This window comes from Tuber melanosporum (assembly GCF_000151645.1).
Source record: "Tuber melanosporum whole genome shotgun sequence assembly, scaffold_29, strain Mel28".
In the NCBI taxonomy this organism is placed as follows: domain Eukaryota; kingdom Fungi; phylum Ascomycota; class Pezizomycetes; order Pezizales; family Tuberaceae; genus Tuber; species Tuber melanosporum.
In genome coordinates, this window is record NW_003298963.1 from 396,255 (window position 1) to 466,635 (window position 70,381).

At 45.5% G+C, this 70,381-nt stretch overlaps 5 protein-coding genes; 4 read left to right on the forward strand and 1 right to left on the reverse strand.

Moving 5' to 3' along the window:
* The first annotated feature begins 16,408 nt into the window (after positions 1-16,408).
* Positions 16,409-19,799, forward strand: GSTUM_00006648001 (uncharacterized protein). XM_002838837.2 has 2 exons: positions 16,409-16,779; positions 16,828-19,799. Exon 2 carries the CDS (start codon positions 17,323-17,325, stop codon positions 19,195-19,197), a length of 1,875 nt encoding a protein of 624 aa, XP_002838883.1. The 5' UTR covers positions 16,409-16,779; positions 16,828-17,322; the 3' UTR covers positions 19,198-19,799.
* A 358-nt stretch (positions 19,800-20,157) lies between these two features.
* On the forward strand, positions 20,158-22,602 carry GSTUM_00006649001 (uncharacterized protein; the record flags this gene model as incomplete). XM_002838838.2 has 2 exons in its annotated part: positions 20,158-20,570; positions 20,624-22,602. The coding sequence occupies exons 1-2, from the start codon at positions 20,204-20,206 to the stop codon at positions 22,600-22,602; spliced, it is 2,346 nt and encodes a 781-aa protein (XP_002838884.1). The 5' UTR covers positions 20,158-20,203.
* A 26-nt stretch (positions 22,603-22,628) lies between these two features.
* On the forward strand, positions 22,629-23,452 carry GSTUM_00006650001 (uncharacterized protein; the record flags this gene model as incomplete). XM_002838839.2 has 1 exon in its annotated part: positions 22,629-23,452. One exon carries the CDS (start codon positions 22,629-22,631, stop codon positions 23,274-23,276), a length of 648 nt encoding a protein of 215 aa, XP_002838885.1. The 3' UTR covers positions 23,277-23,452.
* A 3,670-nt stretch (positions 23,453-27,122) lies between these two features.
* Positions 27,123-28,066, reverse strand: GSTUM_00006651001 (uncharacterized protein; the record flags this gene model as incomplete). XM_002838840.2 has 2 exons in its annotated part: positions 27,123-27,650; positions 27,742-28,066. The coding sequence occupies 2 exons, from the start codon at positions 28,064-28,066 to the stop codon at positions 27,412-27,414; spliced, it is 564 nt and encodes a 187-aa protein (XP_002838886.1). The 3' UTR covers positions 27,123-27,411.
* A 17,161-nt stretch (positions 28,067-45,227) lies between these two features.
* GSTUM_00006653001 (uncharacterized protein) lies at positions 45,228-48,107 on the forward strand (the record flags this gene model as incomplete). XM_002838841.2 has 1 exon in its annotated part: positions 45,228-48,107. Exon 1 carries the CDS (start codon positions 46,398-46,400, stop codon positions 48,105-48,107), a length of 1,710 nt encoding a protein of 569 aa, XP_002838887.1. The 5' UTR covers positions 45,228-46,397.
* Between the last annotated feature and the right edge of the window lie 22,274 nt (positions 48,108-70,381).

A 70,381-nucleotide genomic window follows, 5' to 3' on the forward strand; every position in this document is an offset into this window, starting at 1 on the left:
TCGTCCAAGCAGTGATGTCCGCGTACAGGATCCCCGGCGAGGGAGTTCATTTACAATGAGGAAGAGAGTGAACATACCATGTACTAGCAAGGAGATGAGTGGTAACATGTAGCACTCCCCATTGGAGAGATGCAGTACATCACAACAGGTTAGAGGAGGAACATTTTCAGGGGGCCAGTCTAGTAGTTCCCATGCCGAAGGGATAAGCCTTACTATATTTCCGTGAAGTGGAAGGATTGGGGCAGCAGAAAATGAGAACAAGGGTGGTTGGGAGGAAGTATCCCATTGGAATACCAGGGTGCCAGAGTGGGTGAGCATGGAGGGGTCTATAGCCTTTGCAATAAGAGGCAGTCCTTAAATACTAGGCAAGGAGGATCATGAAGTATGAAGAGTTTGTTACCAGATACTAATGGTGTTAAAGGCAGAGGTAGAAGGTAGAGGGGTGGAAATAGAAGATGCAGAGCATAATGTACCGAAGGTCCTTCTTTTTTTCTCATTTTTATTTTGTCATCTTATTTATTTCTCCAGTTATATATACAGTAAGGTTGGGGGTCATATCAGCTTGCACAATGTAGACCCATACCTCTACCCCACCTGGTTTTCCAGCATCCAGAAGTAAAACTGTAACCCTAGAAAGGCTAATATCTGCAGCCAGGTGCCTGATCCTCAGATCCCATGACTTGAATGTGGAGAGGTCTTGCCTAGAACTACCAATACCCAACAAGTCCTCGGTTTAAAAAACTCCTCCACTAGCCTCCTGTACAGCTATCTAAAAATGGTAAGGACAGAAAGCCCAGAAATCCATTCTCTAAAGCAAGGAAATCCTGCATCTCAATAGTACATCCCCTACAGAATGGAAGAAAACTCCAACTAAGGAAACCCCAAACTGCCAGCCAAAACCAACCTCTCACCCATAACAACCAGAAACCCTGCTCAACCTGTAGGACAGACAATGCCCGTGAAGTCAAAATAATGAATAGGTATATGGTATAGGTGACATAAATGTATTTCTTGGACATATAGCCCATGGAAGTGAGCAGGAGAAACTATAAGGAAAAAGTGCCCCCTGTAAGTAGAAAGTATTGGTGAAAGAGGAACCCCAAGCTGTTCATCCAAGAGGACTGGTTAGGCTATCCAAGGTAGCAAAAGATGGGGCAATAGTAGGGTATCAGCTGCTAGTAGTAGGGTACTAGCCGACCGGACTAAAAAGAAAAAGGTAGGTAGGACCAGAAGCCACAGAGCTAACCCAACTGAAACCGAATGGTTACCATATAACCACATCTCTTATGTAGTCCCTTATTCTGTGAGAGATAGCATCACTTAGTGGACAGGATTCCACTGGCAGTAGAAAGGCAGAAGGGCGTGAAGAGGAAGGCGACTGTAGCTTAAACCAAGTAACTAGGCAGATATGATCTAATCTTACTGAGAGACAAACCCAAAATTTACTAGTTGAGACATTTCCCAACAGGGATCGTGGAAGTGAGGTGAAAGATGTCCATTACTACCAGTGCTGACCAGTAGAAAAGTGAGGAAGCTGACCATGCTAAAGCTAAGCGAGCCCCTATTAGTAAGACAGGACTACTGGTTAAGTTCAGATAACTCCCCTATCAAGCAGAAAAGAGACAAGCGAGGCAAAGATAGCAGAGGGTAGAAGAGTTAGCCGTACCCCTAGGTAGGAACCATTGAGGGAGCAGAGGAGAGTGGGGTGGGGCTAACATAGTTGATGTAATATTGCTAAATGAAATGCGAGCAAAATAAGAATGATAGAGCAATGATGTATCAGATGTCCTTTTTTTTTTTTTTTTTTTTTTTTTTTATAATCATGTATTCATTGTTTAGGTACAAGAACTCGCATGCAGTGGTAGCTATAGCATAAACAAAACCTTAATCCCAAAACAAACAAAAATAAAAGAAACCAAACCAGTGCCTCCAATAAGTGCGAACAACCGATATCGCAAAGCGCATAAACAGCTAGCGATAAAGGGAAACATTCAAACTAAACATAAAGAAATCCTACAAGCAAGGAAACCAAAAAAGTGTACTCCCACTCCACGGCTTAGGCTGAGGATGAGGATCTGAGTGAGGAAGTGGAACTCGTGACGGGATGAGCCCTGGAGGGGGGATCTCTGAGGGCAGGCATGTCCGGGGGGAAGCCGACCGAAGTGGTGGAGATGTAGGCAGATAGGCCGTAAAGCAGTTCTGGCGGCATCCGGGTCTCTCCAGGAGTGGTGGCCGGCCAGGTAGCTCTTTCCTGACCTCAGCTGGTGGATTCTGCCCACTAGGAATTTCCCCAAGCCCATGAAGGGGTGGGGCGTCAGAGTGGGCAAATAGACATATCGGAGTGGTGGTGGGTACTTTTTGGTCTACATGTTTAGGAGGAACTGACAACAGCCTTTCTTGAGGGCTGGGAAAGGAGGGTCACCGGGGGCCGTAGGGGGCAGGGGCTCAGGGAGCAGGGCTGGTGATGCTGGTAGGACACTAGAAAGATGAGCAACAAGCTTGCCCACACGGTGGGCTATTGCGTCAAGTGGGAGATGCCTCCATACCGCAGGGGATGGCTCAAGGGTTTTCCAATTCAGGGGCCTGTAGCCCAGTGTAAGCCCAACCATCAAGGCATGGTAGTGCTCTGGGGAGCAGTAACAAAAGGTTGTAGGGAAGGAACAGTGAAGCCGTGCAGTGGCCGGATTTCTTTCCGGGGGGAGGCACGCCATTCTCAGCACCGCTCGGCGCTGACGGTGTTCAATAAGGTATTGTATCGGGGGAAGGGCTGACTCGCAGGGGAGGATACCAGTAGGGGTCTCAGAGAAGTAGTGGGTGACCTATCTCTGGACCTGTCTCCAAAAGACAGCAAGCCGGTTGGTCATGGGTGCAGAGGGTGAGAAGAGATCTGCACCGAAGAGGAGTATGGGTACGAGGAGGGAGGATGCTAGCCTGTGGCAGAGGAAGAGGGCAAGCCCCTTACTGGGACCCGACAGCCTCTTAAGCATGGAGAAAGCACCCTGGGCATGTATCAGAGGTACTTTTTTTTTTTTTTTTTTATAATCTTATTTATTTATCTGTTTTAACAAAAGTAAGGCTGGGGGTCATATTAGCTTTCGCCATGTAGACCTACACCTCTACCCTGCCTTGGTCTCAAGCAGCCAGAAGAAAAACCGTGACCCCAGAAAGGCTAACACCAGCAGCCAAGTGCCTAACCCTAAGGTCTCACGACTTGAGCGCAGAGGGGTCTCTCCTAGAGCCACCGATACCCAACCAGTCCTCGGTTTAAAAAACTCCTCTGCAAGTCTCCCGCATGGCTATCTACAAACGGTAAAGACCGAAAGCCTAGAAACTCATCCTTCAAAGTAAGGAAAAACCTCTATCCCAACAGTACACCCCCCACCGAACAGAAGAAAACCCAAATCAGAGTAACTCCAAACCAAACACTGAAGCCAATCCCTCGCCTACAACAACCAGATACCAACCCAATCCATACCCCTCGCTTGTGACAAACTAATGGCCAGGCCTCACCCATGAAGTTGAAAACGCGAATAGGTGCGCCGTATAGGTGACATAAATGTAGGTCTTGGGGTATAGCCCACAGTCGCAAGAAGGAGAAACCGAAAGGAAAGAGCGTCCACTGTAAGCAGGAAGTATTGGCAGAACGAGAGCCCCAAGCCGTCCGTCCGGGAGGGCCAAAGGGGGTGCCCGAAGCAGCAAAAGAGGAAGAGGTAGTAGGGTACCAGCTGACAGTAGTAGGGTACCAGCTGACGTGACCGAAGAGAAAAAGAGAGGAAGGACCAAAAGCCCCAGTGCTGACCCAACCAACCAAATCCTATCGCCGTTTTACCAGGTCTCTCATGTAGTCCCTTGTTCTCCGAGAGATAGCGTCACTTAGTAGAAGGGATCCCACCGGCAGTAGGAAGGTGGAAGGGCGAGGTGAGCATGGCAACCAAACTAGAACCGAGTAACTAGGAGGGTATGGTCAAATCTCACCTCGAGACGGACCCCGAAGTTACTAGACGAGGCGTTCCCAATGGGGATCGTGCAAGTGGGGCGAAGGACATCCACCACTGCTAGCGCCATCCAGAAACGAAGAGAGGAAGCTGACCATGCCAAAGCTAAGCGAGCTCCTATTAGCAAGACAGGACTACTGGGCGAGCCCAGATAACTCCCCCATCAAGCAGACAAGAGACAATCGAGGCCAAAGCGGGAGAGGATGGAAGAGTTAACCGTACCCCTAAGCAGGAACCATTGAGGAGGCAGAGGGGAGTAGGTGGGGCCCACGATAGTTGACATGGTATTGCCAAACTATATAGGAGGAAAATAGGAGCGATGGAGCGTGATGTATCAGAGGTCCTTTTTTTCTTTTTTTTTATAATTATGTATTCATTGTTTAGGTACAAGAACTCGCATGCAGCGGTAGCTATGGCGTAAACAAAACCTTAATCCCAAAGTAAACAAACACAAAGGAAACCAAACTATTGCCTCCAATAAGTGCGAACACTCCATATCGCAAAGCGCATAAACAGCTAACTATAAAGGGATACATTCAAACTAAACATAAAGAAATCCCACCAGCAAGGAACCTAAAGGAGTATGCTTTCACCAACGGCTTAGGCCGAGGGCGAGGAACCAAGTGTGGAAGTGGGGCTCTTGACTGGTTAGGCCCCGGAGGGGGGGTATCTAAGTGCCGGCATGTCCGGGGGGAAGCCAACTGAGGTGGCGGCTATGTAGGTGGATAGGACATAAAGTAGTTCCGGCAATGTCCAGCTGTGTTCCACTTCGTCAAGGCACTCTACTCCCGCGAGGTGGGTGTCTCTGGCTCTGTCATGCGAGGGGTATTCAAGAATGGCATGGTGGAAGGACACAGGCTGCTCCTTGGAGTAGGGGCACGTGTCGAGGGCATCCAGGTCTCTCCATAAGCGGTGGCTGGCCAGGTAGCTCTTTCCTGACCTCATCTGGTGGATCCTACCTGCTATAAATTTCCCCAAGCCCATGAAGGGGTGAGGCGACAGTGTGGACAAGTAGACGTATCGGGGTGGAGGTGGGTATTGTTTGGTCCAAGTGTTTAGGAGGAACTGGCAACAGCCTTTCTTGAGGACTGGAAAAGGAGGGTTACCAGGGGCTACGAGGGGCAAGGGCTCAGGGAGAAGGGTAGGCAACGCTGGTGGGACCCGAGAAAGGTGGCTGACAAGCTTGGCCACACGGTAGGCTATTGCATCAAGTGGGAGATGCCTCCTTACTGGAGGGGATGGCTCGGGGGTTTTCCAATTCAGGAGCCTGTAGCCTGGTGTAAGCCCCACCATTAAGGTGCAGTGGTCTTCCGGAGAGCGGTAGCAAGAGGTTGTAGGGAAGGAGCTGTGCAGCTGTGCAGTGGCCAGATTTCTTTCCGGGGAGAGGCACACCATCCTCAGCGCCACCAGGCGTTGACGATATTCAATAAGGCATTGTATCGGAGGAAGGGCCAACTCGCAGGGGAGGATACCAGTAGGTGTTTCGGAGAAGCAGTTGGTGATTTAGCACTGATGTATCAGAGCTTCTTTTTTTTTTTTTATAATCATCTATCCATTGTTTAGGTACAAGAACTCGCATGCAGCGGTAGCTATAGCGTAAACAAAACCTTAATCTCAAAATGAACAAAACAAAAGAAACCAAACTATTGCCTCCAATAAGTGCGAACAACCCATATCGCAAAGCGCATAAACCGCTAACTATAAAGGGAAACATTAAAACTAAGTATTAAGAAAACCTACAAGTGAGCAAAACAAAGGAGCATGCTCTCACCAACAGCCTAGGCCGATGATAAGGAACTGAGCAAGGAAGAGGGGCTCTCGAGTGGTCGGAACCAGGAGGGGAGGTAACTAACTGCAGGCATGTCCTGGGGGAAGCCAACCAATGTGGTGGTTATGTAGGTGGATAGGCCGTGGAGCATCTCAGGCGATGTCCAGATGAGTTCTTCTTCGCCAAGGCACTCGACTCCCGGGAGGTAGTTGTCTCTGGCTCTTTTATGCGTGGGGCATTCAAGAATGGCATGGTGGAAGGACTCAGGCTCCTCTTCGCAGTGAGGGCATGTATTGGGGGCATCCAAGTCTCTCCAGGAGCTGTGGCCGGCCAGGTAGCTCTTTCCTGACCTCCTCTGGTGGATCCTGCCCACTATGAATTTCGCCAAGCCCATGAAGGAGTGAGGTGACAGAGTAGGCGAGTAGACGTATCCGGGTGGTAGTGGGTATTGTTTGGACTAAGTGTTTAGGAGGAATTGATAACAGCCTTTTATGTATCAGAGGTCCTTTTTTTTTTTTTTTTTTATAATCATGTATTCATTGTTTAGGTACAAGAACTCGCATGCGGTGTTAGCTATAGCGTAAACAAAACCTTAATCCCACACAAACAAAACAAATGAAACCAAACCAGTGCCTCCAAAAAGCGCGAACAACCCATATCGCAAAATGCATAATAGCTTACTATAAAGGGAAACATTCAAACTAAGCTTAAAGCGAAATCCTACAAATAAGGAAACCAAACAAGGGTGCCAACACCCCTGACTTAGGCCGAGGAGGACGAGCTGAGGGAGGAAAGGGGCCGTCCAATGGTGCGGGCCCCAGAGGGGGGATCTCTGAATGCAGGCACGTTCAGGGAGAAGCCGGTTGAAGTAGAGGACATGTATGCAGCCTGGCCATGAAGCAGCACCGGCGATATCCAGATGGGCTCCCCTTCATCCAGGTACTGGACCTCCGGCAGGTGGGCGTCTCTAGCTCTCGTACGTGACGGGCAGTTGAGAATGGCATGGTGGAAAGATTCAGGCCCTTCTTTACAGTAGGGGCAGGTGTCCGGGGCGTCTGGGTCTCTCCAAGAGTGGTAGGCGGCCAGGTAACTCTTCCCAGACCTTATTTGGTGGATGGGTCCCGCCACGAATTTCCCCAGCCCCATGAAGGGGTGGGGCGACAGCATGGGCGAGTATGCATATCGTGGTGGTGGTGGGTACTGCTTTACCCAGACGTTTAGTAGGAACTGTCAGCAGCCTCTTTTGAGGGCTTGGAAGGGGGGGTCTCTAGGAGCTACAGAGGACAGGGGCACGGGGAGGAGGGTGGGCGATGCTGGTGGGACACAAGAGAGATTTTCTACTATCTTGACCACTCTGTGCGCTATAGCATCAAGCGGGAGATGCCTCCTTACAGGAGGGGATGGCTCCGGGGTTTTCCAATTTAGGGGTCCGTAGCCTGGGGTAAGACCCACCGTCAAGACACGGTGGTCCTCCGGGGAGCAATAACAAAAGGTCGTTTGGAAGGAGGGGTGCAGCCTTGCAGTTACTGGATTCCTTTCTGGGGGGAGGCATACCATCCTAAGTGCCGCTAGGCGCGGATGGTTTTCGACAAGGCATTGGACCGGTGGAAGGGCTGACTCACAGGGGAAAATACTGGTAGAGGTTTCGGAGAAACAGTTGGTGACCCACCGCTGGACTTGTCTCCAAAAGATGGAAAGCCAATCGGTCATTGTGGCTGAGGGTGTGAACAAATCTGCACCGAAGAGGAGTATTGGTGGAAGGAGGGAGGATGCTAGCCTATGGCAGAGGAAGGGGGCAAGTCCTTTGCCGGGACCAGAGAGTCTTCTAATCATTGAGAAAACCCCCTGGGCTAGTGCAAGACACTTCAAGCAGTGAGTGTTGGTAGCCCAACAGAGGGAGCATGTATCAGAGGTCCTTTTTTTTTTTTTTACAATCATTTAGTTACTTGTTTAAGGTACAAGAACATCGCATGCAGTACTAGCTATGGCGTTAAGAAAACCCCTCCACCACAGACCAAGAGAAAGCCCGTACCTCCAAGACCCTCTGGTATGGGCCCAACTGCACACACTCCAAGAGCGATTAACTCAGGTGCCCAGCCCACAGGCCTAACGACTCGAACGCGAAAGGGTCTCGCCTAGAAGCCAACCAAAGGCCCCAGAGGATTCCTCGCCTGAAAGAAAACCCCACCCACTAACTACACGTAGCCAACAGGAAGGAAACCAAACAAGCTAGGCAGGAAAGCATTAGGAAAAACTCCATCCCGTAAACTACTAGACCCGTAGGGGCCACAAAGGAAAACAACCACTGCCCACCGTACCACCAGATTTGCCGTTTTTTAAAGAGCCACCCCTGAAGTGTGCAGCCGGCAACGAGCCCTAAGGCCAAGCACCCCCAACCAGCTAAGCCACGGAAGTAGTACAATACCATGACCCACCAACTGAGAACAGAGGCCACAGTGCCAGGAACATGGAATGGATGTATGGCAGAGGGGATGCTGCCCAGCAGTAGGGTGCCAGCCAAAGATCGACTACGGGCAGGCAGCAGGCCGAAATCCTGGAACATCACGCGGCAGAGGGAGGAGGTAGTAGGGTACCAGCCAAGGAGGGAAGGCAGTAGAGTGTGAGCCAATGCAACCGAAGTGGAAATTGGAGGTAGGGCTAAAGACACTAGTGCAAACCCAACTGTAGACCGAACTGACAGATTACCGCATCTCTCATGTAGTCCCTTGTTCTCCAAGAGATAGCGTCACTTAGTAGAAGGGATCCCACCAGCAGTAGAGAGGCAGAAGGGCGTGGTGAGGAAGGCAACCGAAACTTGAACCGTGCGACTAGGAGGGTATGGTCAGATCTCACTGCGAGACAGACTCCGAAGTTACTAGCCATGGCGTTCCCCAACGGGGATTGTGAAAGGGGGGAGAAGGATGTCCACTACTGCAAGTGCTGCCAGGAAGCGAAGAGAGGAAGCCGACTATACTAAAGCTAAGTGAGCTCCTATTAGCAAGACAGGACTACTGGGCGAGCCCAGATAACTCCGCCATCAAGCAGACAAGAGACAAGTGAGGCCAAAGCGGGAGAGGATGGAGGAGTTAACCATGCTGCTAGGCAGGAACCATTGAGGGGGCAGAGGGGAGTGGGAAGGCCCACGATCGTCGACATGGGGTTGCCAAACTACGTGGGAGGAAAATAGGAGCGACGGAGTGTGGTATCAGAGGTCCTTTTTTTTCTTTTTTTCTTTTTTTATTTATAATCATGTATTCATTGTTTAGGTACAAGAACTTGCATGTAGCAGTAGCTATAGCGTAAACAAAACCTTAATCGCAAGCAAACCAAACAAAAGAAACCAAACCAGTTTCTCCAAAAAGCGCGAACAACCCATGTCACAAAACGCATAATAGCTTACTATAAAGGGAAACATTCAAACTTAACTTAAAGCGAAATCCTACAAACAAGGAAACCAAACAAGTGTGCCAACACCCCTGGCTTAGGCCTAGGAAGACGAGCTGAGGAAGGAAAGGGGATGCCCGATGGTGCGGGCACTGGAGGGGGGATCTCTGAATGCAGGCATGTCCGGGGGGAAGCCGGTTGAGGTGGAGGAGATATATGCGGCCAGGCTATGAAGCAGCGCCGGTGACATCCAGATGGGCTCCCCTTCATCTAGGTACTCGACCCCCGAGAGGTGGGCGTCTCTGGCTCTGGCGCATGAGGGGCAGTTGAGAATGGCGTGGTGGAAAGATTCAGGCCCTTGCTCGCAGTAGGGGCATGTGTCCGGGGTGTCTGGGTCTCTCCAAGAGCGGTGGGTGGCCAGGTAACTCTTGCCAGACCTCATTTGGTGGATGCGGCCCGCCACGAATTTCCCCAGCCCCATGAAGGGGTGGGGTGACAGCATGGGCGAGTATACATATCGCGGTGGTGGTGGGTACTATTTTACCCAGACATTTAGAAGAAAGTGTCGGCAGCCTCTTTTGAGGGCTGGGAAGGGGGGTTCTCCGGGGGTCGCGGAGGGCAGGGGTACAGGGAGGAGGGTGGGCGAGGCTGGTAGGACACGAGAGAGATTGCCAACTTGCCTTACCACTCTGTAGGCTATAGCATTAAGCAGGAGATGCCTCCTTACTGGAGGGGATGGCTCAGGGGTTTTCCAATTTAGGGGTCTGTAGCCCAGGGTAAGACCCACCATCATGCCACGGTGGTCCTCCAGGGAGCGGTAACAAGAAGTAGTGGGGAAGGAGGAGTGCAGCCGTGCAGTGGCTGGGTTTCTTTCTGGGGGGAGGCATACCATCCTATGTGCCGCCAGGCACTGACGGTGTTCAACAAGGCATTGGACCGGTGGAAGGGCCGACTCACAGGGGAGAATACCCGTAGGGGTTTCGGAGAAACAGTTAGTGACCCACCGCTGGACTTGCCTCCAAAAGACAGAAAGCCGGTCGGTCATAGTGGCTGAGGGTGTGAACAAATCTGCGCCGAAGAGGTGTATTGGTGCAAGGAGGGAGGATGCTAGCCTATGGCAGAGGAAGGGGGCAAGTCCTTTGCCAGGACCGGAGAGCCTTCTAATCATTGAGAAAGCCACCTGGGCTAGTGCAAGACGCTTCGAGAAATGGGTATTGGTAGCCTAATGGAGGGAGCAGGATGCTGACTCAAACCAGTATCCGAGCGATCTGACCACCCCTGAGGGGCGGAAAAGGAGACCATCAATGACGATGGAGAGAGTGGATGTGAGGTCCCTTTGTCTGGACGTCCTCCAATACATAAGTTCAGTCTTGGGTACAGAGAAGGAAACACCAAGCCGCCTGCCCCTTTGGGTCAACATCTTGACCATGTGTTAGAGGCGTTGGACATTCCTTCTGTAGGAGTTGGAGGCAACTGTAACCATGAAATCGTCCACATAGGACAAAATAAGACCGCATGGTACTGAAAAGTGGAGAGAGGTTACATAGATGACAAATAGAAGAGGCAAGATTGGTGATTCTTGTGGGATGCCAACCTGAACTGGTTTGAAAACCCTGTGCGAGCCCTGGATGACAAGACGGCATTGTCTGTCTGTCAAGAAGGACCTGACTCAGGAGCAGAGGTATGATGGTATGCCTTTCAAGACTCGCATATAGAAGAAGTTATTTAGGGAGACATTGTCAAAGCCTCCCTTGATATCAAGGAACCAGGTGGACGCCACCTGGTATCAGAGGTCCTTTTTTTCTTTTCTTTTTTTTTTTTTTTTTTTTTTATAATCATGTATTTATTGTTTAGGTACAAGAACTCGCATGCAGCGGTAGCTATAGCGTAAACAAAACCTTAATCCCAAACAAACAAAACAAAAGAAACCAAACCAATGCCTCCAGAAAACGCGAACAACCCATATCGCAAAGCGCATAATAGCTTACTATAAAGGGAAACATTCAAACTAAGCTCAAGGTGAGATCCTACAAACAAGGAAACCAAACAAGTGTGCCACCTACTCCTGCCTAGGCCGAAGAGGAGGAGCTGAGGGAGGTAGTTGTACTCCTGACAGGTCGGACCCCAGAGGGGGGATCTCTGAATGCAGGCATGTCCGGGGGGAATCCGGTTGAGGTGGCGGAGATGTACGCGGAAAGGCCGTGAAGCAGTGCCGGAGAAGACCAGATGGGCTCCCCCTCGTTCAGGCAGTCAACCTCCGGGAGGTGGGCGTTTCTGGCTCTGGCGTGGGAGGGGCAGCTGAGAATGGAGTGGTGGAAGAACTCGGGTTCCTCCTCGTAGTAGGGGCAGGTGTCTGGGGCGTCTGGGTCCCTCTAGGAGCGGTGGCTGGCCAGGTAGCTTTTTCCGGACCTCATCTGGTGGATGCGCCCTGCTACGAATTTCCCCATCCCCATGAAGGGGTGGGGCGACAGTGTGGACGAGTAAACGTAACGGGGCGGTGGTGGGTACTATTTGGACCATACATTTAGGAGGAACTGTCGGCAACCCCTCTTAAGGGCCGGAAAGGGGGGGTCTTCAAGTGCCTGTAGGGGCAAGGGTGAAGGGAGGAGGACAGGTGATGCTGGTGGGACTCGGGAGAGATGTCCAACAAGTTTGACCACTCTGTGGGCTATTGCATCAAGGGGGAGATGCCTCCTGGTATCAGAGGTCCTTTTTTTTTTTTTTTTTCTTTTTTAAAATCATTTAGTTACTTGTTTCAAGTACAAAAACATCTCATGCAGTGCTAGCTATAGCGTTAAGAAAACCCCTCCACCCCGGACCAAGAGAAAACCCGTACCCCCAAGACCCTCTGGTATGCGCCCAACCGCACACACTCCAAGGGCGACCAGCCCAGGTGCCCAGCCCACAGGCCTCACGACTTGAACGCGAAAGGGTCTCGCCTAGAAGCCAACCAAAAGCCCAAGAAGATTCCTCGCCTAAAAGAAAAACCCACCCACTAACTACACGTAGCCAACAGGAAGGAAACCAAACAAGCTAGGCAGGAAAGCATAAGGAAAAACTCCATCCCGTAAACTACAAGACCCATAGGACCACAAAATAAAATGACCACTGCCCACCGTACCACCAGATTTGCCATTATTTAAAGAACTGCTCCTGAAGTGGGCAGCCGGCGACAACCCCTCAGGCTGAGCACCCCCAACCAGCTAGGCCACAAATGTAGTGCAATACTATGGCCCGCCAATCGAGAACAGAGGCCACGGTGACAGGCCCAAGGAATGGATGCTCGGCAGAGGGGGTGCCACCCAGCAGTAGGATGCCAGCCAAAGGAAGGAGGTAGTAGGGTACCAGCCAAGGAGGGAAGGCAGTAGGGTGCGAGCTGACGCGACCAAAGTGGAAAGTGGAGGTAGGGCCAAAGGCCTCAGTGCAAACCCGACCGTAGACCGAACCGATGTATTACCACGTCTCTCATGTAGTCCCTTGTTCTCCGAGAGATAACATCACTTAGTAGAAGGGATCCCACTGGCGGCAGGGAGATGGAAGGGCGAGGTGAGGAAGGTAACCAAACTTGAACTGAGCGACTAGGAGGGCATGGTCAAATCTCACCGCGAGACAGACCCCGAAGTTACTAGCCGAGGCGTTCCCCAACAGGGATCGTGCAAGTGGGGAGAAGGACGTCCACCACTGCCAGTGCCGTCTGGAAGCAAGGAGAGGAAGCCCACCGTGCCAAAGCTAAGCGAGTCCCTATTAGCAAGGCAGGACTACTGGGCGAGCCCAGATAACTCTCCCATCAAGCAGACAAGAGACAAGCGAGGCCAAAGCGGGAGAGGATGGTAGAGTTAACCATGCCCCTAGGCAGGAACCATTGAGGGGGCAGAGGGGAGTGGGAAGGCCCACGATAGTTGACGTGGTGTTGCCAAACTATGTGGGAGGAAAATAGGAGCGACGGAGCGTGTGATATCAGAGGTCCCTAGACCTCACTATTTATACAGACACCTCACTCAACCCTAACCCTGTGTGACTTATACCTTCAGATCCCCATATCCTATGACTCACAATCATAAATCATGTGAGATCCTTAGTTGACTCATATAAGTCAACTCCGCAACATGTCTAAACCAATCATAATCCTTATAATAAGTCACACGTGCTAAGTGCATTACATGCGTGAGACTTATAACTCATAAGTATAAGTCACGTGCAAAAGTCATAACATCATATGACTTACAACTGTGAGTTATCGTATAACAATAAATCCAGATAACTTGCAAGTACAAGTCATGTGAAAAGCTTTGTTCTGCCTCTTCAATCTACCTTATCACAATCTGGTTAGTGACAGATAATTGGAAAAATACTAACTCAATAGGCTTTTTGTCAAAACAGGATTAATTTCAATAATCTGCCAGTTACATAATGCTTTAACAAGAAGGAGGCATGAATGCTAAGTGGTCTTTGGTATGAGTTTCTTCTTACATTGCATGAGGAAATGAAGTCATCCTCATCCAAGCCCTCCTTCTGAAAACTATGATGGTTCTCTCCCACCTATCCTTACTGACATCATGCTTATCTATCTTCCTTCTAATACAATTTCCTGACTCCAGCCGTTTGATCAAGGAATTATTGCCTCTTTTAAATCATCTTATCTGTAAGCAGTACGGGTACTGGGTTAATGGTTTTGTTTTAAGTATCACTTTGATACTTATCTTTGTTTTATGTTTTATTTTAAGTATTACATTAATACTTAGTTTGTTGTAAGTATTGTTTAATACTTGGTTTTGTTTTACGTTTTATTTTAAGTATCATTTTTGATACTTAAGTTGTTTTACTAAAGTATATTGCTCAATACCTTTGATTTGTTTTATTTATGCTAGACATGATCAGATTTGTGTATTTAAAGACCACCTGATTCCACATTGGAAAAGGCAGACTTTGACTAATAGTATTTTAATATACTTAGTTGAACAATTACTTCTTTGTTTTCTCAGTACACCTTTGGAGCCTTCTTTAGTTCTTAGCTCTCGCCCGCTCTCTGGTAGAGCAGGCCACCTGTCAAACTATCGTACCTTTTGCCGATAATATGATTAGCACCTTGTTAACATATTACATTATCGTTGACAGTATGCAAACCTTATGGTAACATACTTTAATACTCACAAATGTACACCACTGAAACACAATATACTCTCCACAATTCACCTGATGCCTGAGATATAGGAGGCAATTCTAGCATCAACGATCCAGAATTGCTCAAAGCGTTCCTCCCTTGTCAGAGAAGTAAATGATACAGTTGCTATTTCAATTCAATCTCATACTACTGAACCCTTCATTCGACAAGCAGAAAGCGAGGCCCAAGTCTCATTAAGAAGCATAAACCCTGACCTCAACCCCGATATGTTCAATGATAACTTTCATGACTTCTTCTACTTTGATGATATGGTTGAGCCAGAGACTACTGGTATTCCAAGCACACCAAATATAATTACTCTCACAGACAAATTTGTGGAATTAGGCTTATTTGATCTTAGGCTTGAAAAAATGAATCTTAGCGACCAGGATACTCCTGGCAATGATGCAGAGGAGATTGAATTCCACCTACTTTCTCTGATTACTATAGCCAAAGCAGTAATCTACATACAATCAATCATGCACCACCTGCTGTCACTTCTGATGAGTACTCTTATCACACCAGCTGGTTGGAATATCTCTATTCCTACTGTTGTTCAAACAACCACATGTTTGGCCTCAGCTCTTTCCTTGTATACTTCATCTCTCTTCTAATATTGTTTTTAAAGTAGTAAAGAAATCAAGAGTGCTGCTAATCTAAAGGTTTAGATACGGAGAAACCATCAAAAAAACAATCTAAAATCGATATATTTACAAGTTCTTCAAACCTCTTACCTCTCATTCAACCACTCGGATATGCTTACAACCCACAGCAGAAGGCCAACCTACAGCTGCAGGGGAGAGACTACATGAGGAATTGGAGGAAGGCTGAGCGGGGGTAGGACTGATGGAAATGGAGATAGTGAAAGCAGGAGTGGTGGAGGTGGATGGGGTGAGATTGAGCAAGGAAAAGAAAACGAGACCTGAAAAGGGAAAGAGAGAGGAACATGAAAAAGAAGGGAGCGAGACAGGCGATGAGGAGGAAGGAAATAGTTCATGGAAGCGGAATGAACTTCAAGTTCACCCATATGATTCTCAGGATTTGAACTTATATCCTGCGAACCTTCAGGACTTTTCTCAAGCATATGCCAATCTACTTCATTAACTGTCGGTTGCTGTATTTTCCTTTTTTTCCTTTTTTTCCTTTTCTCTATATGTTATACTGAGGGGACTTTGTATGCAAACAGGGGGATGGATATCAGAATGTGTCATTCGAATTCAGTATAAGTCCCTTTTCATTACACTGAGGATTTTTGTATGGCAGGATCGAGTTCCCACTGAGGCTATCCATTATAGCAAGGTATTCAGTACATCGCGGTTCATTATAGCGAGGTGCGACTGTACACACGAGCATATAACTAATGTTGAAAGTATAACAGGGGAGACATGTATAGAGCTGCTGGTGCGTGCGAATAGTCGTCGAACCATTACTATCCCCGAGTCGGGGTTTACAGTTCTACCATAGGATGGCTCTATGGAACACTCATAGCTGAGTGGAGAACGACCGATCATAACCCGCCAAATCCATAGGCTCGTACTTGCAATAAACAGTCTATGCGCGTATCATATTATGGGCTAGACTAATAATGGCCAGGTGCCTTTCATCTCAACCTTACAGTACGAGTACAGTACTCGTAGCTCATAACCGATCGGGAATGGCGGCTCGAAAAAATACTACTGTAAAAGAAAAATAGAAAAGGAAGATAGTTGCCAATCGATAATATTTAATTTTGAATTACCAATTCCCAAGGATATCGTACATCAAGTATCATAACAATCGGCAAGAAGGGACCTCCAGAAACGGCAAGAGTTTGTGCTCGGAAGAACAATGTCCTGGTCCGCCTGCCCGTAGTTCAAAATTGCTTTGTCAGCCGAGCGGGCATGACGGGAATTACACATACTGTTCTGAGACATACACAATTGCGGGGTCACGCATTTTGCCATCAGCTCCCGCACTCTTCGTGTAACCGAAGTCGATAGGCTTTCCTGAGTATCAAACGATTCCTTTTCCTCCCGATTTCGTTCTATAGCCCTCTCAGTATAAAACCTCCCTGTTCCTCCTCTCTGAATTTTTTCGCCGGCTTTCCTCGTGCTCTTTGGTATGATACAGTAGAGCGGATCTCTCGGTTCCTCTACTCGAGTAGATTCGTTAGGACGCGCTCCCAAGATTGCCAACGAGCGTCCTTGGCAGAGCGTCTGATAAAATCTAACTTGAAGCTTCCGTTTTCTTTCCTTTTTCACCCTATTTCGTACGCCCACACACGTCAGCACACCTGCACGCACACATCTGTTATATCAAAGCTTCCCGTCTTTCTCTTTTCCCCTCCCCTCACATTTCCCCCCCTCCCCTTCCCCTCCTTCACTTATCAAATTGTTATCAGATACCAGTAATAGCAACGAGGGAGAAAAAGCCGCAAGAACTCCTTCAAGGTCAACAAAAAAACGGCACTGAATACAGTTCAGTGAGCGATGGTATTATCTATTCCAATCATCAATTGAGATTGCCCACTGACGCTACAGGCAACCCCTCGCTCTTTACGTTCGTTCTTCGATTCTACTCCGGCGGATCTACTGGACTCGCAGTTGTCTTCTCTCGCCCTTATCTCTCGAACAGCTTATGAGCAGAATCAGTCCGAAATAGCAACACTGCGGAAAAAAATTGAGGATAAAGAAAGCGAAATTTCTTCACTAATAGTCAAACGCGATGGGGTAGGTGAGGATGCTAGTGCTGGTACTGTCGGGGTGGCGGTGGAGATTGGTGTGCTGGAGGTTCAAATTACAGAGTTGCGCCGGCGTAACGAGGAGTTACTCGGAGAAAATAGGCGGATTGCCAAAGAGCTGGAGAGTTCCGAATTGAAAGGAAAGGCCATCAAGGCTGAAATTACCCGCTTGAGATCGGATGGGTCCAAGAGATCCAAGGAACTCGAGGAAAGAAATCAGAAGCTATCCGCGGAATTGTTGGATGCGAAGACTGCGTTTTCACAACTACAACAGTCAATTGGCAGTCAGGGCGGAATGACGAATGGGCATGGGATCGGCTCAAGTGGTGCGATGATGGCCGATAACGAAGCGACATTGCATGAGCTCAGAAGTGAGAAGGAAAAGCTACTGACTAGGCTCCGTTCGTCCGAATCTGGCAAAGCAGATCTTCAGAGGATCAATAGGGAACTTAGAACCGTAGTGAAGACTAATGAGAACAGTAACGTCGACTTGCAGAAGGGAAACTTAGACTTGAAAGTACAGATTTCAAGTCTAGAGTCGGATAACCAGAAACTCCAGAAGAAGAACGCGAAATTCGACATGATGGTGGAGGAAAAGGAGCAACTGGAGAAACTTGTCGTGAGCTTACAGGCTGAAATTGAAAGGCTTCGTGCGATACCTCCTATAGATAATAACACGGGAGCACTAGAGGCGGAAATCACGAAATTACAGGGCGAGGTTGAACACCTGAACTCGCAGCTCATGGGCAATGGTCCAACCTCGCTACTAGGTTTCGAGGCGGCGAATAAGCAACTACTAAAAGACAACATCGAATTGACGAGGAAGAATGAGGGGTTGTCCGAAGAGAGCAACAAGTTAGCGAATCGACTGGAGGCCGAGAAGAGGGAGGTCGCTGCCCGCGATGCCGAGATTGAGATTTTAAATCAGCGCTCACAGAGGCTTCTCGACGACCTCAATATTCACAAAGACTGGGAGGAGCGTCTGAGGGACGAAAACGTAGCCTTGCGATCACAAAAGGATAGATTGTTAGTCGACCTGGACGATATGGAGAGGGACCTGAGGATGTACCGAGCAAAAGCACCGGAACCGAAGCCCTTGAAAGCTCTGTTAGATAAGCCGTTCGAGCATATTCCGACGAGAAAAGATGCGCGGCGCAATTCCGGAATCGCCTCAAATGGCACACACGGCCAGTCTAGTGGAACTTCTATCTCACCAAGGGGACAAGGCATGAAAAGACCACTCGACAAGATGGAAGGCTCGGGGAAGGAGGTAAGCGGAGGAGGTGCAGACGGTAATTTGATTGGCGGAAACGGAAACGGAGGCAATCGAAATTTTAGCATTCGCGCGATAGCCTCGGAGGCTAACGGTCCCGCGCCAGCACCATCGGGAGTGGCCGGTTTACCAGCGCGTATTAGTACGAGCGTCCCAACATCACCTACGGCCGGAAGAAACCCCATTGAACGAGTAAACGGAGGCCTCCCCTCTCGCTCGCTTTTCGAGAGAATCTCCCTTCCACTCCCGCAACCTCCACCGATTTCACCAGTTTCTCGCAGGTCTGAAGAACGAGATATCGAATACCTTATCAACAGCACCAAAACCGGCAAACGCTGCATTACCTGTCGCTTTAACGGCGGTGGCGACTCCCCCGACCCTGCTGACCTCCTATCGGTCGTCTGCGGCGGCCCGCTGGAGTATCTGCGTGTAATGAGCGACCGAAACATGGGTATTCTCTGCTTCCTGCGTCCCCACGACGCAGAGGCATTTCTGGCCTACGCCGAACGAAACCTTAATGGGAAGCGTGTATTTCACGACGAACGTTGTGTGGTGGACTTTTTGTGGCAGGACAAGGCTATCAAACCCATTGAGAGGGAGATAGCATATCACGTGGTGCACTATAGTCGGTCCAGGATCTTTAAGTTCCATTGCCTGCCCTACGAAATCTCGCTCGAGCGCTGTCTTGATAAGATCACCTCTCTCATTGGCGATCGGCCGCTGTGGCTGAACGAGGGGCTTAGGGTCCAGCGTGGACGGGAGGTCGAAGTCGAGTTCATGAGCATTCGAGACGCCACCGAGGCGAGACGCTTGTTAGATGCTCAGGCCACATCATGGGGGGGCATTTGCTGGTGTAGAGAGGAGTGCGATCGGCCAATTCCTACAACCAGACAGTAAGATATCGATTCCGCCGGATTTTCTCTTACAAGGCATCAGTCCACATCAACTCGTAGGTATTATAAGCAGATTTTTCATGGGAAATTTTGTCTTTTACGTGATACTATCTTTTTAGGGATTTCGTGTTCTTAGTTTTTATTTCCTCTTCTTTCCTATTGCTTTTTCTTTGCTTTGATTCTGTGGGCTAGTGTGGCGAATGGATGCATGCATGGGCGGTCAGGGGTCGGGGTGCTGGGAAAGGACCAGAGAGTATTGTGCTAGGGGAGGTGAGGTGAATAATACACTTGGTTCATCTGTTGGTATTTTTCACATCTGTTTGTTTGCTTGCTTGGGCGATTGATATCATACACATTTAATAGTTACAATACCCTTATTGGATAAATCCTTTGTGTTTGTAACTGCATGGATGAAATAGAACTACTGTGTTGCGGGCTCGCTCACGATAACTTGATATTTCTCGGATACTTTTGGTGTGGTTCGTCGCTCGTGCCCGGTTAGGCTGGAGAAATCTGTTGTTCTTTCGTATTCTCTTTTGTCTATCGTAATGTCGAGAGTACTTGTTTTCGTTTGCTTATAATGTTCTAAATCCATCATTTCTACTACTACTCCTCGGTTTTGTATTATCCGACGTTGTTAGATTTCCCCTAGATCTTTCGCTTGTCTTCTATCGAAGACCTTCATGGTAATAACAGAACGAACCACTCTTGAAATCTTCCTCCAATGTTGTCGGCCAAAAAATAATTTCCTCTGATATGTATGACATCCATCATCATAGATTCTCTAAAACCAATCATCCCTCGACACCGAATACTCTGGATGTCGACCAACATTCTGAACCTGAGTGGTAACTTAGGTCACGGATTGAGGCTCAAAGATCCTCCTACACTCGCCAAGCCACCATCCCAGCGCCAAACCGAAATTTCGAGACCAGATCTCCCGCAATTCCCCCACCACCCCACCACTTCCCACCCCCCCTACACCAACAACAATAACTACAGCAGCAACAATGGGAGGAAGACGCCAAAAACACCGTGCTGGCAATAACGGTGCTGGCGGCGGCAGAAACCGCCGTAATAACGGCAACCAAGGCACCGGAGAGCGCGGAAACTACTCTTCAATCCCAACCGAAAACGCCCTCTACGAATTCTACTACAAGCAAACAGGCCTAATTCCTTCGGGAGAATGGGATGACTTCTGGACATCGTTGCAGAGGACACTGCCAACTACTTTCCGCTTTACTGGCGGGAAAGCGCATGCATTGGGGGTGTTGAAGACGTTGAAAGAAACGTTGATTCCGCATCTGGTGGGAATTGAGTGGGAGGGGGTACCGGTGGAGGCGCCCAGGGTGTTGGAATGGTTTCCTGATAGCTTGGGTTTGTTTATCCCTTCATGTTATGTTCGGAGGATTGTGTTAATGGATCGATAGCATGGCAGTTATCTGTCGGAAAGTCCACAATCCGACGATGTCCACCGTTTAAAAGGTTTCAAAATTTCTTGGTAGCCGAGACCACGGTGGGGAATATTTCACGGCAGGAAGCGGTTTCCATGATTCCCCCGTTGGTGATGGATATCCAACCGCACCATGTGGTGTTGGATATGTGCGCTGCCCCAGGTTCGAAAACTGCACAGATTATTGAAGCGATTCATGCGAATGAGGAGACACACGTTCGGGCTGCGATTCAAGACCAATCTATCGATGATGGGTCTGGTGGTAGACCTGCGGGCCTGGTCATAGCCAACGACGCAGATTATAAGAGAAGCCATATGTTGATCCACCAGACCAAGCGTTTGAATTCTCCGAATTTGATTGTCACGAATCATGATGCTACGATGTATCCTAGTCTTCTCGTTAAGAACGAAGATGGGAGGAAGGAGTACTTGAAGTTTGACAGGATACTGGCAGATGTACCCTGCTCCGGCGACGGCACCGCCCGAAAGAACTACAATGTCTGGAGAGATTGGAACCCGCTTGGCGCTATAGGTCTACACTTGACACAAGTCCGGATCTTGGTCCGCGGCCTACAGATGCTAAAAGTCAGTGGGCGAATCGTGTACTCCACCTGTTCCATGAACCCCATCGAGAACGAAGCGGTGGTGGCTGCCGCTATAGACCGCTGTGGCGGGTTGGGAAAGGTCAATATACTAGACTGCTCCGACCGCCTCCCTGAGCTCAAGAGACGGCCGGGGGTCAAAGGCGGCTGGCGAGTGATGGATAAAGACGGCTCCTGGTTCAGCTCTTATGAGCAGGTTGATAAAGCGGATATGCGCGAAGCAAGACTTAGTAGGATAGTGCCTAGTATGTTCCCATCTGAGGACGGAAAATCCGATGAAGATGAAAGTAGGGTCCCGCTAGAGAGGTGCATGCGCGTGTACCCGCATTTACAAGATACGGGGGGTTTTTTTATCACCGTTCTGGAGAAGAGGTCGGAAATTGGCGCTGTTAAGAGTGAGGAGCACGGGAGGAAGAAGATGGCTGCTATTGCTAGGTCTAAGAGTGTTACACCTGGCGAAGGAGGGAAAGGTGTGGAAGTTGAAGAAACGCTGGAAGGAGTCGAATTAGTACCTACGATCGCTACTTCTGGGGAGGAAACTCCCGCTTCTGGGTCACCATCTAAGAGAAAACTGACGGAAGTGGTACCCGACACAACTCCCCCCCTTGCAAAAAAACCCCGATCAGACCTCCCAGACTCTGGTGAGGGCGGCAACTCCGATGGTGGTGTCCCACTCGAGAGTGAAGAAGCCACACTTGGAACCCCCCCACAAGCTACAGCCTCTAATCCTTCCAAGAAATATAAGGGCCCACCCGCTGAAGAGCCCTTCAAATACCTTCCTGCAGACCATCCCGTCCTGGAAAGTATCACAAAGTTCTACGACCTCGACCTGCGCTTCCCAAAAACCTGCTTCATGGTGCGTAACGCCGAGGGTATTCCCAGTCGAGCAATATACTTCACCAACCACCTTGCAAAACAGGTGCTGGCCTCCAACGAAGGCTCCAATATCAAATTCGTGCACTGTGGCGTGAAAGCATTGATGAAGCAGGACGTGCAGGAGGAGGGCGTATGTCCATGGCGGATCCAGAGCGAGGGGTTGAATATTCTCGAAGGGTGGATTGGGGAGACGAGGGTTGTGCATGCCAGGAAGAGGGAGACGGTGAGGGGGTTACTGAAGGAGATGTTCCCGAAGGTTCATGCGGAGGGGCAGGAAGGAGATGTTATCGGGGAGATCGAGGAGAGGGTCAGGGGCCTTTCAATGGGGTGTTGCGTTCTCAAGGTCGAAGCGACGGAAGGGGAATTCGAGGATAGAATGGTGTTCCCGCTGTGGAAGAGTAGGCATAGTTGTAACCTGATGTTACCGAAGGATGAGAGGAAGCATGAATCTCCCTGCTGTTGCGATATCGGCTCATGATGGATGGCTAACGAAATCATAGGGCGATGCTAATGCGCCTCTTCAACGACGAGTCTGGTGTCAAAGACTCCACAAACAAAAACTCCCACCTCGCACGGGATGCCGCTGCAATTGCTGCTGCCGTCTCGACTATCGTCCCTATAGATCACGAATCCCTAATGACCCAGGCCCTGGCCATCGCTCGCAAATCAACTTACATCCCATCGGCCTTCTGCGTCGGCGCCATCATAGCCACACCAAGCGGGGACATTCTCTCAACCGGGTACAGCAGAGAACACCCCGGCAACACCCACGCCGAGCAAGTCGCCATCGATAAACTCCTTTCCTCATCTTCCACCCCAGAGGAAGCAGTGGTTTACACAACCATGGAACCTTGCAGCAAAAGGCTCTCCGGGAATAAGTCCTGCGTAGACCGGATTCTGGAGTGTGCATGGATCAGGAGGGTTTATGCTGGTGTCATGGAGCCTGTAGATTTCGTTGAGAATAGTGGAAAGGCAAAGTTGGAGGCAGCTGGGGTTGGGTACCAGCTTGTTGAGGGGTTAGAGGAGGAGTGTTTGGGGGTTGCGAGAGGAGAGGGAGAGGAGAGGGTGGAGGAAGAAGGGAAGAATGGGGAAGGGAAGTATGAGGAAGGGGGAGATGTGGTTGTGCAGGAGGTAGATAACTTGGGGTGTTAACGCCTACCCGCCTGTCTGTCTAGCTAGGGAACGAAAAGTTATGTTTTTTTCATTTTCTTTCCTTTTCATTTTTTAATCGTATGTGGAAACTGTATTGTTGTTATCGCATGATAGATTAAATTGAACCGGGCTTACCTTTGGCTTGTGATATAGTACTGGTATTTATTGAGGTCTTTTACCATGCGCACCATCCTTTGTCAAACCCTTCTACGTGGCATGCCCCGTTGAATCTGGGAGAGCTCCTTATTTTTGGTGCTTGTTTGCTTGAGGCTTTTGTTTGTCAGAGTTTTCATGATGTAGTATCTATAGGAGAATACCGTGTAGTTTGGTACAGTACAAGTACTCTATCACCTTTGTATTATGTGTTAGCAACCATTGATCTGACCATGATACACAAATACGCACTTTTTAACCTTAAAAACCGGCTCTGGCTGCCCTGAACGAGGTTATTATCGTGTCCAGGAATATAATGGAAAAAATTCCCTCTTCTTCCCCATGCCTAACCCTGAGAGTTAGAGTCTGTTTAGAGGTCTCCACCAGCTCACCTCGACTGTGATACTGGTGCTGTACCGGCACTGTAGGCCAACATAGACCAAGAATGAATTCGAGTTGCTGTAAGATCCCCGGAGGATAGTACGTGCCAAGTTACCTTGTGCGCTGTTCTAAAGTATCATAATTATAGCAGTGGTGGACCGGTGTGCTACATCGTTCAAGTGTTATACCGGTACTATGTTAACCCTGATTGTGGGGTTTTTGGAGGGTATTTACTTTTCACTGCCACGAGGATTTTTTGGGGGGGGGATTCTTTTCATATATCTCTAGTGGGCCATTCGGGTGGGTCTAGCAGAGGAGATTTATCCGTGAGTTATCTGCCCGTATATTTATCGGAGATTGCGAAGGTATTGAGTGTGTGCTGTGCTCTTCCTGTGCGTCTGTTTCGTCTTCGGCGGTGAGGTAGACCGATTGGGGGAAATGAGAAAGGGCGAATACGAGAAGTTTTTGTCAGTCGTGGAGATGGAATTGAGCGATCTGGAATTCCCGAGGATAGTAGGTAGGACTTGAGTGTGAGATCCGCTTAACTCTGGGATAGTTCATGCTCTTGTCACTTGGCAAAGTTATGCAGATTGGTAGACTGGTTACACACCCTCGTTACAGGTATCATGACTAGAGGTATAATACTTCGTAGCATAAGTGCTCAGCCCCACAAATACATATACTAACCCGGCTGTGTACAGTACAGTACAGTACTTTACTCGTATTATACAAAGGGTCTACCCAATCGGCGCTTAGCCAACACTAACATTACCAGTACCACTGGCACCAACCGCCGCGTTCCGAGAAATGATCTCCGCATCCGTATTCTCAAACCTCGCAAACCTCGCAAACCTTGTCCTCCACTTACTGGTTCAGTGCGTTACGATCTCAGAGCAGGGCAGAGCTATATCTATCCGGGGTAAGCAATCAAAGTAAGGATCAAGAAGGAAGGATAGTTCCTTACCCCTCCTGTACCTCGTAAACACCAAAACCAGTGCTAACCGATAAACTTTATCCTTAGAGCGTACCTTCCCCGAACTCCTGTAATAAGATGAAATACGGATGGACAGGAAGAAATCCTACGAGGGAGCGTTATACGGTGCTCGATAGGACAACCGAAAACACATGCGTTAGCGTCCATCGTTACAATATCTCGAATTTCTAAATTCGGAATAGGTCCTCCTCTTGGAGGTATAATAGGATTTCCTAGATGATTTTCGTTTTGGCATGGGGTAATTTAGGAACTCGTTGTGGCTGTGGGTTGGGAAGCAGAATAGAAAGATTCATCGATTCTTATGATATTGTCTTTGATGGGACTTGCGAACACGAGCTTTTCTATCGGCACTGTAAATTTAGTTATCACCAACACTATGATGGCAACGAAACAAGACCATTGTACTCACTCATATTCAGCCACAGGAAGTAGCAGCCGTCGGACAATCAATTGCTTGTGATAAATGGTTGACTTCTCAACCCTAGCTTAGTCTATTAATACTACATTTCCTCGTTCGGGTCCTCATGGAACACATGTACCCGTATCACACTAGCAGGCTGGAAAACTCCCGTACAAACCCATTCCGTGCGTGGCGCGAACGTGGCTTTGCTCTACAGTATGGAGAAATGGTTGCGGAATGCTTCGGTAGGTTAAGATAGTACTGTACAAGCGGAGTCCCCGAAAAAGCGGTCCCCGCCTTCCCACTTTGGAGTGCCGAGACTTCTGAGTATTTGCAAGTACTGTCACAAGTCGGGAGGTTCGGGATAGCCGGATTTGGGGGTACGGGGGTGCGTTTCTAGGTTATAGGGCTTGATAATGTATTGTGGGGTCGGTACGAGGGGGGCTTTCAGAGGCCAAACTACTCTATTGCTAGATAGGCTTTAGGGGCCAATGAGATTATCGCCCGGAACCTGTGCTCTGGTCGATTGCCCGGGGGTTGGATATCTTTGAGTGTTGGGAAGTCAGCGGAAATGCTGTACTGTACAAGTACTGTAGCTATCAAATGTTGAAAGTGTCATCATCCGCGGGTTGGAAGAGCATTGCTAAACCCATCGTGAATTGAACAAGCTGGGCAACTCCCTGAAGTGATCGATACGAGTTTGTCATTAAAGTCTCGACCGTCTCAGACCAGTATCGGTACTATAATATTATTGTACAGTACACACGAGGAAATGTGGGTGACGCAGGATCGGTTTCAAGTTATCCATTGTGACCCGACTTTGACAATTTCCCTTCGCCTGCCAACTACCGGTACCCAGGTTCCTCACCAGCAATCTTTCGTCCTGGGTACGTCTATGACATTAGGCTGAAGTGCCAATGTCAGGCTATTGTCCTACCGTACGGGTACTGAACTCGAGCGCAGTACACGAGACCCTTGGCGAACTCCCACCCTCAATGTCAGCCCCCAAAAGCCAAGGGAAAGAGAAAAAAACACAAGACGCAAGGTGCAATTGTTACAATAAAACACTTGCACGAATTTCCCTCATCATCCTACAAGTTGTCGACCTGATTATATTGCGTGGCATCGTCAGATGGTAACATTGACAGCATCCGATTATCACATCTGATCTCCGGGGTTTCAGGGTTTGGGCACTCCTTATCATGTAACCTTACCAGTAGAGCGTGTCCATCTCGCCACCTGTACTGTGCTCTTACTTGCCATGATAGACTCGAAATCTGCCATTACTTGTATTGTGGTACCCTGTGCTACCCGCATCATCTGGGGGAAAAACTGAGGAAGAATTGCTTGGCCTGTAAAGAAAACAGAATTGCCCAAAGAGAAAATCGTACGGATCATGTGGCGATTATTTAAAGGATTATTACCTGTTGAACCAATTTCTCTTCGAGCCATGGGTTCCGACCCTTGCTGGTTTTTCCCAAAATTTTAATTATACTGGTGCTGTACTAGTACTCCACTAGTACGCTCCCTAACGCCAAGTACTGACACTCATCCCCGAGGTGGGAGAACAGCTAGCGATACTCGTATTCAAAGCGCCCGTAGGGAGTAGAGATTTATACGCGGGGATTTGGCTATGTAAATCGTACCATTTGCTTATAGCTATAATATTGGTAGATTAGATTGATCCTCGTATGAATAAGCTTGGACGGGAAGTTGAAGGGGTATGGTGGAACGTAGCACAATGGATTCACGAGTGATGTAGGTAATGATTCGGAGGGATAGTGGCAAGTGGTTGGTAAATTAATGTTGATTGTGGTAAAGTGGTGCTTGAGAGGGATCGTGCTCGGCTGATTCGGGAGTGTGATATTGGGGGATGATGAAATTATGGGCTGGAATGGAGATATTCCATGAAGGGGAGTGAATGCAAGGCTTAGATAGGTTACTCCCTAGCTAGCTAACCAGCTAGTGAGCAGCAGACGACCGCATCACCGCAATACGAGAAAGCATAGTACTGTACCCCCAAAGAAGAGAAACCAAACATCTATATAAACACACTCTCCTCCACATCTCAGGAGACCCTTTCATCCTCACCACTACTGGCCTCGCCATAGAATCCCGCAAACTCTCCTTTAAACCTTAAGCTCTGCTCATTCCCAACCATGAAGTTCCTAGCGATAACCTCAGCCCTCCTCCTCTCCGCAACCGCGCTAGCCGCCATCAACGACCGCTGTGCAGTAAACGGTACGGCAGGCGTGTGCGTTTCCACTGCCGATTGTACTTCCGGCGGGGGCAAGTCCACCGCTGGCTACTGCCCCAACGACCCAGCTGACATCCGCTGCTGCACGAAACCCAAATGCGGCAATGGCGGCAGCTGTAAATGGACAGACCAATGCACAGGCACAACTGTCCCTAGTACCTCCCCCCATTACACTCGCTTGAACGGGATCTGTGCTAATAAGAGTAGATCAATGTCCTGGTCCCGCGAGCTTTAAGTGCTGTAAAAGCTCAGGCTCAGGCCCAGGCGACGGAATCCCAACCATCCCAACCAATAGATGCAAACCGCACGTCGTTACAAACGGTTACATTATCCTGAACCAATTTCCGAGAAAGGTACACACAGTTTGGTGCTACGCGAACAAGCCCGGCGATCACGGCACCGGAACCGCTCTCGACCTCATGGTGCAGAATAGGAATCCTATCGGGCGGACCATCGCCGAGTGGACGATGAATAATCATGCTAGGTTGAAGGTCAAGTATATTATCTGGGGACAGCGCATTTGGAATGTCCAGGTTGATGAGAGGCCTCGTCCGTGGGATCAGTGGAGGCGTATGGAGGATAGGGGAAGCGATACTCAGAATCATTGGTGTGTTTGACCTGTGGCATGATGTTTGGTTTGAGGTGCTAATGGTGGCGTTTAGGGATCACAATCATGTTAGTTTCCTACCCGCTTAGGCGGTTCCGATTCCGACGTGGGAGTTAGAAGGGAGGGGTGAGATAAGATTAGAGAGGAGAACTCTTTGGGAGTGAACAAGGCGCTATGGCGTGATAGGATGTGATTTGGTTCGGATTGTTTCTAATAGAATTTCTGCTGTTTCTCGTGATTAGTTTTAGACCATGTTTGGCATGCCGCAATATAACAAAAAAAAGATAAAAAAAAGGAACAGAAAGAAATTTACCACGTGAGTTCAAATCTTGTTAAAACCCGAGTGCTGAACGATAGTTGAGATGAGAAACAAAACTAGTAGACTAGGATTCCTGTCAGAGGAGGTATCATAGCCATGCCAAGGTCCTACTTTATTACGTAACCTCTAGAAAATCCAATTCTTGAAGAACGTGGAAGATCTTGTGAGGGGGTGTATATCAATGTGCGGGCGTTATTTCGGGAACAAGGATACGCACAAGAGTACTGTACCTAAAATCTCACCGTTGCTAACCAACCCGTAGCTTTATATAAGCAGATCCGCCGAGTATGAACACGTGATTACACCACCGGTAGGCCGAGTGACCCCTCATGGAGGTACACGTTCGAGGTAAGAAGTATTTGGAAATATGAGTCGTGACTTTGCATTACGCAAAGAATTTTGCCATAACGTATTGGACCGGGAAGTGAATCAGACGGGGAAGTGAATCACGTCAAAACGACGCAATGAACCTTCCGTGACCATTCTGATATTCCTACAAAGGAACAGGCAACAAATACTAAAGCTTTCTATAATGATAATAAAAGCTGGCAATCCACTCTGAAGGATAGATTTATCGATCTGAAGAAAACATTCTCTCAAACCATGGAATGGGTGAGCAAAGTAAGCTGGTCCACCTCATGGAATAGGAGGCATTGACTCTTGCAGAAGGGTTTTAAAAGCCAAACAAAACCCAAAACCCAGGTGGCAGGAAAGGGGACAAAGAAATAGCCCCAATAGTATTGCAGGGATGGCAAGTATGAAATATACTCGACATATTTGATGATTTTTTCTTCTTCAATAATGTCTCTTTGAAATGATCTCCAACATTTCTGCCCTGAAAAGCACTGTATCAAGTGAACTACCAACACTCCTTAGTACTGCAGACCTTGGTTACATGGAAAGAACTGAGTTAAGTTATACCTAAGCCATTATTCTATTCCTCCAACTATGTATAGCCAATTCTTAGACTAATTATAAGAGATGTGCTACAATTTAGAGCTATACTAAGAGGATTTCTGTTAGGTGGAGACAACCTGATAAACTTTCAGTGTTGTCTAGGCCAACCAAAATTTATTTCTGTAGATGGAGATTGTCTAAAAAGGCTCAGACTTCACTGGTTTCGTTTATTACTACTAAGAGTGGAGTAAAATAGGTAAAGTAGAATTGAATCGTAAAGACAATATTATATTATTAAGGTCTCTTCTCTGTTGCTTGATGATGTCTAAAGCTTGGGAGGTACTTTGATATTTATATTCCATGTCTGGGTGTTCACTGACTACATCTATTTATTATACAACAATGTACCTCTCTGATTATAACTCGCAACGTTGGGTATTCTTAAAAGGTACGAATACCAGGAGACCCTGAAAATTACTACACTCTCTTCGGCAATTACAATATAACTAACTGGGAACCATACTGTTCACAATAGTAATTATCCCATTATTAGAGTCTTTGGACTTATAGCCTAGTTCTCAAGTCAAACTGAGTTGGCCCCAATTGTCTTTGCCTTTGATGAAATATTTCAGTTTCATCTGCGGGTTGTATCTGCGAAGGGAGTTGTAATTACAATCTTTCTAGATTGCCTGACTTCAAACCTTCATAACTTCTTATCCAACCAATAGATATCTTCCAGAGAACTTCCTACTAATTTGCAGAAAGCTATTCAACTGGATTGACAAATAATCCCTCAATCAACAATCCTTGGTTGCTCTGAGTAACAGGGTTTCAATCACAGTTGTAGTATTGAAAGTTATTCCCACAACTACAATGTATTCTAAAACCTTGTTATAATATTGTGTGAAGTCCATTGGCTTCTATGGTAGTCTTTCTTGGAGTTCTAAACTTGTCTAGTTATTATAGGGTGGATGCAAATATATTGGTCACACGTTAAGATCCTTTATCATTCAATACTATCTCTTCATACAAAAGTGTCCTGTTACTTACAGCTCATACCAATAATGTTACATCTTTGAAGCCTAGTGACTCTCTGAGTAGATGACTGATTTACTCTGTTCTACTTTCCAGACATAGTTGAAGGTCTCCTCTCATATATTCTACAAATAGAATCCAGTTGGACAGATAGCAGCGATGTATATGGTGTTATTCTAACACCTTCAATTCTGTAGCATTATAGTCACAGGATGCAACTAAGATTGATATGTATGATAACGTGCAGGCCCTGTAAGGAGGCCAGAGAGGGGTGTTAGAGACCAGGGATTCTGATTATGAGTAGGGTTACCATACTTAGGATGATTCCTAGGTATCCGATCCTGGTATTCCTAACAATTTCACCCTTGATGAGAATACTGTGCCAGTACAAAATCAAAAAGTATAATATTAGGAATTTAAATAAAAAGAGCATTCATTGGGCCTGACTAAATCTTGTAAAGTAATTGTAAATAAATGTCAAAAATAAAAATTTTTAATATAAGGTAGGAGTAAGTAGGAAAACAATTATAGTATTGAAAAATGTTAGGGCAAGTAGGAAAATTGTTCCTACAATGTTGATCTTTAAGTGATTGTAACAGCAGTACAGTTGATATCAAAATAAAATGTCTAAATATTAATATATAGGTAGTTTTCTAAAAAGCATTCTGTAATAGAAGCTTACTGGGAGAAGCTGGATTCCGAGGGTGAAAATTCATTGAAGTGTTCTTTCTGAAAATAAAAATCAAGATAAATCAACAGTAGAGCTGAGAAAATAAAATGGTAAAACTTGATATTATTAAGCCTAAAACTTTACTTCAAGTTAATGAAGTCTTGATCTTAAAAGGTAGTTAATTTCTACAATAGAACTAAGATTGCATATACTTAAGTAGGATTTATATATCACCCTCTGCTCTCAATTACTCTTCTAGTTATGTGAGTATCCAATTCCTGTAGACTGTCTAGCTTTTTCCACTAGTTGGACTAAAGATCCTCAAAAGCAAACTAGACTACCTAGTGATACTCTGTTAGTAACATCTGCTGAATAAAAATATTTTAAGCACGGTATCACTAATACAACAGCAGGAGTTGTTAGGCATATGGGAGTGCACAGACCCTCAGTATGGTAATTGCACATATACCTTTATTTATCGGAGTTGCCAACCCCTCTCTCCGGCCTCTTTATAAGACCTGCATGTTCTTAGCGAGATTTTTAAGAATTGCATCCGATGACTATAATGTCATTGCAATGGAGTCTACTTCATAATACCATATACCTCACTGCTGTCTATCTGACCAGAAGCTATTCACAGGATATTTAAGAGGAGACCTCTAGGTAACTCTGGGATGTGGAATAAAGGAAATCTGTAAGAGGTACATTGAGTTACTAGGCTTCAAGATTAGGTATTTGAATTACAGGTGGTAGGTAATGGGACGTTTTCATTATGATAATTCGTAACTATTCCTTCAGTGCCATGGTGGCCATGGGAGATAGAAATAATACTTATACCTATCTGAAGGCTGCTGTAAATTGGTTGGTCCTGAAAACAGGATCCCTCAGGAGGTAATTCTCTTGAAGGTGAGGCAGACTGAGGAGAAGCTGCTTAGACTCAAAAGACCTATAGTTACTCATCATAAGTGTTTGTGATCTGAAACCTGTTTAATTAGCAATTGCGCCATACCATGCGGGACTAGGGTACCCGAGTGGGGTGTAAACAGGCACGAGTATGAACCAGTGAAGCAATCAACTAAACAATCTCAATAATTGAGATAGAAATAATACTAGCTAGTACTTTGTATATCCTCTCCTTGCTTCCAAAACTGCAGCTACCCTATCAGGCATTGATTTCTACAACTTTTCAAAAAACTCCTCAGAAATTATCTTCCAAACCATTGGTAACAATTGTACAAGCTTCTTCTTTCCAGCTTCTTTTTCTTCTGGGGTATCTCCAATTCTTGAATACTGCTGGTATAATCGCTTTTTGAGCTCAACCCATGCATGCTCAATAGGATTCAAATCAGGAGAATATAGGGTGTGTTCTTCAATCTCAATACAATTTCTCTTAAGCCAATCTATAATATTATATGCCTTGTGAACAGGAGCATTATCCTGCTGAAAAAGAGTATCTTCAAGTTGAATACCCAAGGAAATTATTTGATAAGTAACTGGAAAAAGATGTTTTCTTAAAAGTCTAACTGACCTGGTTTTATTGATATTTTGAGTAATAGGAACCAAAGGACCTTTACCATTACCCCAAATGCATCCCAAAACGATGAGTAAGATTCCCTTCTCTCTCTCTTTTAGATGAATACACTCAGCTAGCCACTTCTCTCCTGGCTTTCTAAAAACCCATTTTTGCCTTGGATCCTTAGATTTTTTTCACACTACACTCATTACTCCAAATAACCTTTTTGAAATCCTCCACTGTCCAATTCTTATGAGCAGTTGTCTACTGCCATCTCTTGGCAAAATGCTGAGCTTTGAGTCTGGGTCGTGATTTGGCTAGCGATTTTATAATGTTGGCTTCTTTGAGTATCCTATCTACTATTAATATGTGAGTTAGGTAACTGAAACCATATCCTATCACTATTGTAGTACAGGTACTTAGTATAGTATGAGACTCTGGGTTCCTTTTTGTTCTCAACTGTAGAAAGTGAAATGCCAGGTATGTATCTATCCCAGAAGTCCAATCTTGCCATTTTTCAATTTGACTTAGGTGCATGAATAATTATTTGATGCTGATTGTGATTAAACAAGGTACGGTGACTGAGGCAAGGAATATTATCCAGAGATTAACGTTGACATGCTTGAAGAAGAAATCTTTTAATTATTATCCAAGGCCAGCCAATTATTTTTTTGCCATTAAGATAATATTGTAAAGGCAGTAGAAAAAGGCAATAATCATGCTCTTTTCAATGTTGGTCATTTCTCATCAGGCAGTTTTTGGAGGAAGGCTATTTTTTTAAGTAGACTTGTATCTGAATCGGTTAACTATGGTTGAGATATGGGATATTACAGTAGTAAATAGAGTAGAAGTATTAAATTGAATAGATACTCACGATTACCAGTTACAATTGGGCATTTAGGCGAGGCTACTGACTAAGCTTTCAAGAACTCTTTTGACCAGTGGCTGTAATATGCTGTAGATATAAAGTATTGATATGCTGTCTACCAAACCTACATTATGCACAAGTATCCAACTCATAAGCAGGCCAATTTGTATATTCAGAAGAGACTACGGGAATGATAGCTAAATAGACTGAGATTTCAGAAAGATGTCTATTCAACTGTATAAATTGGAGACTCTCGGTTAGAAGTAAAAAGCACGCTTCGTCGCTACTATTTTCCTCCCATATAGTTTGGCAACACTACGTCAACTATTGTAGACCCCCCCACTCCCCTCTGCCTCCTCGATGGTTCCTGCCTAGGGGCACGCTTAACTCTTCCATCCTCTCCTGCTTTGGCCTTGCTTGTCTCTTGTCTGCTTAATGGGGGAGTTATCTGGGCTTGCCCAGTAGTCCTGTCTTGCTAATAGGGGCTCGCTTAGCTTTGGCACGGTCGGCTTCCTCTCTTCACTTCCAGATGGTACTGGCAGTGGTCGACGTCCTTCTCCCCACTTGCACGATCCCTGTTCGGGAACACCTCGGCTAGTAACTTCGGGGTCTGTCTCGCGGTGAGATTTGACCATACCCTCCTAGTTGCTCGGTTCAAGTTTGTTTTCCTTTCTCACCTTGTCCTTCCACCTCCCTACCACTGGTGGAATCCCTTCCACTAAGTGATGCTATCTCTCAGTTAACAAGGAACTACATGAGAGACATGGTAATACAGCAGGTTTAATTTCAATTAAATCTGCACTGGGGCCTTGGGCCCTTCCTCCCTTTTTCTCTTCGATCACATCGGCTGGTATCCGACTACTGGCAGCTAGTCCCCTACTACCACTCCCTCTTTTGCCGCTTCGGGCAGCTCCTTCGGCCCTCCTGAACGGACGGCTTAGGGCTTTTGTTCTGCCAACACCTCCTGCTTACAGCGGGCGCTCTTTCCTTTCAGTTTCTCCTGCTTGTAACCGTGGGCTATATGCCCAAGAGATACATTTATGTCACTTATACGGTGCACCTATTCATTTTTTCGACTTCACGGGCGAGGCCTGGCCATTAGTTTGTCTCAACACGTGGGGCACAGGTTGGGCTGGTATCTGGTTGTTGTAGGCGAGGGATTGGTTTCGGCCTTTAGTTTGGAGTTTCTTTGGTTTAAGTTTTCTTCTGTTCGGTGGGGTGTATACTGTGGGGATGGGAGTTTTTCCTTGCTTTGAAGGATGGGTTTCTGGGCTTTCTGTCTTTACCATTTATAGATAGCTGTGCAGGAGACTTGCGGGGGAGTTTTTTAAACCGAGGACTGGTAGGGTATCAGTGGCTCTGGGTAAGACCCCTCCACGCTTAAGTCGTGGGACCTTAAGGTCGGGCACCTGGCTGCTGGTGTTAGCCTTTCTGCAGTCACAGTTTTTCTTTTGGCTGCTTGAGAACAAGGCAGGGAGGAGGTGCGGGTCTACATGGTGCAAGCTGATATGACTCCCAGCCTTACTTTCGTTAAAACGGATAAATAAATAAGATTATAAAAAAAAAAGTATAAAAAAAATAAAAAAAAAAGTTGGAAGTAAAAAGCACATCTTCTGATGGCGAAATATTTTATCAAAGAGTACAAAGATGGTGTGAAAGAATTCAGAATCAAATAGTGTTTATACTTGTTAAGACCACAGACAGTTGCGTACAGATGGGAGAAAGGTACTTAGTTGTGTAATAAGGAGAAGTAATCCATAAACACTCAGATATAAGATATAAATATTAAAGTACTCCCTGAGCTTTACAGACATCTGAAAGCAATAAAGAAGAGATCTTAACAATATTAAATTGTTCTACCAACACATACTTATTACAATATCTTTATTGTTTTCTTAAGTAAGTTCTTAGAAGTCATAAATGTAAAGAACATTACCAAACCTTCTTAGACAATCTCCATCCATACCAAAGATTTTGGTATAAGTCTTCTCAACACATGCTGGAGTTAGCTTCTACCTAACACTAGCTGTTAAGTGGAGACAACCCGATAGATGTCAGAGTTATCTAGGCCAACTAAAATTCAGTTCAGTAGATAGAAATTGTGCAAGAAGATTCCAATTTCACTCATTTTGTTTGTGACTACTAAGAGAGAAGTAAAGTAGGTAAAGTAGAATAGAATGTTGAAACAATATCATATTGTTAAGGTCTCTTCTCTGTTGCTTGATGATGTCTAAAAGCTTGGGAGGTACTTTGATATTTATATTCTGTATCTGAGTATTCATGGATTACATCTATCTATTATACAACTATGTACCTCTCTAATTATAACTTACGACATCAGGTAATCTTCCAGGTACCAATATCAGGAAACTCTGGCAATCACCACACTCTCTTCCGTAATTGCAATATAGCTAAATGGCAATCATACTATTCCCAATAGTAATTATCCAATTTTCAAAGTCTTTAAACTTCTGGCATGGTTCTTAAGTTGAACTGAGTTGGCCCCAATTGTCTCTGTCATGGATGAAATAATTAGTTTCATCTGTGGGTTATATCTGCAAAGGTAGTCGTAATCATAACCTTTCTAGGTCGCCTAACTTCAAATTTTTATAACTTTCTACCTAACCTACAGAGATCTTCTAGAGAACTTCCTACTAATTTGCAGGAAGCTATTCCACCAGATTGAGAGATAATCCTGTGGTTGGCAACTCTTGATTGCTCTAGGTAATCGGGTTTCAAACACCATTCTAGTATTGAGAATTATTTCCGCTGCTATAACGTGATCTGAAACCCAGTTTTGACTCTCAGTGAAGTCCATTGGCTTCTGTGGTAGTATTCCTTAGAGTTCTAGACTATTTTGATTTTTGTGGAGTGGGTGCAAATGTATTGGATTCTTGTTGAGATCTTTTATTATTTGATACTGTAACATGTTCGCAAGGTGCTAATCACGTTAATGGTAATAGATACGATAGTTGGCAGGTGGCCTGCTCTTCCAGAGAGGAGGCGAGAGCTGAGAACTAAAGGAGGCTTCAAGGGTGTACTGAGGAACAAAGAAGTAACCGTACAGCCAAGTATATTGAAATACTGTCTGTCGAAGTCTGCCTTTTCCATCGTGGAATTAGGTGGTCTTTAAATACACAATTCTGTTTATGTGTAGCATGAACGAAACTAATCAAAGCTATCAACTAATACACTTTGGTAAAACTAATTAAGTATCAAAGCAATACTTAAAACAAAACATAAAATAAAACTAAGTATCAAAGCGATACTTAAAACAAAACATAAAAAAAAACCAATTATCAAACGATACTTAAAACAAACCAAGTATCAAAGTAATACTTAAAAAAAAACATAAAACAAAACCAATAACCAAGTACCCGTACTGGTTATAGATACTATCTCTTCCTACGAAAACGTCCTATTACCTATAGCTCATGACAAAGACATTACATCTTCTAAGCCAGGTAACCTTCTAGATAGCTAGCATATTTACTCTGTTCTACTTTCCTGACCTAGCTGAAGGTCCCTTCCCATATATCCGGTGAACGGGATCCAGTCGGACGGATGGCACTGATGTATATAGTATTCTTCAAATGCCTTCAATTCTGTGGCATTATAGTCATAGGATGCAACTGAGGTTGATATGTCTGATGATGTGCAGGCACTGTAATGGTGCTAGTAGGGGGTATTGGAGACTAGGGATTCCCATTCCAAAAGGGGTTACCCTACTTTGGGTAGTTTTTAGGTATCGGATCTTGGTATTCCTAACAGTAGCTCACTTATATGTACTACCCATTTTCAAAAGTATCTGGATGCCTTGGTGCCAAGACATTTTGCTTAGCCTAGCCAAAGTTTCCCACATCCACACAACCACCGTTCAAGTTTCCCATGTCCTACAACATTACTCCTACTTGATAAACTAGTGCAACATTGAGAAAGATTCTCGGAGGTAACGGGTTATATTTAAGAGAGGTAATTTACCATTCAGGCTACGAGAGTTTAGACTAATTATCATATTTTAGAGAAGGAAATAACCTTCCGGCATCATACAGCTACTGTTATCTTAAGATGTCTAGATATTCCTATAATGTTCAAGCCAATCAAAGAAATCACAGGCCTTTCTAGTTCTATTCCATCCGATATCTGGAGGCATACTTTAGCAAATGCAAGAAATACTCGACTTGCTGCCACTACTCTCCCAGTAGCCAGTACCACTTTGTTCACTTGTGCTTTCAGTACTCCCAGCCTTCTCAGTCCTGTAAGCCTTCCCTGTCCCTCAAGCCTTCCTGGTCTTGCAAGCCTTCCTGGTCTTGCAAGCCTTCCCAGTCCTACCAGTTTTCCTGAGTCCGAGTCCAATAAAGAGTTTTCCTTATTGGAATTGATTAGTACCTCTTTTCTGGATTCTGCTCCTCACAGTGAGCATCCTACATGCATGCCTGAGGAGGATAAGAATAAGCTTGTCAAGTTTGTTAAAAAAAGACTTTACCACTCGGAGAATGACTTTATGTGACGTTAGGCATGAAGGCGGCCTGTCCTGTGTGAGTGATTCAAGTATTTATAGGTCCTTACAGGAGTCGGAAATTGGAGCCTATCAAGAAGTATTCAAATTTATTGTGAATAAAGAAAATCAAAAGAAGCGCTTGGTACGTAATTAGCTTTTATGTTTCTATCAAAAAAATACTCATTGATACAAAAGAACCTATTAGCAGTTCGACTGCAACCAAAGAATTAGTACTTAATTACTTTTGAATTATCAAGAAAGTTTTGGGCAGAATTGTATAGAGGATTTACTTCGGCACTTAATAATAACAGCTTATAGGAATACTGCGAGCTACAAGCCATATGGCAGCCAGCACACGAGTGGGCTAACTACCCATTTACAGACGAGATGTCGATCGAGATTGTGAGTCTTTATGGACCATGTTTGGTTTGGAGAGAAATGACTAAGAGGTGGGAAGATGATGGCATTGGAGCAATGAAGAAGTAAGGTGTTTCAATTATGTACTGGGGAATGATATCTTATAGCTGGAAAGGCTGATTTTCGATCTGGGAGAGTGAAACTAAAGAGGAGAAGGCAAGAGCAGCTAGTGATATCTTGACGTACAATGAAAATCGTGAGGAAGAAGCATTCCATCTAAATACTGCCTGGCGAGCATCAGAGGAATGGCAAGAATTGCATAAAAGAGAATTGTCAAATGCTCAGGAAGCTAGACTTCTTGCATCTCTTACTGGTATTAAAGCAAAAACAATCCAATCATGGAGAGGTAAGAAGTATAAGATTAAGAAGCTAAAGAGGAGGGATTCAAAAAGAATAGATTTATGGTAATATGTAACATACCTAGCACATCCTCTCCTATAGCCAACATGTCAAGTATACAAATTAATTAACTCAAACTTTCTCCTAACGGAAGACAATGTACCGGCACATGATTCAGACTTTACCAACTACGAGAGAGAAAAGGTAGGGATTGATAAGGTGGATTGGCCACCTAATTCCCCTGGTTTGAACCCAATTGAGCACCTGTGGAACATTATGAAGTCTAGGATTCAAACTCAGCATGGTGTTGAAAGAGTGACTTCAGCAGCGGAAATGCAATTAGTTTTGAAGCAGGAATGGGAAAACATCACAATTGAAGATATCAATAGAGAAGTGTCTAAACTACCTAGTATTTTAGCTCAATGTATTAGCCAGAAAGGGGGGAATAAATTTTATGGATAGTTAATAGTTTCAATATTATCACGGACATATTCTCATGATACCCTATAGGGGGCGAAAATGTCTTGGCACCAAGGCATCAGGATACATTTGAAAATGGGTAGTACAGTAAGGTATTAATAAATACTCTTCTCAAATATTAAGATAGCAGTAAGGTTTGAACGCAGTATAGTTTAAACTATACAATGAATTTCCAAGCTTGTACTAATGAACTATGCGATAAATGTATGGAGAAAACCAGTTTATATGTTCCCATAATTGGTTACATGAGATCTGCTTCATACCAAGAAAATATCTATCTATAGTACATTTCACAGGTGGGTAGTACATGACCGACACACACCTCTGAGTCACATGAGGCATGGGATAGGAAATTGTCATATCTCAACACTTTTTAAAAAAAAACATCTGGTTTTTAATAGAGAAAATTAATATACTTATAAGTAATAATTGGTATTGCTAACCTTATATTATAGTACTACAGAGAGAAAAGTGGTCCCAATTCTAGGCTTCCGGAACCATACGTTTCAGGTTTTGACTATATGTATCTAGCAAGAGACTGAATTTTGGCTCCAGAGTCTTTTATTCGCATAATCCTTTCCCCTCTAATCAGAATTCTCACTACAACAGTTGTCCTTACTGTCATTACTTTCATCATTATTTTCCCCTCATTGATTTTGATACCCCGTATACCTGTGCCTCCGAGCCAAGAATTGGCACCTCTTTTGGAATGGCCCCGCCCGGCCCATAAAAATCACAGTGTTCGAGCTGCTTGAAAAACGGAGCCAGAGGCGCAATGTATCCGGTGAGAGCGATCACATCACACGTTTGACAACGACTCTTACAAGAAATTGGACGCTTTCCTTTCCGGCCATTTAGGAACTACATTGGGGGCCCAATGATGCAATATAGTTTTATTAGTTGTAGTAGGGAAATGTGGTACCAGGTAATACTCGATAGGATCGTTTAGTCTGATGGCCAAAACATTGTGCCGTCAAGGTCTGTGATGTTTAGATTATTTCTCTACTCAAGTACAGGGTGGTTGTGTGCGCGCTCCTTGACGTCGGCTTCAACACTATAGTCTACCCCCTACAGATCCAGGAGGGCTATTCCAGAAGAGGCGCCTGCTTCTTGGCCCGGAGGCACGCGTACCATTTTTCAAACTAATTCTGTATTATTTCTACCGGTTCCGGAGCACTTCTTATCATTACCTCATTCCGGATCCACGGCGAGAGCACAGGCTGTACTGTACTCTATGTTGACTGTCGCCGCGACCATGACCCCAATGCCATATGCAGTTACTTGTGACTGGAGATCTACTAGTTTCAGGCAGGCTCTGTTGATTTCAATCCGGCCACTCAAGGTACTGGTCAAAAAAATTCAGAATTGCCAAGATTCTCAGGAACGGCGAACCCCTTGGATGGTTTATCGATCACGACTACGAGTCGGAGTCCTCGATTACGATACCTAGTTCTATGATAATAACAACGCTATTATTCCACGGGAGTACGAGTATAATTGATAACTGATGGATCAGATTGCTCCACATTCTATTATAGCGTTTGCGCAATCCGACCGTGACAAATAGGATTTTCGGTTCGGATCCTTCCGGCGAGGGGAGGGCTTGATGGGCGATCGCCCGATCCATTCTGGAGAGTTTACAGGAAAGCCTCTGATCTACCGATAGCTTAGTTCGCCGATCCCGATATTTGAAAGCCAAGACCACGATCGCCAGTCAATATCTCCCCAAGCACTATGATAATTTACCTATCTCCTCTCCACTCGAACCTCGCTCGCTCGGTCGAACGCCGAAAATTAACACCATCTGACAAATACTTGCAGAAACAAGGTCATGATCATTCCACATACCCTCAGAGGAGAGAGCAAATGACCGCCCTATCTCAATAATCGCTCATCCAGTTTCAAAAAAAAAAAAAAAAAAAAGTCTTGTAATACAAAGCAAAGTGAGTTCTCTTCGATAAACAAGCAAACCCCCAGAACGTGCGTAACATGCAAGGCGTCATAGCGTTGTTTCTCTCTGAAGGCCTTGGCTTAACTGAGTAGACAAGACTCTCGGAAACCACAATCCAATGAGAGAGGAGGGGGAGGGGTGTAAATAACTATATGTGAAATGACTTGGGGACTGAGGTAAAGGGGTGCTCAAGCTTCCCTGGAGGGGCACGAAACGTAGCGGATTCATACAATGTTTCGAGCTTTTTTTTTTTTTTTTGTCCATGTTCCTTCCCCGCTGATGTGGAGTGGAACGCGATGGGTTGGTCATAGTACAGTACCGGTATTCTGCTATTATATCGTATCTATATCCCCCGGGGTATGATACAGTACTTGGCGATATAGAACTGTAGTCTATTACCTCGTGCCGTACATCCCACCACTCAGCTGGACTCGACCGCCCCAGCCAATGCAAACCCACTCTGCTCGAGTGGTCTTGCTCAATTCCTCTCAGCGAGACCCAATCGGCAACACGAAACTATGACACCCGCAGCGCTTCATACCAGTGGGTACCCGGGAATACCCCTATACAAGTGTCTCTCTAGAGAACGAGTACAGTACCTGCACCGCAAGTTTCGGAGTGAGCGTTGCAGCGGGTGTCCTGCATCCCACTTTCTTCATACTGCTCTCTCCTGGCCACGCTGACTTCGGCACTCTGCTTTCTCCCTACCGCAAGAACTGGACTAACCAGACCTCACACTAAGACGTCTAGGATCCCCTCCCTGGAGAAAGCAAGGAATCACCGAGAAAGAGGCTGACTTTCAGCCCCCCGCTGAGACAAGTGAAAGCAAAGATATAACAGACGCTGCTAGCGACTCCGGCGTCCTAGCGTGGGGTTCGATTATCCTAGTTCTACTTGACCTAGGTGATAAGTACAGTACAGCACTGCACTCAGAAACAGGGTCGTGAACTTTACGGGCACTCAGATATGCACGGATTTTTTGCCATATACAAGGATCCTGCAAATCCCTGTCTCCGGGTACTTATGCCTGGAACTGAGTGACGGCAGCCCAGTGTTGCACGAATAATTCCGTGTGGGTTAGTGTGTGGGAGAACTTGGCTGGGGCAATCGTGTCGACAAGAAAGGTACTCGAGTAAGGGGCTGAAGTGGAGGCGATAAGACCAGGGAATGCTCTGTGCATGAGAGTTGTATATACTGTACTCGAGTACTTGTAGGGTAGGATAGCATAGGCTATTGAGGCTGTTTCATCCCCGCAAATGATGCAAGTTCCCTGTTGCTTACGTGTTTAGAGTAGTTGTTGCAGTTTTGATGCACCCTATATTATTTTACAGGTATCATACAGTACAAGTTCAAGTACAGTACTCGAGTGCTAGTAGAGAACAGAGGGTGCGTCGGGCACGTGTTCTTCAGTGCGGGGCCGAAACGGAAGTATCATAGCAATATCACTCGAAGTCACCATCAGCCCCAGCGAGACGAAACGGGATATGAGGATATCCATGATAAGTTAACCAACTCCCTCCACCCCATCGTCATGCCACCATAATCAGGAGAATGTTCCGGCCAAAAGCCTACATGTAATTTCTTTCCCCCCCCACCCAAAGGGACTGTTTCGAACTTAGGCTACCGGTACCCACGGTACATGCCATCGACTTAACGGCCGTAAAGTACCGGCCCTACCGGTATTACAGGTAGAGTACCGTACTAGTACTCGTACTTGGTGTATTTATGCGGCACTCGAGTGGTGCAGTCACGATAGGGTTCTGACTACCGACTGACTGTACTCGAATACTAGTCCACCTACCAAACTATAAGCAAAAATCTAAGGGTGTGCCAAAAAAAGACTCCTTAAGCAAGGGCGCACCCATGCCTCTGGCTGCGACGTTCGGCGCGATTTCAACGGAGAAAAGGGGACTCTCTTCTCTCACCGACAGAATTGTGGTTCCGTGATTTGCCAAAACGTGGAAGGGAAAATGGAGAGTGAGAAGATTCGAGGTTAAACAGGAGTAGGAAGGAAAGCTCCTTTGTTCTGGAACTAACTAGGGGGCTTGCTTGGATTTAGGGATTATTGAGGTCTAAAGTTGTGATAGCAAAAACCTGCTGAGTTGTCATCATAGCTGGGGGGGGGGTGATGGTTAATTCCAAAGGGGTAAATGTACAACTCTACGGAATACTATCCGTTTTATACCGGAAGACGAGGCCACCTGATAGAAGTACTGTACAGTACTTGTAAGTTGAAGCAGCCCCAGAGGCATGACTAAGAGGGTAGGACATTCAAGACGGTGCCAATACAGGTACCGTACATTACATTATGAAGCATTCAGCACAGTTCCTGTACTCGAGTACTCGAGTATTGTCCCCATCAAAGGATGCGGTCGGTACTGCATACCAACAATTTCCTTACCAGCAATCTCACCCCCCTCCACCAGGAACCTAAAAACACACCTGCGGTGCAACCACTCCCCAGCCAAACATCATCATTAATCATGGTCAGGTTACCCCTCACCACCATTCCGACGCCAAAAATAGTCCCAAAACTGCCTTACGGCCATCATCCTCGAAGTACTGAGTCCGATGACCACGGAAGGGAGAGCGCCGGTGATTGGTCAAAGTGCCTTCCGATGCTTTTTATTGTTTGTAGTTTGGTACGGTACGATAACGATATTCGTATAAAGAGGGTATTTTTGTTTTTTTGGTTTCAATGGTGTAGATTTGCTTACGGGGGCTATCCTAGCTATGATAGATTTACATTCTCTTCCAATTCCTCTCTGTCCTAATCCATTCAATTCACGATCCGACTAAACCCCAATGTCCATCTGCTTTTTTCACTACCGTTCAGCGTCGTGCGCTTCTTACTCAAAGTCGGCCAGATAACCACAAGCGAGCACAGAAGGGCTAAGTTGATTGGCTCCGCCTCCGCCTCATTTTAGGATTTGAGACACTTTTCTGAAGGTCGAGGGGAGGGAGGAGGAGAAAAAAAAGGGCTCGCCCCGATCTCTCAGCAGGTCTCTAATATGGAGTGGAAATGTGGAGAAGGTCAACTCATTGTAAAACGCCGTGGTTCGGGCGAATGCATGAACAAGTCGTCATTCTGGAGCAGGTGGGATAGAATACGCTCCCCTGCACCTTGCCCCACGCTCCCCTTTGCCAAAGGCCACCTGTAGCGCCCACGCTCAACACTATTCGTAGCAGGATTAGGATGAACAAAGGGAGGAAGATTGGAAAAGAGTGGGGTGCCATAGCTGACGCGCCGCATATCATAATATCATACTCCTCCAGAAGGGCAGATTACCTATCTAAAATCTGAACGATAGACCATGGCTGTAAACTGCAATAAACTGCAATAATATGATTATACCCTCGTATCCCCAATGATCGATCCTGCATCGCCCAGATTGGAGGGCTGGAATACCAGACGAAAAGTTTGAAACCTAGGATTCTCATCACGCCAACTGCCCGACGAGATGCTCTCATACCTTTATTTTTATTTTCCCTTTCCCTTCCACCCTCCCCCCCCCCTTCTTGCTCTCTTGCAGCACCTGTGTCCCCATCACCCGATCACCCGAGCATTCCAATCCCAACCACAACAACTCAATCTTCAAAAAAGCGAATTAAATCGAGCTTCTTCAGCCTCCGATCCATCTCCCGGCTCCTGTCCTACCATACTTCAGATGTGAGTGTGCCCATGCATGGTGCGCACGGTTATGGCAGGGGGGGCAGGGAGAACGGACGCGATGCGGCTATTAGCCTTATCATAAATTTTTGGTAGATTAGAGAGTCCTGGTACCGCACTGTACCGCCCTACAATTCATTATTAAATAATACAATAGCCAAAACTCGATTGGATGGATGGACTCATCCTCTCTAAGAGTACTTTTGTCCCTGACGAAGGACATCATGCCTAGAGTCATAGATAAATAAGTGAATAATATAAAGGGAGAGGAAGTGTAATATCATCAATTTTCCCGTTTTTTGAGGCGGGGGATGCCGTCCTCAGTCTCCAACACCTCTTCACATCCTCATACCGGTATCATTCTCGCTCCCCATATGCGCTCCCGGTGCACTTGTACTGTACAGTACCGGTACATCCACTCCATCCCATCTGCGATCCCTCCCATCTTGCTTTCCTTGCCCCTTGCCCCCCCCGGGTGGAAACACTTTCCACCTTTTCCCATCCCCATCCCCCTCTTGAAAAATAAAAAAGATACTTAGCCTAGTGACTGTAGAGGCTTCACACTATCCATTATCATTGTACGATTGCAGGTGCTTGCATAATAAGTCAACAACTCGGTTTCCTTACCGGTAAAAAGCCTACGGCCGATTAGGCATATGTAATATAGCACTATGCCCGCCGCTCCATGTAGCCGATCCATCTCATACTTGCTTCCTTGAAGTTCCTTCCTTTCTTACACCTACCGGACGGGGAAGGGTAAAAAAAAAAAAAAAAGTACCTGGTCCTTCGCTTTTTCGATATGGGAAAGTGTCTTATCATTGTCGGACTGAATTAAGGGTTGCGTTGTGTTACGATACGGCTGTTGCTGTTGCTGTTGCTGAAGCTGATGATCGAGCTGTACAGTACAGTACTGCACTCCAGTACATATGGTATGGCAGACTCACAGACGCCCCCATCTTCTATAGATATCCTGCTGTGCCTCCTGCCCTGCACTTCTCTTTCTCACTTTGTCTGATTTCTCCGCGTGCCCGTCCCTATTTCCAGCTGCGGTTGTGAAGTTTATTTTATTTTTTACTTCTTCAGATAGTTACGATAATAACTTGACTTACCCCGCTTGGTGCGCTCATCCTTTCTTTTAGTCCACTCTCAAAAAAAAAAAAAGCATTTACAAAAGCTGAATAAATAATCCGTAACTCACAGCCGAATAGCCCACAGATATGGATGCCTTATCCATCTAGCCTTTATTTTGCTTTATTTTTTTGATTGAGGAAATATTTCCTTTCACTTTTCCCCTATCACTTCTTCCTTCTTCCCTTCCACCTCTTTTCTTGAGTTGGCTTGGTTGAGCTGGTGAAAGTCAAATGCCGCTTGACAGCCTCTCTAACACTTCTACCAGTGCGCTTTTAAAACGTACTAGAAGGGCGCGGCCCCGTCCACTTTCCATACAGTCAACGTCCACAACCTCAGCACTTTGCTGCGGCGGCTACTTCTTCTCACGGCCTAATTGTGGCCTAGGCCCAGCGGTAGCGGCAGGGAGGGTGCACCGCCAGTGCCTTCGGCCGACTGGGAGACGACAGCCGCCAAGTGCATATAGACGCACCTCCGCGCTCTATTCTTCTTCGTTTAGTCCTTCCCCAAGAATCGGGGGGAAGGAGGAGAGGGGGAAATCATGCCACCCTACAATTCAAACAACCCTTCAGGCTCCTCGTCAGTGTTCCCAGAAGCCATCCTGCCATCCATTGTGGTCATTTCCTTACTTGTTCTTATAACCTTTGTTGGAGCAGTCATTATCTTTGTTCGAGCCTATAAACAACTAAAGCGCCGGCGGTTATCACAGCAGGAGAAGAACAAGAGAAGTAGGGTGAAGGATGGTGGTGGTACTATGAGGGAGACAGACGAGGTAAAAAATGTGGGTACCCCAAAGACCGGGAGACGGCTTTTCCGTAACCTTTTCTCGAGAAACCGGGAAACGGCGGCGTCTAGGCTCCCGCCCCCGGTCGCGATAATGACCGGGGAGTCGGGGGGACTGTCACAGAATGTGAGAGAGATGGTGGAGGATTGGTTTCACAGGGAGCGCGAAGCTACCAATGGTCATGGCATTCGGTCTGCTCGCGAACCTCCGAGTATGGGCATGTATGAGGGCGTGACTGCACCGGTAGTTCCGGTTGCTGGTAAAATTGAGAGGATGACCGGGAACGTCCTCTCCAACGATCTATACACCCATCGAGCGAGCGGCACAGCGCCAACGAGGGGAGACAAAATTCCAACCCATCGTCAAAGTGTAGAGGAGTGGTCAAAGCCGATACGAATTGCCATTCCAAGAACTCCTCCCCCAAGGCCGTTTGAACACGATAGCAGCTATTCACCGATGTCTCATGCCACAGACGAAACGTCCGCAGTGAACGACTTATCGCCGAATTACGAGAACATCCTCGGATTGTCCGCGCCACCTCCAGTCGCAACTACCCTGATAGATAGAAGGTACCCAAATGTAGCAGCCCTCGCAAGGGCAAACATCCCTTCGGCGAAACCTAGCACGCGCCTTTCGTACACATATTCCCGCAGTAGCCATACGGAGCACATCTCAACACAATACAATCCAAATAGCCGGTCCAGAAGGGCTCCATACAGGAGTTCAAGGGATATGGTACCGCTTCTAGATCCACCGCTCTCAGCAGCGTTCGGCGGTTTCAAGGGAGGACCTAAGACTTCGAAGGGCAAAGGAAAACAGGTTTCCAGAGACAGCGTTGAAAGTGCGACTCCAGAGCACCCGTCGATACCCTCCCACCGCAGATCTTGGAGCGGAAGAAGTGTATTAGAACTCGACGACACTGAGCACAGTACCGAGAGTCCACCCCAACCACCACCACCCCTGCCAACCGACTCGAGTCCGGAACCTACACTACCGAAATTCGCCACAACACCGCGACTTCGGACTTCTGCCGTTGGCTCTCCTTCGCACTCTCTGCTACCACCTGCCCTGCTAATGCCACCTTCCACCCCCGACACCAGCCGCAGCAACCACCCCGACGTAGCCTTATCACGGGCTCACTCCATCTCAAAAAGGTCTATAGCCTCCATCCCATCTACAATATCTTCTTTTAACGCCGTCGCCGCACCTGTAAACCCAATACATGGTCTCTCGCCCACACCACCACGCTTAGCCAGCCCCCCCGTAGCAGGCTCGGACGAGGTGTTAGGGAGAAGTATCGGCTCCCTTATCGCGGAGACGACCGAAGTGTCGAATTTCACGGAACGCGAGTTGGAAATGGAGATGGCGAGGATTAGAGACCGGGCTAAAAGGGCCTCTGACGAGGGGCGTCGGAAAGGGAGAGAAGAGCACCGGAGGCGAGGCGGCGGCCCTTCCTCTTCGAGTTAATTCGTCACCCCAGATGTCGCTTACATGTCAATATTGTGTGAACTTGTATTTAAATATTTTATTCTTTGTTCATCTTTTTATTTATTTATTGTCTTCTACCGGCCGTGAGATTAATAACCCGACACCCACAAAACGCTGGGGTACCAGTAGACTATCAACGAAGCCAACAAATTTATCAAACCCCTTGCCTGATAGATCGGTTCGCAGCGCTTTAGTCTACTCGAAAACATGTTTCTCAAATTTTCAACGGTTTCTGAGAGGTGGAATTCAGTCCGTCCGCTGTTAATATCGCTTTTCCTAGTTTTTCACTGCATCATCGGAAGTTATTGAGCCTAGCGTTGCATCTCGCCACATATTCTCTCAATGTTTGATTGGCAGGTTTTCCTTCATCGTTCTTTCTTCCTCTCAGTTGGCAGAGCATTGCCATTCGGTCGGTCGGTAGAACATATTATACATGCCTAGCGAAATCCATTTACCCTGCCATTTTCCGGATCAAATCACACGGGTGATCTACTGTGAGCCCGGTTTTGTTAGTCTAACCGCGAACTTTCTTGCGCCAACCTAACATACACTCCGGTCGGTATCACCGCAAGGCCCTCCGAGAGGGGTGTTGAGACAAGATCACTCCCCGTTCTCCGGACCGCCGGGTAACGCGGTACCCCGATTCATAAGAGGTCACTCGAGACCTCAATCCTGATACGCCCTCGCTATCTTGAGCAGAGCCGTGGGGAGCAAGGCCGTATCGTCTTTTGCGTGGATAATATCGATGCTAATGTTTTGGATTTGGTCTTGTCCGGGCGCTGAAGGGTAGGATCGTGGCTAACTTATAGAGTAGTTCTGAAAAGGTGCAGCATGGGATAGGGTAGAGATCTATTTACAAAGGAATGGCCAACATAAATTTAGTATGATAGTCAATGGCTCACATGCTCTCTGCGCTGCAACAAGATTGAGGGAGGTGTTCGGAGATATACTGACTCATTGAAACCGGGGCAGCTTTTACACACTTAATGATTCATTCAAAAATAAATAACTAGCGACCGTGTACATCCAGTGGCTCTGGTTCAAAAGCTGATGCAATTCCAAGTTCTAAATTTGGATATGAAGTTAATTTATCTTGTAGGGTATCGTAGGTCATCGCCCAGATGAGTTCTATACTTATAGGAGTGGCTATATGTTCACTGAGGAGGGAAGGCCTGTGAGGTGGCGCTAAAGAGTTTAGTTAATTGTGGCTGCTACTAAATAGTACACTGCAGTAGGCCATTGTTGCTCCTCAGGCGGAGGGGAGGGTTTGCCAGGAAGATGGCGCCGGGAGCCATAAAGGAAGGTGTGGAACCTCTCCATTTGCCATTTTGGAACTGGTGACAGACTCTCAGAAGGAGGTTCTGGGGTTTGGGGGGAGTATTATCACAGGATCGTTCAAGCCGGGCTCGTTCCCCCACAACGTCTCATTGCCTACAGCGGTTCCGAGTCCTCCCCGCGTGGCCGTGGGGAGACCTCGGGGGATCTAGGGTCGGGCGGGACCACGGCCTACAATCCGTCAGGTTCAGCGAGTTCCGAGGATCGCAGATCTTTGTCAATGACGACAGTCTAGCAAGGCTAGGCATGGCTTTTGCCGTCCAGATAGCTGGTGTACATGAACCAGCGGCCGGTCACCAGTGTGCAGAAAAAGTCTCCAGCGCTCGGAATTTTCTACTTTTTCTTTTCAAACCCCTTTTGCATTGCCACTTTCTTAGTGTGGCAATGCTACAAAGTGCATGTTTATGTTGAAATAGGAACCGTGTTGTGTGCCTTTCAACATGAACAGATCTGCGCAGGCATTTCTTCTCGGAGGTCCATGTCATGAGAAACCACCCGCCGAACATTCCTTATAAATTTCAACCCCCAATAATAGCGACAGACAGGGGTCGCAGAACACATTTGTTAAGCACACCCCCGGTAGGGCTTCTCCTGTTTCCACATTCTGACGCATTAAATGAAACCAGAGTAGTGCCCGTCGTCCCCCCTTCTTGTTAACGCCATAGGCAAAATTCTCAACAGGACCGGACGGACTGCGAGTGGGAGTCAGTCCTCTGAGTGGATGGGCGGACAGCATCGCTACGAACATGGCAACTCCGTGACATTAAGAAGGAGGATATTGAATTGGGCCGGGAGGCGAGGATAATCTCATGTCTTTATTGTACTTTGTGGTTGAAAATAAATTATTCTTGAAGGTATGGTTCTGAAATATCTCTTCTAACTATTTTTCTCCTTTCAATAAACTGCTGTTTCAATTCCAAGATGTAAAAACATGCAGGAATTTGAGACTTAAGCATTGTAGCCGTATCACTGGCAGAGGAGGGGAGTCCTTTAGTATTAGAAAAGTGCTTGATAAAATACGGAACAAGGATAAGAAAAGTGTGGACCTGGGACTGGAGGTCTACTACACATATGGGGGGTTTAGACTAGGCGGCGCTAGTCATAAACAGGAATGATGTATCTAAATGGCAGATTATGTACACCCCAAAAACACCCGACTAGCATAGATGCGAAGATGAAAGGCTGATTGCCTTCTTTCCCTTGTTTCTGGACCACTTTACTTTCTTTTCTCTATAATCGTTTCTCCTCTCAATTCTTATTCTGAACAATTTTAATACACGTTCAATCTTCTCTCTTGTTACCTCTGATAGCAGCAACACCATTTCTAACATTTAGACATTCCATGATAATACTGTAATTGATTATGGTTTGTCGATATGACAGCAGTATAGTGGGAAAGAAAGGAGAGGAATATCATTACAGATATGAGAGAGATTAGTAGAAAAATAATTAAAAATAAATAAGGTTTAGTTATTATTGTTGAAATTTTTGATTCATTTCATATGTATATTTTAATTGACAATAACATGTATTTTCATACTTGGTTTATGTTCCGGTTAAACCTATACACTGTGGACATTACTACAGCTAGGATATTTATCGTGTATATTTTATTAATATTTCCTGATAGCAATAAGGGATTACATATATGTTTTCTTCTTGGTGTTCAGAATGTTTTGGTTACTTATGAATATTTTATGCAATCTTCTTGGTAATCAGATTCATAATGTTTCCTCATACCTTTCACACTGCTGTGCATCTACATATGTTTATTTAGATTTCTCAGGGTCAAACACAGTTGTACTTATGTTCTTCCTATGTTTTCCCTATTTTTCTCTTAGTTACGTGGGGTTATGTGCACCTGTATATATAGCGGGTCACCACCCACCTTGCTTATGAGAAATAAGGATAAGAACACCTACCAATCTACCCTCACACATTTACCTCCTCCTCGGTTAGTATGCCAATAGTATAAACTTCATACTGTGCGCTATTCTAGTACAGAGTTATTAAGATCATATCGCTATAAAATTTAATAATTATTAGTTATCTAACACATCTCCAGCTCTGTAACGGGGCTCCCATGGGGAAGATAGATCTCAAGGTTGTGACTACACTGAAGTGTTCTTTCTGAAATAGAGATAAAGATATATCAATAGCAAAGTTGAAAGGAAAAAAACAAAGTATTAAAAGTTAATATTGTTAGGTGACACTTTTACTCAATTAGGTTTTGATCTGAAAAGGTAGTTAATTGCTAGAGTAGAGAAGAACTTACATATATGTAAGTAGACTTCATATACTGCCAGTTACTTTTCATTACTGCTATCGACCATCTCCACTACACCTCGGGTGATGGCAATTTATTTCTTATTTGGGAAAACCTCAACACCACAAAACTTCTCACTACTTTTTGGGTCTGGTCATCCCCCTATGGGGGGCAACTAGGCCATTACTTTTCATCTCTCGGTTACTGTAACATCCTTAAGTCCCTGTTAACAAATCGTGACGGACAACAATACCTTTTCTTAATATATAAATATATATATATACATCTCCTTCCTTCCATAGTTCTTGCACCCTTTGGCCCATGTTACCAATACTTGCTTAGGTAATGCCAATTATTGTCTTGTATAGGGATATTGCCCTCAGGCTCATGAGAAATGTAAAGGATACAGAGTGTAAAAATATTTTATTCCTATGAAGTAATAAGTAAGGAAATTACTTAGAACAAATTACAAAGAGCCTATTCTCCTGAGCTATATCAGCCTCCTTATATAATGCTCTTCTCACCAACTCTAACCCAGATGACTCATAATTATGAGTCATGTTCAATTCTTATAAACAATTCATATGAGGGAGTTAGTCATAAGCACAAAACCCATGACTCATAATTGAGTTATATGTGAAATATGGCAAATCATAACATAATCAAGTAATATGACTAGAGTGAGTCATGTGCCAAATATAACAAATTATTATATAACAAATTATAACATAAACAAATTATATGACTCAAGTGAGTCATATGCGTAAGACCTATCACTCATAATCGAGTCATGTCCAAAATCCTATCACATCCATGACAGTCATTTGAATGTTGGTTTTTATTTCTACTTCACTTTTGCTTTAGCCTTACTTAGCATAAGCATGCTCGTGTTTTCACTTTCTCCATTCAACAGACAGCAGGGAATAAGATTTGTAGTACGTAATTACAGTCAATTCCTCCTTGTAACGAGACTCCACAGAGTACTATTACAGTTAACCAAACCTATACCCATACCGGTATCAAGAGACTACTGTGGTAGGAATGGTTGTAGACTAGAGTCTACTGGCTAGAGGTACTGTTGGTTAGGTACCTCGGTTGGGCATACTATACCATACTAAGAAGTATATGGGTACTAGTAAGGAGTGGTAGTTACCCTACTCAGTAGGGTAACCTAAGTAGTCAATTTGGGAGTAACGCTGAATTACTCAACAGTAAGTCTGGGTAGAGTTACCCTACTCTGTAGGATAACTCAGCTTGCTGTTACCCTACCTTTAGACTAAAGTTACCATGTCTTAGGCTATGGGCTACCCTGTTATGGAGCCAAGTTACCCTACCTTGAAAGTAACTTGTTACGCAGGACTTCGGAGAAAGTTACTAGATTGTTTGTCACACGAAACTACATAGGGTGTTCGAATCTCAGGTTGTTCGACTCACTCCGGCACAACCAATTAAGCTCTGAACAAGCTGTAACTTGGAGGTATGGTGGCTAGCACCCCCCTCCGGCCCCGCTATAAGTCTCTGGCGTCATGGGGTACGGCCTGGAGAGTTGCTGTAAACCTAGTAAATGTCTTCAGGTGGAGATGCTCCTGTAACACTGTATACGTTCCCGCCGTCTGTCCAATGGGAGGCTGTCGGAAGGATATATGTAAGGGTAGAGGTGAACCTGGAGAATGGTCTCCAGGTGGTTTCATGTAAAACGGACCAGAACAGACGGAGTAATACTACTTTGAAGTCTAAGCCAGTATGTGAGGTTACCAAAGGCTAGTAGGTGAGGTAACCGAAGTCTGTTGTCCCGAAAGTATAATAGTATTGGAGAATCATTAGGGACTCTGAGACACTAGTCTAAGGTCACGATAAGACCCGTTTCTAGGAGAGTTGACTGTGGGTAGCGCCTATTAGTAGTCAACATCCGAAGGGGTCTATCGGGGGAGCTACGTAGCCATCATCTGAAATGATATAAAATAGAGTAGAACCTGATAGATGTTCAGGGTCTGCAGATGCTTGTCGAAGAGTAAGTGTATATGGGTAAAGAGTTCTATAGTTGGTATCACATCTACTCGGGTATGACAGCTCGCCACTGACATGTCTGCAATATGAAGAGCTTTTACTCCTGCGGTTGCGTTGTAGATGCAGCGGCTAAAATACTTTTATCGGATGGGTGTTAGTAAACCACAAGAGTGGTCTAGTTCACTACGGGAGATCTTTGGTCTGACCCGTAGGGGTTAGCTAGGCAGCCCAAGGGAGTTGGGTACTCGCGAATACAAAGTAGTGATGGGGAACAACTGGCAGTATATGAAATTGACTTAAGTATATGTAAGTTCTGCTCGACTCTGGCAATCAACTACTTCTCGACATCAGGACTTAATTGATTAAAAGCTGTAGCCTAACAATATTAAGTTTTACTGTTTTGTTTCTTCAAACTCTACTGTTGAGACTTTGATATTTATTATATTTGTTTACTTTGCGGAAGAATTCATTTTAGTACGGTCGCAATCTTGGGATCCATCTTCCCAGAGGAAGCCCCTGTTACACTCCTGCCTCTCCTTGGAGTTTCTTTGGTCCCCTCAAGAGACTATAGTTAATTTCACTACCCTCCTTCTGTCTTCTCCCTGGAGGTGGTGGTATCCTATCCTCTAAGTGACTCTATCTCTCCCAGAATAAGGGACTACATTAGAGATACAGGAATACACCTGGGGGCATTAGGGACTCAAGGAGGTAGTCTAAGTAAGATATGAATATGTTTCCATAGTAGTTACGGCATTTAAATCTACTCCTCCTTTCTTCTTGCCTTGACTCGATCGGCTGGTACCCTACTACCAACCTGCTCTTTACCTATGGCTGGCATCCACTCAACTGCCAAACACCATTGTCCTCTCTAGGCTGGCATCCTACTGCTGGCTAGCATCCTACTTCTCCTCTTTTCTCTCCAATAGGCCTTGTGCTCTACATCTCTGCCTCCCTTGGAAAATAGCCTAAGTTTCTATACACTGCCATGTGCTCTCTGCCTCATCTTGGAGGGGATTTTCTCCTTCTTTCCTAGCTCTACCTTGTGGTCATGAATGTGGATTGGCATGAAAAAGGTTTTCACATGACTCATGATTATGAGTCAAAGGTATGTTATTGTTTTGCACATATGACTGATTTAGATCATATGAGTTAGTATGTTATAATTTGTTACGTTTTGCACATGACTTGAATATGAGCCATGGGACGTGCGCCTGGCAAGTATGCCTTGCGAGTATGCCTTGCAGGGATGCCTTGCGCATATGATTTATTTTTTGTACATGACCTTGTTATGATATTATGGATCTCACGCATATGACTCAATCGAGTCATATGACTTGTTTATTGTGTTATGATTGGTTTATGAGTTTTCGCACATGACCTTGCTATGAGATCATGGGTTGTGAGCATGTGACCACTTTGGTCACAAGATTAGTTTGTTATGATTTGATTTTACGCATGTGACCACTTTTGGTCACATGACTATAGACAGGAAGAATACTATATAAGGAGGCTGATGCGGCCAATCAGGATAGGTTCTTCACGCATTGTTCTAAGTACCTTTCCTCTTCCTTACCATCGGTTCACCCTGAGCGATTCTTTTGCACCCACAGTAGGCCTTGATACCTTAGATTCTGGGGAAGATATCTGAATTCGCTCAGTAGTTCCTGGGGTTTTTGGTGTTGAGGGCAGTTGGCATTGCGTGGTGGATTACTTGTTTGCTTCTCGTTTTGTCACCTGATGGCTTCTCACGATGCTGTCACTTCGAGCTCAGCATCACGGTTGCTTACGAGTCCTTTTCGGTAAAATGTCTTCGGCTTCCTGTCTATTGTCTACTCACAGGTTTCACATTCGATTGGGGGGATTGAACTTGGTGTTTGAGGGGATCACCCATGTCGGTCTTTGGGCCAGCTCATGTTTCTTGTCGGGTTTTAATGGAGTACTTAGTTCTCACGATACAAAACGCCATTGGGTTAGACTGATGACCTTCCCAAGTTTAACTCATCGTACTGGCCACATCATTCCCCAGGTGGCAGGGCGGTACCTGCCCGGCCCCTCCTTGTTACATTACGTTTCTATGGTTGGAATCCTACGACATTGTTTATCGCAGTTCCCTTAGAGTTTTTGTCCTTGTAGCATTTACGGTAATTTAGTCAGGTGTCTCCTTCCTGTCTTGGTAGGGATGGCTTTACCCGTGAAAAATCTTACCGCCTGGTGTGGTTCTCTGTGGCTACCTGGAGTGGTGCGGAATGATTGGCTACCAGACATTCGTGTTGTCTGTGTGTTTGGGTGGTTCGGTTGTGGATTGTGGTTGGCAGCTTCACCCATTGCAAGTGGGGCCTACCTTCTGTTTGTCTGCTCCTGTTCATACGCCCTCCCCCCTTCACATCGCGTTAGCTGGGGGTGCCTCATGCCGGTTATTCAGTTTGTATCTGTCGCCGGACCTTTGGGGCTGCCTTCGGCTGACTCTGCTTACTCTTTCTCGGCTCAGTGGGACTTCGGTTCAGCTGGGTTGGATGGTGTGGCTGGTGCTGATACCTTGAGGTATTGGTGCTACCTGTTTTGTGGCTCCCAGCTGTGGCTGGTGGGTCCCTCTCAGCTATACAATGTTGGGGGTTGGGGCTCTGTGAGTGCGGCCAAGACTAGTGGCTGCCTGGCGGGGCTAGGTGTAGGCTGTCCTGTGGCTATTGGATGGTTGATCTGTCTGAGGAGCTGGGGGGGCAGGATGGGCTGTGTGGCGTCCGGTGTGTGGGGCTTGGGGGGGACTGATTGGTGGGGAGAAGCACCTGCGAGCACCGGTTAGGCCTGCGTCAGGTTGGGCGAGGTGTAATTAAGTGTTTCCAGTCAGGCTGGAGTTGTTGTGTGAAGCTGCTGAGTGCTACAAAGCTCCCCGATGGACAGGCTGGCTGATGGCCACCTGTGCAGATAGTGGATTGTGAACACCTGGTTGGACTTGTTTGGGTCTTGCGCGCTGGGCTTCGTGGGGTTTGTTTGGTTTCTTTGGTTTCGCTATAGGTTTGGCAGGAGGAGGCATGGCACCACCGGTAGAAGATAGGCCCTACTGACCTTCTTGGTCTGTTACTACCTCTATGTATTTCTTATGTTTATATTATTTTGATTGGAGAACAGGCAGCGGGTACAGGTCCTCCTCACAGGTAAGCTCTTCGGAGGCAACTGGCAAAGCGGGTTCATAGGATCGACGGCCTGGTTTATAAGCACAAGAGGTTGACATGTTGGTTGCCTCCTCCCTGCCATTGTATCGCCTGTAGGTTTAGTTTGGACTTTGTTGGTTTTCTACTGTAGTGGAGGTTTTGTGGGACAGTTTTCAGACTGGATAGTAGTGGTTTTATGTTTGTTGGATGAGGAACCTGGTTCAGTCTGTCTTTTGCTCGGCTTCGGCTCCACTTAGTGCTGGTTGGCTTCATACCAGAGGGGCTACAGACTATGACCGGGTCACACGCTGGGTTGTTTGTTAATGGTCTTGTAATTAGTATTCGTGCTAGCATGACTCAGGAATGGTAGGTACAGGGCTATAGACTTAGTTAGCCTGGTATTAGTGGTATACCGGTTAGCGGTATCCCTGTGCCGGCGGGGGCTCATCATATACCAGTGTTGGTGGTACGAGTTTAAATAAAATTAGATTAAATTCTAAGTACTTTTCCTACTTATTCCTTTAACGAATACAAAACACCTTTACGATCTTTATCTTTATTGCAATATTATCATTACGACAAGAAAAGCTCTTAACATAGAAGAGTTAGAGAAAGCTGATGATCGCCGTTCCTGATAGAAGACAAAGGTCTTGTACTATCATTAACATAGGCAGAGTCCTACGGCTATCGTGAGACTATGGAAATAAACAAAAGAATAAGAGAAGTATCGTTCCCCGTCACCAAGAACTAACCACCTGAGGAGGAATCGTTACACTTGCCTGCGCTGACAAACCATATATCTACAAATTCATTTATCTACCTAGTACTTGGAATTGGCTATTGGGCTTTTAGTGCTAAGTGAATCCAGTCACCTAGGCCTTTGTTAGGAATACCAGAATCCAATACCTAGGAACTACCCTAAGTAGGGTAACCCTACTTGGAATCAGACTCTCTGATCTCTAACACCCTGTAACGATCCCTCTTTGGATAGTTAGTGCTTGGCGACGGGGAACGATACTTCTCTTCCTGTCTTCTTGTTCCTTTGTCTTACGATAGCTCTAGGCCTCTGCCTACGTTACCGATAGTACAAGACCCTTGTCTTCTACCGGGACCGCCTATCGTAAGCTTTCTCTAACTCTTCTTCGTAAAGCGCCTTCCTTGGCGTAATGATAACGTTGCAATAAAGATAAAGATCGTAAAGGTATTTTATATTCATTAAAGTAATAAGTAGGAAAAGTACTTAGAACAAAGCGTGAAGAACCTATCTTCCTCGGCTGCATCGGCTTCCTTATATAGTGTTCTTCCCGCCTTTAGTCATGTGACCTAAAGTGGTCACATGTGCGAAACTAAATCATAACAAACTAGTCATATGACCAAAGTGATCACATGTGCAAAACCCATGACCTCATAGCGAGGTCATGTGCGAAACTCATAAACTAATCATAACGCAATAAACAAGTCATATGACTTGACTGAGTAATATGCATGAAACCCATGACATTATAATGAGGTCATATGCAAAACATAAATCATATGCGCAAGGCTTACCCGTAAGGTACACTCGTAAGGCATACTTGTCAGGCGCATGTCCCATGGCTCATACTTGAGCCATGTGCGAAAGCATCACAAATCCCACACATAACTAATCATATAACCCAAACAGGTCATATGCGTAAAACAATAACGTACCTGTGACTCATAACCATGTGTCACGTGAAAACACTTTCCTCGCTAAGCCACGTTCGTGACATTAGCTTCCCTCCTCCTAAGCCTGAGTCCCATCAGGCTTTTTCTCCCAGTTTCAGTAGTTCCCATCCTGCTGAGCGCATGGTCCTTCTCAGCTTGTGGAACTTTTCATCTGCCGTCCTCCATCTGACCCTCACCAATTCCAGAGTCAGATTCGCCATCTCGATCGTGTGCCGCTGATTGTCGTTCAGCTGTCTAAGCTCCGCGATCGTTTTGTCGTTTGCCAAAATTGTGGCCTCGGCTTGGCCCAGCTGTTCTCGGAGTCCCCAGATCTGCCTGTGTAGGCTCCTGACATCCAGTTCCGTGTCTGCCGAGGAATTTTGGGCCCCTCCCTCCTTGGACTGCGTCCTCGCGGCCCATGCCTTTCTGGCATCTTCTCCTTCCAACACTTTTCGGCTTCCATCCTTCTGTGGGTAGAATCCCTCAGATATTTTTTGTGCCCTGTGCATCCTGCACCCATTTCTGAAGCATTGTTGCCTATGCTTCAGGACGTGGTCTGGGCGTGGGCCACACTTTCGACATTGCCTTGGGCACTATCCCGAGTCTTCTTTGTCGCCAAAGTGTGTTTGGCAACCGTCCTCGTAGCATACCGTCCATGACATGGCGTTATGCTGTGCTTGTCTTTTCCTTTCCTTGAGTTCTTTGTCGGTTGGCCCCATGAATGAGTATTCGGGGCTGGTGGGTGTGGTTTGGCGGGGGCTATCGCCCCAGCCCTCGTGTGGCTGCAACGGCGTGGGGGTCATTCCCTCTCCTTTGTCTTGGTTGAACGTGATTGTCACCTGGGCCGGGCTTGCCTTGGTATCGCTGGTGGAAGGTTGAGATGGCATCTTGTGCGTTTTCGAAGTTGTATGCGAAGTACCAAGTTTTATCGTGTTCAGGAGAATATCCTGTCCACTTGGCTCGGTATTGGAGGTGACCGTGGAAGAAGCGGGAATCGACTATTTCGTCGTGCTCGTATTCTGGTTCTCCGCCGAGTTCGATCGGAGGGTGAGGAATAAGTGTTTGTGAATGAAACTTATTGTCGTTGTGTAGTTTGAGGAGTGAGATGTGGAATGTATTGTGTATTCGCATTGAGGGGGGAAGGTCGAGTTTATAAGCTCGGCTGCCCACTTTTTCCAGTATCCAGAATGGTCCTATTTTCTTGTAGTCCAATTTCTTTGATGGTCGCGTTGTATGAATATTGCATGGTGTTAGCCATACCATATCTCCTGGTCGTATGTTCGGATCTGGTCTTCGGTGCTTATCGTATTGTTCCTTCTGTCGTTGTTGTGCTTGACTCATTTCGTATTGTAATGTTTCGTGTAGTTTCCCCATATCGGTTTTATCCGGTATCACATCATTAATCGTATGATATGTGGTCTGATTTTGTGGATGTTGTCCGTAATTTGCAAAGAAGGGTGTCGTGCCAATTGTTTCTTGCTTTTCATTGTTGTATGTGAATTCGGCCATGGATAACAGCTTGTACCAATCATCTTGCTGATAGTTGACATAGGCCCTTAAATATTGTTCGAGTATCGCATTTACCCGTTCTATTTGTCTATCTGTTTGTGGGTGGAATGCTGTGCTCATTCTGTTTTGTATCCCCATTTCTCCAGTTACTTTCTTCCATAGTCCCGATGTGAATAGTATTCCTCGATCGGTAATGATATTCTTTGGGAGGCCGTGAAGTCGAAAGACCTCTCGGAAGAATGTTTGTATAAAATCCCTCGTGTTGATGTCTTTTCTAACCAGAATGAAATGACTCATTTTGGTCAGGCGATCCACTACGACCAAGATGCTATCGCAACTTTCCGATGTTGGTAGGTCCGTGATGAAATTCATAGTAATTGTTTCCCACGGTTGTTCGGGGACTTCGTTTGATTTTAGTAATCCATATGGTGCGTGTTTAGTCGTTTTTGTCCTCTGGCATACGTTTGACATCTTCGCGCAGTCCTGGCCAAATATAATGACCTCGTGATGAATTCCGTGGTTTTAGCCATTCCTCCATGTCCTGCCGTTCGGATATCATAGTGTTGTCGTATGATGTCTGTCCTTATTTCCTCTTCATCCAGGATCCATTGTTTTCCATCGTACCACATATTTCCGTCCTTCCATTGGCATAACCCTAGTGCAATTCCTTTCCTCTCCTTTTTTGCTTCTTCTAAGGCTTCTCTTATTGTCTGGATTGTTTTGTCTTTCTTGTTTGTGTTCTCAATTCCTCTTTCTTCCTTTGATGTGAATTGGATAACCTCTATTGCCTCGAAGTAGGTTTTTGATAATAGGGTCCGTGTTTTTTGTTTGATCCTTTTGTCTTCTTTCGTTTGTAGTTTGTCGCTTGCAATCCTTGTGAGAGCATCTGGCTTTCCACTTTCTTTACCTGGTCGGTATTTGATTTCGAAGTTGTATTTGCTAAGGTGTTCCATCCATCCTATCTGGCGGTCGTTCAGTTCTTTCGTAGTCATGAACGGCACCAGGTTCTTGTGGTCAGTTAGAACTCGGACTGGATGGTCGTTGTTCGAAACGTATCGTCTCTATTCTTTTAATGCTTGAACTATTGCTAATAGTTCTTTGTTTGCAATATCGTAGTTGCACTCTGCGGGGGTCATTGTCTTGGATTGATAGGACGCTGGCCTCCATTTTCCATCGTCGCATTGTTGCGATAGTATGCCTGAGCATACATATTTTGAGGCGTCCATTTCGATCATTATCCTTCGGTTTGGGTTGAAATCGACCAATATGGGTGCCGATGTTAGATGCGTTCGTATTGCATCATATGCTTTTTGTTCTGTTTCTCCCCATTCCCATTTCTTTTCTTTTTTCGTTAGGTTATAGAGTGGTTTTGCAAGTCTGCTAAACCCCTCTATGAACCTTCGATAAAAGTTGCAGAATCCCATAAAGCATTGGACATCTGTTTTGTTGTTTGGTTTGGTCCAATCCCATATGGCTGCTGTTTTAACAGGGTCGACCTTGACCCTACTTCGATTTATGATAAATCCAAGGTATTCTGTTTCTTCCTTATGGAATTCGCATTTTGTTGGTTTGATCTTCATTCCTGATCCTTGTATTGCCGCCATGATATTGCTGATATCTTTTTGGTGTTGTTGTATGTTTTCCGAGTATATGAGTACATCGTCCAAGTGTATGATGCCACACATGTCGAGGTACTTATTAAGTACCTTGTTGATCCATCTCTGGAATGAAGCCGGTGCGTTGGTTAGCCCGAAGGGCATAACCAAGTATTCGAACATTCCGTATCTTGAGGCGAATGTAGTCTTCCATTCGTCTCCTCCCTTGATGCGTATATTGTGGTATGCGTCTTTGATGTCGAGTTTGGTGAAGTATTTTGCTGATTGTAGTCGGTCCAGTGCTTCCCCAATGAAGGGTAATGGATATCGGTCCTTCTTGGTAACCGAATTGAGGGCTCTGTAGTCCACGCAGAGTCTCATTTTTCCGTCTTTCTTTTTGATGAATAGTATTGGGGATCCTCCTGACGCGAAAGAGTCTCGGATCCATCCTCTCTTTAGGTTTTGCTCGATGTACTTCCTAAGTTCTTCGAGCTCTGTTTCCCCTAGGGGGTATAACTTCTTATAGGGAATCTCTTTTGTCTTTCCCGCTTTTTCGTCTTTGTCATGCTGAATTTCGTGGTCGATTCCTGATCTTCGAGGTGGTAGCTCCGTAGCTTCCTCTTATTGGAATAGATTTGTGAATTGGTGATATTCTTTTGGAACCAATTCTTTCCATCCTTTTTTGCTTTGGTATTTCTTGTCCTGGATTGCTAGCTCTGTGCTGATGTTGATTTTTGCTAGAACCGCTTTTTAGTCTTTGTATGTCCATTTGAGAATTCCTGTTGTATCTCCTCTTCGATAATATCGTCCAAAGGCTTGTGCTGTGATCTCTTTGATCTCAATTCTTTTTGTTGTATCAAGCTGGTTTTGGTCCGTACTTCCAAATCCCTTGTTTCCTCTCATGGTTTCTTCCAGTTGATCTACTTCATGTAGATCCTCTTGGTTGATTTTTTCGATTATCAACTGTGCGATTCGATCGCCTTTCTGGACTTGGTAGTCCTCTTGACCTAGGTTGGCCAGGACCACATTGATTTCACGGTATAGTCAACGTCGAGCACCCCTGCCATGGTCATGAGTCGGTGTTTGACTGCTAAATCACTGCGGGGTGCTATTCGTCCATAGGTGCCTTCTGGGAGTCCAATGTCTATTCCTGTCGCTATCGTTGCCTGCCCGTTGGCCGGTATCTTGATTCCTTCATTGGCATATAGGTCGTGTCCTGCTGCCCCTTCGGAACCCTTGGTAGGCACCTTTGCCTCTTGGTCCTGTCTTTGTATCCGGACCCTCTTGTCTTGCCGCATCTCGGCAAACTTTGCATGCAAAGCTCCTTCCTCCGCTTCTCGTATCGGTATTGAGTAGACCACAGGTGAACCGTTGAGACATTGTGTCGCACATAGTTCGCTTGTAAAGGTTATCTTGTTCTCTTTCCAATCGATCGTCGGATTATGCTTCCATAACCATGGCATCCCTAGGACTATCTCATGGTTCTTCAGATCTGCCACTTGAAAGGTTGCCGTTTCCCTATGGCTGTCAATGTCCATGGGTACTGTCGCCATATGGGTTATAGGACCCATAGCGCTTAGTTTTCCATCCGCTAAGTAGAGCTGTCTTGCTTTCTTCGCTTGTTTGGTGTAGAGGCCGTATTTGTCGCATATTTCTTTGTCGATGAAGTCTTCCATAGTCCCCGAGTCGAGCATTGCATATATTGTCGTTTCTTCGCTTTCTCTGTTGTATATCTTCGTTTTGATCATCACATGATCTCCATCTTCTTCTCCTCTTTGTGTGTGTAGTGCCGTGTAGTATTTCGCTAATTTGATGGGTTTTCCAGGTCTACATCTTGGGTCTCCCAGACCACCGTTTACTGGGGACCCTCGTTGTTTTCCGCCGGTAACTCCTCTGCTATTATTTCGTGGATGTTGCTTCTTTTCTGATTTTGGAAGCGATTATTTCCAGTAGCTCTGTTTCCCTGGTATCCGTTGTCCAGTCGGCTTCTGCATTCTTGTATCCGATGCCCTGCTTTTCCACACCTTAGGCATAGTTTCCCATTCATCCTTCTGGCGTATGCTTCCTTAGACAGATTCAGAGCAGGCCCTGCTCTTGACTTGTCTAATTCCATCGGTTCGCCTGGTGGTAATGCGCGACTTTCTCCTCGAGGTGCTTGCGGTTTGAAGGTCCCGTCCACATTCCTGGATGATTGGACCACTTTATGTGCTATAGTATTTTCCAAGTTGCTCCGAACCATGGTTAATTTGCTTTCTTTGTCGATTACCTATCTTGCAAATCGTTCGGCTGTCGTATAGCGCAGGTCCGAGATTCCCCATGCCTCTCGGAGTCTCTCACTGCAGTTTCTCAGGAGGATGATGTAGAGAGTCGCATCATCAAACTGGGCCTCGTATTCCAACAGTCGACATTCGTTCCAATATGCTGAGAACGTTTGTTTTCCTTGCTGGAGTTTTTCTAGCTTTCGTCATGCTGTTTCTTTGGCATTGGGGTCTCCAAATTGTTTAAAGAGTGTCGCCTTGAACTCTTCGTACGTGACCCATCCCCTCTGTTTCCTTCCATCTTGGAAGGACATGATCCATTGTCCCACGAGTCCTCTGAGTAGAGATTCCACATATGGAATCTTAATTTCATCATGTTGATCTCCGTATCTCTTAACTGCAAAATATTCCTCGCATTGCGCTAAGAATATTCGTAGCTTATCTTCGGCTCCTTCGTATGTGTAGGGCTCCTTTGCTTTTAGTCGTTGGACATTTCCTCGCTCTGTATTTCGCGTAGCTGCAAGAAATACCTGAAACTGATTTTCAGCCATTCCAAGTATGCTGGTTCCTGGTGCCGGAGTGGCTGGGGCCGGTGGCCCAGGTACGGCGGATCCCGACATTCTCTCGGGTCGTGGCGTTCCAGCAGGAGAGCTATCGACTGGTGATCCTTTCTCTGGGGTTACTTGGCTTGCTGCTCTCGAGGGTTCTGCTGAGATGTAATCAAGGGCGTCGCAGAATCCTCCTAGATTAAGATTTTGATCGTTGATGTCAATATCTCCTTTCCTATCTGGGTTGAAGGATGCCGTCTTGTATCGTTTGGCGTCGCACTAGGTGAAGCTTTATAATATAATGATCCCTCTTTGGATAGTTAGTGCTTGGCGACGGGGAACGATACTTCTCTTCCTGTCTTCTTGTTCCTTTGTCTTACGATAGGTCTAGGCCTCTGCCTACGTTACCGATAGTACAAGACCCTTGTCTTCTACCGGGACCGTCTATCGTAGGCTTTCTCTAACTCTTCTTCATAAAGCGCCTTCCTTGGCGTAATGATAACATTGCAATAAAGATAAAGATCGTAAAGGTATTTTATATTCATTAAAGTAATAAGTAGGAAAAGTACTTAGAACAAAGCGTGAAGAACCTATCTTCCTCGGCTGCATCGGCTTCCTTATATAGTGTTCTTCCCGCCTTTAGTCATGTGACCTAAAGTGGTCACATGTGCGAAACTAAATCATAACAAACTCGTCATATGACCAAAGTGATCACATGCGCAAAACCCATGACCTCATAGCGAGGTCATGTGCGAAACTCATAAACCAATCATAACACAATAAACAAGTCATATGACTCGACTGAGTAATATGCACGAAACCCATAACATCATAATGAGGTCATGTGCGAAACATAAATCATATGCGCAAGGCTTACCCATAAGGCACATTCGTAAGGCATACTTGTCAGGCGCATGTCCCATGGCTCATACTTGAGCCATGTGCGAAAGCATCAGAAATCCCACACATAACTAATCATATAACCCGAATAGGTCATATGCGTGAAACAATAACGTACCTGTGACTCATAACCATGTGTCACATGAAAACGCTTTCCTCGCTAAGCCACGTTCGTGACACACCCCCCTCCGGCTCCCTTATGGGGCCCGCACGTTCTCATATATATCAATCTCAGTTGCGTCCTGCGACTATGTTATCACAGAATTGAAGGTATTAGAATAACACCATATACGTCGTTGCCATCTGTCCGACTAGATCCTGTTCACAGGATATATGAGAGGAGACCTTCGGCTAGGTCTGAGAAGTGGAGCAGAGTAATCCTGTCAACTACTCAGAGAGTTACTTGGCTTCAAGGACATGACACCTTTGGCATGGGCCATAGGTAATGGGACGATTTCCCACAAAGAGATGGTATCAAATGGTAAAGGATCTCTACTAGAGACCAATCCATTTACATCTACCAGAAGAATCTAGAACTCCAGAAAACACTACCAAAGAAGACAACGAACTTCACGGAGTGTTGCAACTGGGTTTTAAAACACGTTGTAACTATGAGGTAATTCTTAATACTATAATGGCTACTGCAACCTACTATCCAGAGAGCAACCAAGGGTTGCTGACCGAGGAATTAATTACCAATCTGGTAGAATTGCTTCCTGCAAGTTAATAGGAAGTTATCCAGAGAAAATCCATTGGTTGAGTAAGGAGTTACAAAGGATCGGAGTCAGACGACCTACGATAGTTGTAATGACGACCACCTTTGCAGATATAGCCATGGATAAAACTGATCATTTTATCAATGGCGAAGACAATTGGGGCCAACTCAGTTTAACTTAAGAACTAGGCTATAAGTCTAAAGACTCTGCTAATCGGGATATTACTATTGGGGACAGCACAATTTCGAAGAAAAAATATCGTAATTACCGAAGAGGCTGTGATGGTTTTCAGGGTCCACTGGTGTTCGCACCTTGGAAGAAAACTTGACATTGTGAATTACGATTGAAGAAGTACATAGTTGTACGATAAACAGATGTAGTCCATGAACACTCAGACGTGGAATATAAATATTGAAGTGCCTCACAAGCTTTAGACATCATCAATCAATGGAGAAGAGACTTTAACAATATACTATTGTTTTTACCATTCTACCCTACTTTACCTATTTTACTTCACTCCTAGTAGTCATAAACGAAACAAGCAAAGTCAGAGCCTTCGTAGACAATCTCCGTCTACAGAAACGAATCTCAATTGGCCTAGACATCCTTGAAGTCTATCAAGTTGTCTCCGCCTAACAGCCTTCTTGCTTTGAACTGAGGTCCTTAGGTTTTAGGGTTTTGTTTGTTTAAGAGTTTATCATTCATGTGTGTTCAGGAGTTTCCTCCATCAGGTTGGTGGATTTCCTTGGTTTTAGTTACTAGAATGTAGTTTTCTGAAATTGTATACTATGTGTTACTGCTCAGGAGAGTTTTTTTCTTCCTACTTCCATAGGTGGAAAGGTTTTTCTTCTGGCTGCCAGGGCCCAGAGAGGGGTAGAGGTTTAGGTCTACATAGCCATAGCTGCTATAACCTGTGTAATTTAAATATACAATAAACTGGATATATATAAAAAAAAAAGAAAAAAAAGCTTCCCATTACTACTTATTGACTGTCTCTGCTATATCTCCTGTAATTTAAATTTATTTCCTATTTGAGAAGATGTTAATACCACAACTTTTCTAACAACTTTTCATGCCTAGTCCCTCAATCAAGCTATTACTTCTTATCCTCCTATTCTTTTGGGATGCTTTTCCTACCTTCTCTTTCTAGGTCTCTCTCTACTCTTACGACCATCTATTCCACCTCCTAATCTCTCATAAAGTTGGTATTCATTTCTTCCCTACTTTTGTTCTAGCCTCACTTAGCATTAGCGGGATTGGACTTTTACTTTCTTCATTAACAGATAGCTGGAAACAGTCTTTGTGGTATGCGATTATAATGGATTCCTTCTGCATTTCTCTACATAGATATGAAATGATCCTGCATTCGGTCAGGTGTGAAACTATCCTGGGTAGAAGTTTCTTTGATATCTTCAACTAACTGCAGTCGATTTTGCCACTGTCCACCTCTACACTCTCTACTGGTATTAGTATCCTATAACCTGAATAATGCTATCTCTCCTAGTACAAGGGATTATGTGAAAGATATAGGAGTATACCTGAGGGATCTGGGGGATCAAGGAGGCTGCCCAGTTAAGACATGGACATATTTCTGATAGTTGGTTTGGCATTTGGGTCTACACCTCCTCTCTTTTCACCTCAGCTCGATCGGCTAGTATTCTACTATCTTACAATCTACACTTGGCTAACACCTTACTCCTCCTTCTTTCAGCTGGTACCTTATTACGATTCTCACCCTTCCTGAGTACAGTTAACATAGTCTCTTTATCTCCCTCTTCTACTTACAGGGGCTCCAACTGTAGCCTCCTTCCAGTGGGCGGTATTGTACTATCTCAGGCCCATTGGAATCATGCTCTACTTCCTGCCATCTTGGCGGAGGACCTGATAAATCTGCTAGGTCTGCTATATTGTGAATATGGCTATAGATTAGCTTCTGAGTCAACAGGTCTGCTCTGTACTTACCTAGTGGTTATTGGTTTTGATTCTTCTTTTGCGCCTTTAGGCCAAGATTTTCCAGGGATTATTTCTTATAGTTTCCAGCTTGTCTTAGGTTGAGTTTCTCTTAGAAGTGAGTTCACTTGTATTGTAAGAATAGGCTTGATTCAGGATGATATATGAGGTTGGCACCATACCAGAGAAGCTTGTGGCACTTGGCTTTTGCCTGGCTGGTGGAGAGATGTGCAGCTTTTGGTTTTGTTTATACCATAGTTCACATGGTATGTGAGTTCTTATACCTTAACAACAAACACATAGTATAAAAAAACAATATAAAAAGAAAAAAAAGACCTTTCCATCACTACTCGTCGACTATTTCTGCTATACCTCCATTGACTGAAATTTATTTCTAATTTGGAAAGAACTCAACATCACAATCTTACAACTTTTCTGTATCAGGTTGGGGAAATCAAGCTATCTCTTCTTATTTTCCCATTACTTCGAAGGACTTCTCTTATCTTTTCTCTTGAGGTCTGCCCTTTTGAGGCCTTCTTCTCCTTCTCACAGCATCTCAGCATGTTGGTTTTTATTCCTACCCTACTTTGGCTAGAGTCTAGCTTAGCTTCAGCATGGCCGGGTTTTCACATTTTTCCTATAACAGATCGCTGGAAATATAGTTTGCAGTATGTAATTACCATGGTATTCTTTCCTTTACTCTTACTAGGTGTGAAATGATGCTGACTTTAGCCAGATGTGAAATGATCCTAAGTGGTATGTTGGTTTCGGTCTCTTCAATAGGCTATAGTCGATTTCGCCATCCTCATTCACTCTACCCTCTACCGCTGGTAGTATCCCATCCACTCAGTAATGCTATATCTCAGGGAACAAGGAACTATATAAGAAAGATGGAAATCTATTGGAGGACATTGGTGACTCGAGGAGGCTACCTAGTTCAGAAAAGAACATGTTGCTGATAGTTGTTTGGGTATTCAGATCTACCTCTTCCCTCTTTTCTCCTCCACTCAATCAGCTGAACCCCCTACTGCCACCCAGTTCACCAACGGCGAGCAACCTATTGTCCCTCTGGTTAGCTAATATATTATACCACTCTCATCTTCTTGTAATAAGGCTTACCGGGTCAACTTACTCCCTATTTCCTCCTCCTGGGGTCTCCTGCCCTTGTCCCACTCTACTTGTCAGTATTGTACTGTATTAGGCTGGTCAGAATTGTCCTCTGCCTCCGGCCACTTTAGCTGAGGGAGTGTCATGTCTGGTGCACCAACCTCTCTGGAGGTCTGATATTGGGTTAGCTTTTAAGCACCTAGGACTACTTTCTATTTTTCTGGGTGTTATTGTTTTTGCATTCCTTTTAATCCTTTAGGCTGAGAATTCCAGTATAATTGTTGCTTGTAGTATCCTGCTGGTCTTTAGTTCGATTTTGTTAGCAGTAATGGGATCCAATACCTAAGAACTATCCAAAGTAGAGTAACTCTACTCGGAATCAGAATCTCTGGTCTCCAACACCTCGATGCAGCCCCCTTATGGGGCCTGCACATCATCATACATATCTATTTTAGTTGTGTCCTGTTACTACAATACGACAGAATTAATAGCATTAGATTAATACCATATACATTACTAGCATCTATCCGACTGGATCTCACTACAGGATACATGGAAGCAGACCTTTGGCTAGGTTTAGGAAGTGGAGTGAAGTAAATCTGTCAACTACCCCATGAGTTAATAGGCTTTAAAGATGGAATATATTTGGTACGGATTATAAGTAATAGGATACTTTCATTCAAAAAAAAAATATAATTATTGCAGAGTACCAGAATGTGATATCTAGAAACCACTCTAGGTAGGATAACCGCACTTGAAATTGGAATCTCTGGTCTCCAACATCTCCCTCCAGGCCTCTTATGTAGTTCATACATTATTATACATATTTGGATCAGTTTCGTCCAGTGACCAGAAAGCTACAGAATGGAAGGTGTAAGAATAATACAGTATAGGTCACTGTCATCCATCTGACTGGATCCTGTTCACAAGATATATGTGAGAGGACCTTTGGCTAGGTCTGGGAAGTGGAACAGAGTAAATCCGTCAACTACTCACAGAGTGACTAAGCTTCAAAAAAGTAATATCGTTGCTATACGCAGTAAGTAACATGTAGTGTTTGTACAAAGATATGATATCGAATGTTAAAAGATCTCAACAGGAAACTAACATATTCACACGCACTGTGCTATAACTTGAGAAGTCTAGAACTCCAAAGAAAGCTATTTTGGAAGCCAATAGACCTTATAAAGGGTTACAACCAGGTCCCCGGATGTGTTGGAGTTGTGG

Excerpts from the sequence above, each read along its gene's own strand:
- GSTUM_00006648001 (XM_002838837.2), top strand. The coding sequence starts at position 17,323 with ATGACGAATGGGCATGGGATCGGCTCAAGTGGTGCGATGATGGCCGAT.